Source organism: Ursus americanus, chromosome 17, assembly GCF_024610735.1.
Source record: "Ursus americanus isolate L20-20 chromosome 17, mUrsAme1.1.p, whole genome shotgun sequence".
In the NCBI taxonomy this organism is placed as follows: domain Eukaryota; kingdom Metazoa; phylum Chordata; class Mammalia; order Carnivora; family Ursidae; genus Ursus; species Ursus americanus.
The window spans coordinates 42,250,753-42,322,841 of record NC_142143.1 but is presented as its reverse complement, the minus strand read 5'-3'; positions in this window follow the sequence as shown (position 1 = coordinate 42,322,841).

Here is a 72,089-nt window from a genome sequence, read left to right as displayed (position 1 = left end):
TGCACTCAGTGTGATCCCAACCCTGGAGAGTATGAGACAGCAAGCAGTCAGGGTCCTCAGAAGGAAAACAACAACAACTCTTTTTCAGAGAACTGATCAATATCCAGAGAAAAACAATGTTATGGTGAATTGTGATTCTACTATCCTACTCTCAACAAACGGACATAAGACTTAAGAGTTGGCCTGCCCTGAGCTCCACTACAGCCAAAAACTTCTGAAATGACAAGTCGAAGTCTTGTTTAAACCCATTACTTACTTCCCTTTGTGCAACTTCAGGGCTTCTGCCTTTACAAGTCTCACCCTTACCTTTGCTCACAGAGACTGTGATCCAAAGCCTAATCCCACTCTCTGCCTCTATCTCATCTATTTATCATCTATCTATCTATCTATCTATCTATCTATCTATCTATCTAATCTATCCATTTGTCCATCCTATGCTTTAAACAAATTTTCTCTCAATTATTCTTTGACAAATAATCCATAGGCACCATTTGACTCAGCCCAAACTCTTTGTTTTGGATCGGGTTTTCCTGACTTGGTTTGGTAATAAACTCAGATTAATTCTCACTATAAGCATTTCTCATTTTATTGTACCTCACTTTTTTGTGCTTCATAGATACTGTGCTTTTTACATATTCAAAGTTTGTGGCAACTCCTACCTTGACAAAGTCTATTGGCACCATTTTTTCCAACAGTATTTGCCCACTTCATGTCTCTGTGTCACATTTTAGTAAGTATTGCAATATTTCAAACTTTTTCATTATTATTATATTTGTTATGATGAATTATGATCAGTGATTTTTGACGTTACAATTGTAATGGTTTTAGGGTGATATGAACCATGTCCATATAAGACAGTGAACTTAGTAAATGGGTGTGTTTGGCGTGTGTTCCGCTGACTGACCATCCCCCCATCTCTCTTCCTTTCCTTGGGCTTCCTTATTCCCTGAGACACAACAATATTGAAATTAAGCCAATTAATAACCCTACAATGCCTCTAGGTGTACAAGTGAAAGAAGAGTTGCATGTATCTCACTTTCAATCAATAGCTAGAAATAATGAAGCTAATGAGGAAGGCGTGTCAAAAGCTGAGTTAGGCTATAAGCTAGGCCTCTTGCACCAAACAGACAAACCGTGAATATAAAGGGAAATTCTTGAGAGAAATTAAGAATGCTACTCTAGTGAAGATACGAATGATAAGAAAGCGAAACAACTTTATTGCTGATGTGGAGAAAGTTTGAATGGTCTGGATAGAAGATGAAACCAGTCATAACATCCCTCTAAGTCAAAGACTGATCCAGAGCGAGGCCCTAACTTTTCACTTCAGTGAAGGCTGGAAAAGGTGAGGAAGCTGCAGAAGAATAGCCTGAAGTTAGCAGAGATTGGTTCATGAAGTTTAAGGAAAGAAGCCATCTCCATAACTTAGAAGTGTAAGGTTAAGCAGCAAGTGCTGATGTAGAAACTTCAGCAAATTATCCAGAAGACCTAGCTAAGATAATTAATGAAGGTGGCTACACTAAAACAACAGATTTTCAACATAAACAAAACAGCCTTCTATTGGAAGAAGATGTCATCTAGGGCTTTCATAGCTAGGGAGTACTCAAGCCTGGCTTCAAAGCTTCAAAGCCCAGTCTGACTCTCTTGGTAGGGGCTAATATAGCTGGTGACTTTAAGTTGAGCTAATACTCATTTACCATCCCCAAAATTCTAGGGCCCTTAAGAATTATGCTAAATATGCTCTGCCTGTGCTCTATAAATGGAATAACAGAGCTTAGAGCATGGTTTACTGGATATTTTTAGCCCACTCTTGAGAACTACTATTCAGAAAAAAAAAAAAAGATTCCTTTCAAAATATCACTGCTCATTGACAATGCACCTGCTCACCCAAGAGCTCTGATGGAGATGTATGAGATTAATGTTTTCATGCCTGTTGACACAACATCGACTCTGCAGCCCATGGATCAAGGAGTCATTTTTTCAAGTTTTACTATTTAAGAAATACAATTCATAAGGCTATAGCTGCCATTAATGGTGATTCCTCTTATGGATATGGACAAAGTAAATTGAAAACTTACTGGAAAGGATTCAGTATTCTAGATATAAACTAAGTGCATTCACGATTCATGGGGAGAGGTCAAAATACCAACATTAACAGGCTTTTGGAAGACACTGATTACAACCTCATGGATGACTTTGAGGGATTCAAGACCCCAGTAGAAGAAGTAACTGCAGATACGGTGGAAATAGCAAAAGAATCCGAATTAGAAGTGGAGTTTTAGATGTGACTGAATTGCTGCAATCTCCCATAAAACTTTAATGGATGAGCAAAGAAAGTGGTTTCCTGAGATGGAATCTACTCCTGGTGAAGATGCTGTGAAGACTGCTGAAATGACAACAAAGGAATAGATTTAGACAACAAAGCATTTACATAAACTTAGTTGATAAAGCAGTGGCAGGGTTAGAGGATTACTCCAATTTTGAAAGAAATTCTACTGTGGGTAAAATGCTATTAAACAACATTGTGTGCTTCAGAGAGATTGTTCATGAACGGAAGTCAACCAATGAAGCAAACTTCATTGTTGTCTTATTTTAAGAAATTGTCACAGCCACCCTAACCTTCTGCTATCACCACCCTGTTAAGTCAGCAGCCATTAATATCAAGACAAGACCATGCACCAGCTAAAAGTTATGCTTCATGGAAAGCTCAGTAATGATTAGCACTTTTTAGCAATACTGTGTTTTTTAAATTAAGGTATATATATTATTTTTTAAGATGTAATGCTATTGCATAGTTAACAGACTACAATATAATGTAAACATAACTTTTATATGCACTAGAAAGCAACAAAAAATACCTATTTGACTCTCTTGTGATGTTCACTTTACTGCCATAGAACTTCTGTTCCATTTAATATCTCTGAGGTATGCCTGTATATCTCTGAGATTGTGTTTTCCTTTTTTCAAAGTATAAATCAGAACTGTCCTAGGCAAACCAGAGTCCACATTTACTTTAGAGTTAGCAACATGAGTTTTTCAATTCAATCTATCTTCTACTTAAATTATATCTTTCTGAAAATGTCAGAACATTCTCATCTGATGAATGGGAATTCATCAATTCCAAAGTGGTCTTTTGGAAGACCAACTGGTGCCTAAAAAAAATTACATACCATGGGTGCAATAATTTTTGATGTGTTTAAAATATTTTATTTTGAGCAAGACTAACTATAAAAAAGACACGTCCTGTTTTATGTGGAAGAAAAATCAGAGAGGTTTACACAGAACAGTGACTGAAACAACTTAGTTGATGTCTTCTCTCAAAGTCTCTTCTTCCCCATTCCTTTGTATCAATTGTTTAAATCTTACATTCCACTTCATTTGTAATTTACTCATCTGCCTTGACTTTCATTTTAGCCTAGTAGCTCTCAGTCAGTCAATCAGCAGACGGAATAAAGCTTAGACCTTTATTCAGCTGCTCAAGGGATTCTCTATGCTCTTTAATAGCAAATGCATCTTCATTAGTAGTTATTTCTAGCACGGGAGAGACAAAATCTGTATAGATACTAGAAAGCAAGTTATAGCCAGAATTAAGTGAATGGAATACTAGTGTTGAAAGGTATAAACATCAAGTATAAAATGACATTATTTCAGGTATTAGAACTCTGAGTAGCAGAATGAAAGCAAGTATTTAGGTCAATGTCAGCAAAAAAACTTCTTAATGATGATGACTTCTTAATGGTGATGAGTGTGTAAGACTCTCTCCAGGGAAGAAATAGAAGCTATCATTTACAAACTCTGTAGCTTAACTGGGTAAAGGATAAACCACCAGACAACATCCTTTTGGGAAAAATATGTACTGGCAAGTAAGATGAGATAGTCTCAAATTAAGAATGGAAAATAAATTTATGACTCTTTTTATGCTATAATTTTATCTATAAAATTAAATTGTCATTCACTATTCTGAATAAGAAAAAATAACAAACTAAAGTTACTTCTTTAACCATATTTGAATGAAAAACTCAGCCAAGTTGTCCTTCTTGGAGTTACCTTTCTAATAGCTATAGCTGCCCTACATGTATTTTGACTGATTTTACCATTGCTAGTTTTTACGTTCTTAGCTAAGGAGATAGCAAATGCTGGAAAACCACCACACTTGCTGGAAGAGGACCTGGAAGTCCTGATCCCAGTCAATAAGAAATGCACCACATGGGGGCACCTGGGTGGCACAGTTGTTAAGCGGCTGCCTTCGGCTCAGGGCGTGATACCAGCATTCTGGGATTAAGCCCCACATCAGGCTCCTCCGCTGGGAGCCTGCTTCTTCCTCTCCCACTCCCCCTGCTTGTGTTCCCTCTCTCGCTAGCTGTCTCTCTCTCTCTGTCAAATAAATAAATAAAATCTAAAAAACAAAATGCACCACATGTTGGGCGCCTGGGTAGCTCAGTCAGTTAAGCATCTGACTCTTGATCTCAGGTCTTGATTTCAGGGTCAGGTGTTTAAGCCCCACATTGGGCTCCATTCTGGGTATGGAGCCTTCTTTAAAAAAATTGTCTGTATTTTGGGTGCCTGAGTGACTCAGTCAGTTAAGCATCAACTCTTGGTTTCAGCTCAGGTCATGATCTCAGAGTCCTGAGATGGAGCCCCATGTTGGGGAGCATGGAGTCTGCTTGAGTTCTTTTCCCCTCCCCCTCCTCCTCCCCCCTGCTCACACTCTCTCTCTCAAATAAATAAATAAATAAATAAATAAATAAATAAATAAAATCTTTAAAAAAATGTACCACATGTCAATCATTAATATTTTCAGTCACATGAAAAGTAGCACCATCTACCAATTATTTTTCAATACAGAAAACGATGAATAAATTATGTCAAGATTTCCAGCAGCTTGTTGATCTCAGCAAAAGCACTTTAACTGTGTTCTTTGACTATGAACAATAAGAAATTTTCAGGGTTGTGATATAAAATAAGGTTGTTTTCTTTCTCAAGAAAAGCCTTTCTGTGAATCAAGGCTAGAGTTAGGCACAAACAGAGCAACATATAATTTCACAGAATTCTATTACCCCTTTAACACTTAGGAGAAAATACACTAGAAATGGTTTCCTGCCAAATAGAGAACATATGCATTGCAAGATTTCGTTTTGAAAAATATCTTTAATCAACTTGTGACCAATGTTCCCAAGAAACATTCATGCCAAGTGTGTTGTCAGAGTTCTTCCCTTCACACAGGTGTCTGTTAAGGATGCAAAGAAGAAAAAGAAAACCAAATAGAAAACTGTGGACCTCAGTTTTATTCTGCGAGACAATTTAGCATGGAAGAGTTTACATTATTTTTAACAGGGAAGACTAAGTGGTAAACCTTCTTAAAAATTTTAGTCAGCTAAGAAACATTATTTCATCTTTATGTATTACTTCTCATTAAGGGTTTTAGAAAGTATGTCTGAAAAATGACTGAGTGAAAATAAGTTTACTGCTCAAAACATGTTTTTTTTTTTAAAAACAGCTAAAATCGATAATTGGATGAGCTATTTAGAACATGCTTCTGGAAATTGACAATTGTTAACCACAACAAAACAAAACAAAAACAAAACACAAACAAACAAAGCACCTAAATTGGGATCCACCAGTGAATGGTACCATATTAACTAGAGTTTATTACATATTTGGAACTGTCTCTTCTGTTTTCCTAAACATTGTTTAAATTTACAAGTAAAACAAAATTATGCAGAACTTGAAATATTAATGTGAGTAAACCTTTGCTGAAGTGGTAATTTTGTGTAAATTTAGGATCGATCAAAAACTGAAAGGTAAAAGAGCCAATAGTATTGATTTCCTAATAACTTTATTTATTAGACATGAATCTAAACATTCCACCAGTATATGTCAGAAAAACACTATGTGACTATAAGGATGATCTCACTGAAGTAGATTCTATTTATAACAACTATAAATTATAGAACACTGCATTTATACAGTCTGTTACACATTTATTTGAGGCTGCATTTTTGTTTAAAAGCATTGAAAAATCTCTGCTGAGCTCTTTCTATTGTGAAACTTCCTATTTGATGCAATCAGTTTACCTTTGCTTAATCACACAAAGTATTCCTCATGGTTTGTTTCTTTGCTTATATTAAATATAATGGCCATAGGATGGGAAATAGTTCCATTACTCAGGATCCAAGACATATGTATTTTCAGGATACATTGTGCCTTTCTTCCCCCAATATTCCCAACTTGGGTAGCTATTTATATGAGCTAAATATAGATCGTGGTTAAAATAATTATCACAATCATTAAAATTATAGTTAGTATCTATATAGGAAACATACTAGGTATCTATTAGGTTATATCAGCATGGAAACAGTGAAATGTGAAATAGAATCCATTAGATTCTGGAATGTGTGGATTTTAAGAATTCTTCAGTCTTGGAAGAATCAGCAGTTCCCAAAGGTCAGTTCTGATATAAACATAAGATATATTTAGATCAAGCTATGGAGCTGGTAATGTGCCCTGCTATTCTTTAATCCTTTTTACATATTCAAAGCCTGCAAGCAGTCAGGGCAGGATTTACTTGAGTTTCACTTTACACTTAGATTTCCCACTCAGTAGCATTAAGGTGAAACTCCCGAAAGATAACAACAAGCTAAGATGAGCTCATCTAAATGCACCCAGTCATTCAGGTTTAGATAATAGCCACTGCCAAGATAATTTATGGTTTTCAACATTTGTTAGCATTGGTAACCAACCAGGCCCTAGCAACTATATTAAGTCCTGAGCTGACACAAGTGCAAAGTAATTTGCACAGGCTGAAAAAGGAGAGTCACAGAGAGCTTTAATAATGTAAGTTTTATTTGAACTTTGCCATCACCCTAGTTTACAGAAGTTAATTCCTACCCTCAGTTTCAAAAGACAAAGATTAATTGACCCTCCTTATCTGAGTGTTCTTCGATTAGAAATGTTCTTTTCTCACCTATATCTTCCATCATAGATGGTGGTCGCTCAATAAAAAGATGTGCCCTGAACGAATGCTTCCATTTTTCAGAAGAGCAATATGTGGCTACAGGTTACTACTTTTGTAAAGCTATTACTTTTACTGTCAACATGACTGCTGCCCTAAGATGTCTCATTAGGTGGAATAAATTGAAGCAAACAAGCACAACAGTTGACCAAACACCCTCTCCGCCCCCAAATATCTGCTGCAGTGATAAAAAATAATAATAAATAAATAAAAGCTTCTGTTATCAGCCACTGTAGAGAAAGTGGAGAATGGAAGTTAACCCTAACTGTTCCTCCAAGAAATATGTTGTTGGACAACACCAGGAGAGTAACAAGATTCCTCCTGTTACTCTAAAAAACAGAAAACAAGGAGCTTTTCTATGATACGGTCCACTATACCACAAACATAAAGAAAACTATTCAGATATAAAGACAAACCAAAAATTCCACATCTAAGAAAAGCAATTGATTTACTTATGAAAGCTATTTTAAACATATTATTTGTCTGTGTGACAGATTCATTTAAATTCTAATTCCTGAGGGAAAGTAGATGAAAGCTTGAATTAAGCCAACACTGAAGTTTTGGCTTGTACTGTTATTTATAATTAGGGCTTTAAGTCTCTGGTTTGATTTCTTATTGAGGAATGGTCAAATCTCTTAAAATACGCAGCCAAAAAGAATGATTTATTTGTATAAAATATTTAGTGAATGAAAAAAGCCCAAGAAGTCTTGTCTTAAACTAATCCTTATTAACATTAGCATTAATCCCTACTTATTTTTAGGACCACTCACATAATGACCCAACAACTAGCTATGTCTCATATAGATTTCAGATTTTTCTTTTTATGATATTAGATACACAAGCAATTTTATTCGTCATCTACCTGCACATCATTTAGACTCTCATACTCCCTCTAATAGTTTGAGGGGAAAACAATTATCCTGTATAATTCTACTTGTCAATATATGAGTGTTATAGGTCAAATTGATTTCCCCCCACAAAAGGATATGTGAAAGTCCTAATCCCCAGTACTTCTGAATACGACTTTATGTAAAAATAGGGTTGTTGTAGATATGATTAGTTAAGATGAGGTGATACTGAAGTACAGTGGGGTTCTGGTCCAATATGACCGGTAAGAATATGGCCTTTTGAAGATACAGAAAGAGAGGGAAAAAATTATGTGATGAGGGAAGCAGAGACTGAAGTAACAATGTGCCAAGAAATGTCACGAATTTTGGAGTAATACTAGAAGCTAAGAGAAAGGTGTGGGCTAAAGTCTTTCCTAGAACTTTCCATAAAGCATGACCCTGCTGATAACTTCATTTTAGACTTCTAGCCCCCAGAACTGTACAACAAACAACAACAACAAAGTTACAACAACAAATTTCTGGGGTTGTTTTGTTTTGGTTTGTTTTATTTTTTAAAGCCACCTAGCTTGTGGTACTTTGTTATAACAGGAAAGCAACACATTAGGTTAAACCAAATAAAGTTGTGTTTATGATAAAGACTTTTTAAACTTGGATTTTTTTCATCTGTCTCTCTTCCCCTTAAATATGAACCCAACATTTTCCTGTGTAACTGGAAAGTTGCTGACTTCCCAGAGCCAACCCAATAATGTAAGAGCCAAGCCATGTTTTATGGCTGGAGAAAAGGTCTGGTTATTCTTATTCTAAAACATACACATAAGCCCAAAACACAAAACTTGAAAACTCTAAACATGGACTGAACATTTCAGTAACTGACAAACCATTGTCAGGACAATGCTGAAGTGCCATAAATGTGGCTGAGTAGAATAGAAGGCTTGAAGAACCAATACAGGTCATAAAAGGTACAATTTTTAAAGGCTATGTATGACACAGGTATGGTTCAGGCAAACTGTTGAAATAAACTATTAGAGTTAGACTTAATGAAAGCTGAGATCTCACTGTATAACCTATACCTAAAGGAGGGAAAGCATGTAGAAGGCATTTGGATAAACAGACAGACTATAGAATGGGATTCAGTGCTAGGATGCAGTCATACAAATTGGGTAAACACAAAAAAGAGGCTAGAAAATAATTTTACTAAATCTTCCCTGTCACAGTGATTACCAGAACTAGCTAGGAACACAGTGTGATTTGTATAAAATATTTAGTGAATGATTAGCCCTATTGCTTGCCAATTTTTCGATTACGCTTTACTTCTTAATCCCACCGTGACTACTACTGAAAATATTCTAACATTTTCATCTGTTTTCATCACTTATAGACCACTGGCCCAGTCTTACCCTTGTTGAAGACAGATTCTCACCAGGGTAAGAACATTTGAAACTTCAAATACCAACGTGGTTTGATAGCATGATACTCTTCTTCCCATGGCCACCATATATCCATTCCTTTCCCTATATTTTCCTCTACTTTCTCAATTTCTCTAATTCTCTTCTTTTTGGTACAGTTTGCTTTGGCTTTCCATCTTGTGTTTCTTAAAATTAACACCATCATTGTAGGTAACACGAGAGAACATAAACACATTTTTGTGATAAATTAATGCCAAATACTTTGTAGGTATTTTGTAAAGCACCATTCCTAAAGCTTGACAATTTTAAAGACTTTTTTTTCCTTTTCTATATCTACAGTTATCTCCATTCTCTAAGTTTTTAGCTGCTTTCCCGATTTTGGAATTTTTTGACGTCCTTAATACCTCCAACTCTTACTTCATTTATGTAATAATTCTGCTCTTTGCTATCTTGCTTTTGTCTTCTTGCCTTAGTCAGGAGTCTCACTCAGTGTGTGTTTTTCATTGTAATCTGTGAATAATTGCTTAGGGAACGTTCTAGAGTCTAATTAAATTTGACATTAATTGCTTTCTAACTCTGTAAGTTGTTCTAAATGAAAGTGAGCATCTCATGGAGTATTGGAGGTTTCTTAGGATGAAATGTGATTCAAAATAGTGAGAATCACATTATGGTCTTTTCTACAGAATCTGACATCACAGAGTGTAACATAAAATAATAAAATACAAAAGCAGAACTAAATATAAAATATTGAACAATGTCATAAATGAAAAACCCAAAGTAAATGACATAAAAAATATCTCTCTTCAATCAATCATTCCAGTAAACATGTATTTTTTAAAAAATCTATTATGAACCATTAGTGCTATAAATTTAAAGAGACATAATAAGCTTTTTTTTTTGAGACATATATAAGCTTTGATTTTGGGCAATCCACCCTGTGACAAAACTCATGTACATGAAATAATAAACTCTATTAAAGTTAAATTGTGAATATGCTGACTATAAATCCATGAAATGTTCAGAAAATGAAAATATCAAGTGTAGGCAAAAACGGATTTGGAATGAAGTGGCTACATGAACCTTCTACAAATAACAATTATAAAAAAAAAACTATATCAATTATTTTCAAAAACTCATTATTTAAAGGTACTAGAAAGCATCCAAGCATAGACAGAAACCCAAGGAGAGTTTACTTTGGAAAAATTTCAACTAGAAATGTAAGAATTGTGAGTCTGTGGCTTTCTGGTTATAAGGGTAAAAAATAATAGCACAAGCTGCAGGTTTATTGATGTTGTGAGAGAAATACTGGGATGAGACCAAAAATCTGAATATAAAATCTGCCTGATTCCAGGAATGCAGCTACATTATGCAGACACAAGGGAAAGCCCAAGGGACCCAGTGATAAACATAGGTACCACCTCTTAACCTTTATAGATTAAGTTAAAGATCTGTGGGTTTCCTGCTTTATTTTTATTACTATTATTTTTATTTTTTTAACAGAGTGCATTTCCCAAGCTTACACAATTTGGAGAACAAAATGGTGACCCCTCACAGACTTGACATCTTAGAAGATAATAATAAACTAGTAGAACAGCTAGAAATTTGGAATTCTTAGGAATAAAGAGTCACAAAGAGAAAAAGCCCCCAAAATATGACTAAATATTTGGTCAAGTCCTTGGCCAGCCCCCAAATTATTCAGGCACAGAAGAGGAGGTTCACTTAAAAGCACAAGAATTCATAAAAACAAAGCAAAGACATTAGAAGCTATATAACCCAGGGAACAAAAAAGTCTGTAGTTTGAGTGTAGGCAAGTTCAGTATCTACTAGAACAAAGAAACAAAATAAAGGATCACAAAATAGAATAGAGAGGTGCAGCTAGATACTATGTACAAAACCTAGCCTTCTGTATCTCAAGGCAAGTATCCTCAGATATTTACATTTGTTACCTGATTTGATTCTCAGAATAACCTTATGAGGTCAGTAGTGACAACACCATTCACGTCTTACACACATGTGGAAATGGAAAATCTGAGTTTTTCTTTCCCCCTGAAATTGCTAGTAAAGTCTATATTACTTAGATGGGAGACTTTAAAAACACACAACCATAATGAATGCAGACTTACCTGAAGAAAATCATGGGCATTTTATTTGCCAAATAATATGAGTAACAGCTTTCACAGCTCTAAAACAAGTGCATATTAACACTGGTAATATTTCTGTGATCAGAGAAGGTAAATTAACTGAGACATAATAGATCTATATCTGTATATATCACTAAACTTCTATTTCCAAATTATATATTTTTGGTTTTTAGTTTCCTCTATCTTCCAATTATAAGATTATACTTTATAAAATATAAATGATAAAAATATTATTTGCTTTAAAATCTAGTGCTATAGGCATATATCAATCAAGTCTTTAATACATGTTTTAATAACTCTTATGCTGCTGTTTTAAATGTTTTGCCTGTAGAATCCCATTCATTTAGAAGTGGAGTGACTTTCTATAAGATCAGAATATAAATCAAATTAACAATTTTCATATAAATATCAAATTATTTCCAACACTTAGATCCAAGAACTATAGTTCTTAAATTTTACTCTGAATAAGAATCACTAGTGATAATGTTAAAATTAAACCTATCACCCTTACTCCAAAAGTTTCTGATTTAATGGACCCAAGTGGGCTTTGGAAGCTGATTTTTAACAAGCTATTTCATACACACTACATCTCAATTAATAGTAAATAATAATGTGTACCAGTTGTTCCTTGATGCCTTAATTTTACTTACTTTCAGGTCCTTTTTCAGGACAGACATAATCTTGGGTTTTTTAGAGAACCACTTTAAAACAATGGTTTTCAAATAAAAATTATCTGGGGGCATGATTAAAATTAAACGGACTTGGTTTACCAACTCCTGACAAGATGAGAAACTAGCATGGGTGTTAGTCTTATTACCCTGAAACTCAACCCTAGGATTGTCACAAAAGGGAGAGGGATCTTGACTGGTTGAATGACTAAAGAGGAAACACAATGAGAAGTCCTAAGAGAGTCCATTTTGTGAGGGAATGATAGCTTAATGCAGTGTCAATAAATATAGATGAGGCATAGGTTGGAGAAGAATTTATAAATTGTCTTGGGGCCTCTGACTCCTGGTTTCAGCTCAGGTTATGATCTCAGGGTCAGGAGATTGAGCACCAAGTTGGCTCTGTGCTCAGCAGGGAGTCAGCTTGAAGATTCTCGCCCTCTCCCCCCCACCCACGTTCTCTCTCTCTCAAGATAAATACATAAATCTTTAAAATAAATTGTCTAGTGACATTTTGCCTCCCCCATGTTATTAATATATATTACAAAAGCAGCTGGACTAACATCAGATTCTTGGGAGGCTGCGAGGAAGGGAAATTAAAAATTATTTTGGGTAGTATTATTTCTGGTCTCTGTGCTTCTCAACTGTGACTTATTCCTACATCTAGGTATACATTCTTAGCCAAAAATAGATGACAGTCTTAGGAAATATACATTTATGGAGAAAAATAACAAGATGTTTAAGGAGTACTAACACAAGAAAGAACAAATGGGAGAAAACATCTATACCAGTAAGTGACACTAGTTCAAAGAAAAGTATAAGAGTAAACACTTTGAGTCACAAATTTTAATGCACTTGCATGTGGAAGTGATAGAACATTCAGATAACATTATTAAAATATATAGACTATATAAATAACACAATTAATAAGCCTTAACAAACTTAATCCTACAATATTTTAAAATGTTTCTTCACCTTGATAACCTAAAGAAAAAATTATCAGATTATTTTGATAGAAGCTGCAAAATATTAGATATGATAAAATACTTATTTAAACAAATCTATTTCACAAGCAAGAAATATAAGAAAACATTCTTAAAAGTTATATCTAAAAATATCCAGTATGAAACATACTTAATGGAGAAATTTTAAGCAATCCTTCTAAAGACAAACACAAGACAAAGAAGCCCTTTTTTACTGCTCTTATTCACAATAGTTACAAATATCCTGATCAATATATTAAGATGAAAAATAGAATAGGATATGTAAAGAATGCGATAGAATAGAATAGAATAGTGTCATCATTTACTAATAACATAATTATACTAAAAAACAGTAAATCAATAAGCAAAAATGTTTGAAATAATAGAGGAGATTTTAGCAAGGGTCAGTTTATGAAAATTCATAGATTTCATATTTATCAGCAACAACCAATTAGAAAATTTAAGTAGAAATTTAAAAATTATAAGTAGCAACAACAAAAACTTATAGATTACCATGAAATTAAATTTGTGCAAGAAAAAATTAAAACAATTGAACAGTTGTTTAAACATTAAGCAATTTGAGTATATGAAGTTGTGTACTATCTTTTTGGATAATAAATTAACATCATAAAGGAGAAAGAAGATAATATTTAAAATATAAAAATTGATAGATGAATGCATTCATAATAAAGACAATTCATAAAAGGATACTCAACCAAATTTCTAATAGCTAACTAGAAAAATATTTGCAAAGTTTAAAATAAACAAGTGGGTAATAATTGAAATACTGAGGAGCTCTCACTCCAGTCAGAGTGCACAGGGAATAAAGATAAAAGCAAGAAAGAAAACACAAGAAAAAAAAAAAGGGACAGGTATTAGGAACATGAAATTCAAAGAGGAGAAAATAATACTAATATAGACAAATATGTCTCATCTATAAAAAAACTAAATTAGCATAATAATAAACTATATGCATAGGACATTATAAGTTAAATCAAAATACTACCTACACATATCCTTTTTCATATTCACCAGCAACTAAAGATACATAAAGTAAAAAATACACTGAATATTCTAAAGTAGGTATCTATGGGGGATTAAGGACATTGAAAATTGAAAACGGAATGGGAGGGAAGGGGGAAATGTAACTTAAAAGGGGGTTTTGTCTGGACCAGTCTTGATAGTAAGCCATAATCAGAGAAAGATGAACACCTCAGAGGGGTTTGTGTGTGTGTTTTTAATTCCTGAGATCCTTAAACAGAAAAATAAAATTATAAATGAAAATATTGAGAATCGACTCCTGATCTACTAAAGTAGAAGATCCAAAATGGGGATCTATAACCTATATTTGAACAATTAATTTACTACCATCACAGAAACAATCACAGAATTTTCAATTAAAAAGTATATTTTCTAACGACCTGAATCCTTGTTTTTAATCTCTGTTCTTTGGATGCCTGGGTATCTCAGTTGGTTAAGTGTCACCTTCTGCTCGGCTCATGATCCCAGGTTCCTAGAATCGAGTCCTGCATCAGGCTCCCTGCTCAGCAGGGACGCTGCTTCTCCCTCTCCCGCTCCTCCAGCTTGTTCTCTCTCTCCCCCCATCAAATAAATAAATAAAATATTTAAAAATAAATAAACAAACAAATAAATAAATAAACAAAATGAACTCTTTTCTCTAATATAAGTAATCAGAGAGGAATAGTCATGAGTCCATACTGATATAAAGAAATGATTGAATAAGTAAACAAATGAAATAAAAGAGACAGTTCTTTCTTACAAAAGAATCAAATAATATATATAGATACTACATCCTCCCCAAATATGATATGGTTTTAGTTATTCACTTCCCAGAAGAATATGAAAAGGAGAAAACTAACTTTATAGTGGAGAAGCTTAACAAATACTACCTTAACTGAGTGATCAAGGTTAATATCAGTAGTGATAAAGTCATATTGATAGTATGTATGATGGAAAGAGCATTTCAGTTGCATAATATTCTTTAAAAAAAGAACCCTAGTATAATGAGGAAAACATCAGACAAACCAAAATTGAGGAACATTCTATAAAATATCTAACCCACACTCTTCAAAACTGTCAGAGTCATTAAAAGTGAGGAAAAACCGTGAAACAGTCACAGCCCAGAGGTGACTAAGAAAGTTTCACTAAATGCAACATGGTATCCCGAGTTGGATCCAGGAAAAAAAAAAGGACATTTGTGGAAAAAGCGAAAAGAGTAAAGTGAATTAAGAGTACTAATTCAAGAGTAAAGCTGAATAATAAAAGAGAATAAAGAGCAAAGTTGAATTAATAATATTGCACTAATGTTAATTTCTTAATTTTGATAAATATACCATGGTGATAAGATGATAGCATTAAGGGGAACTAGATGCAGGTAAATGGGAACCTTCTCTACCATCTTTGCAACTTTTCTATAAAATTTAAAATTTATAGATATTTTAATAACAAGTTCATTAAAAAGAAAAAAAACAACCAAGCAAAAGGACACCCCCCCACCACACACACACACACACACACACACACACTGCTCAGAAGAGTTGGCTAAGGTTTGCTGACTTCATATTAGAAAAATAACCCTTACTCTTAGTCACTGGGAAAGAAAAATTGCACGGGAAAGAGTAAACAAGCAAGGAAGACTTCATACAAGATTCTTGAAATAGGAGGTAAAGATTTAACTCAACTCCCCAGAAAACAAAAGCTGGGAGTGTTTAAGAGCTAGGGTGAGTTCATAGGAAAGTACTGGAGGATGTTAGGTGGGAAGTGGGAGGTTGGTCATTGTGCTAAGGTCATTGGTTTGCTAATTGTCATCCACTGAAGTTAAGCTCTTACTTTCCCACAGAGTCTGATAGGGGCACTCTTTCTGGATGATCACATTTCAAAGGGATGCCGTTTAGGTCTTTAAGGAAGGACATTCTTAGACTGTAAAACTGGCATGAGGCTAGGAGAAGATTTATACCTGCAAGGGGGAAGAAAAATAATTTGCAATTACAAGTTTCCAAAGTAAATAGTTTGATAGAAGAGAGGTGAGGGGCCTATAGTCAGGAAGAAATCTGTGGTAAACTTCAGACAAGCTGAGAGAACATAAAAGCTGTCTTGATCATTCCTATTCTTTATGTTTCCATGTAGAGAGCTTTCCTTTCTTATAAAGCTCCATGTCTCCCTTTGCTCCCTTACTAACTAGGGCCTAGAGGAGAAAGCTTAGCTGTCTGACTGGCAGGTCTGGGAAATAAACATAGGCATGAGACCTCAGCCTCTTTTGTGAGCTCTTGCTCAGCTTTGGCTGCTTGCTTAGTGCCCACATTCTGCTCTGTTCTCTGTTAGGAGTCAGCTCTGTAGATGCTGGCCTACGGTTTCCAGATGTGGTATTTTGAAAAATTTATTCATATTTCTTCTTTCCCTCTAGATCTTTACCACTGTTTAATCCTCCTGACATTGATACTGTGTTTGGCTACATACTTGCTTTAAGTAATGGAACCCTGAAACCAGGGACAGGCTTGAAAAGGGATCCTGTGATTCTATTTGCTCCTCTTACACTTCTGACTTCCGCAGTGCGAAGAGCATGCTCTGGGTAGCCATAATTCCTAGAATGAGAGACAAGTGGAACAGAGCTATATCTGACTTGCAGTCTGAGGCAGAGCCACTCCAACTAACCCACAGACGATGAAGAGGAGAAATAAATCCTGTGTTAATTCAGCCACCAAGACTATGGGGTTGTTAGTTTTACAGCATTATCACATGATCAGTGTAAAGACTAAGTAAATAAGGGGCGCCTGGGTAGCGCAGTCGTTAAAAGCGTCTGCCTTCAGCTCAGGGCGTGATCCCGGTGTTCCGGGATCGAGTCCCACATCGGGCTCTTCTGCTGGGAGCCTGCTTCTTCCTCTCCCACTCCCCCTGCTTGTGTTCCCTCTCTCGCTGGCTGTCTCTCTGTCAAATAAATAAATAAAATCTTTAAAAAAAAAAAAGACTAAGTAAATAAGAATATCTAATTTTGCACAGGGTTTGAAGGCAAAAACATTCTCAGCAGGTCCTGTAAATGTAGATATAAAGCCAAGTCTCCTAATCCATATTTTATCCTTAATAATTCTGAAATGATTTTTATCTGTGAGATTATTTTATTTCTCACTCGGTTAAATTTTTTTTTTTTTTTTTTTTTTTTCATTTCAGACAGATTCACTAGTGGAACAATTCGGAAAAAGAAAGACTTAAAAAGAAAGTAATGTTAAAATAGAAATGTTTAAAAAGTAGTATTTTCAATCTTACACAAATTGTTAGAAAATTTAAAAAAGGAAATATTTTCTAATATGTCCTTTGGAGAATAAGCTTTACAGTAAACCTTATAAATAATTAAACAAAAGGAACTTAAAAGGCAATCTCATTTATAATTTTTTTTAAGATTTTATTTATTTATTTGACAGAGAGACAGCGAGAGAGGAAACAAGCAGGTGGAGTGGGAGAGGGAGAAGTAGGCTCCCTGCTCAGCAAGGAGCCTGATTGGGGCTTGATCCCAGGACCCTGGGATCATGAATGGAGCTGAAGGCAGACGCTTAACAACGGCCACCTAGGTGTCCCCTCATTTACGATTTTAAGTGAACCTTGATATAAAAGGAAATAACCTTGTGATTAGATACAGAAAAATACAAGATCAAATTCAATGTCCATTCATGACTAAAACTTTTATCAAACTTAAAAAAGGAAATATCTTTGCTTTGATAAAGATATCCATAAAAACCTATGTTAAACATCATTAATCAATGATGAAACGTTTACAGTTTTCCATTTGAGTGCCAAAATAAAACAAGGATGACTAATGTCACCTCTAGATACTGAATACATTGACCATTTTAATGCAGTGCTTATCCGGTACAATAAAGAAAATAAATTAATAAATAACATAAGGAAAGAAAGAAATAGACATTATTTGAGAATTATCCTTAGTATTAAGTTCATTTAAAACATTTTTCTGATAAAGAGTCAGCATAAAATAATTAATTATATTTCTGTATACCAAGAAAAATAACTTGGAAAATAAAATTTAAATAATACTTATGGGAGAAATCATTTAATAAAAACAAGTTAGGGAGATTTTAGTATCTACCTATAAAGTACTAGAATTAATAAGTAAATTTTACAGGGTTGCCAGGTCAAGGTAAATATATGCAAATCAATTATATTTCTATATGCTAGCAAGAATCTGCTTGAAAGGAAAAATTTAAATACATCATGAAAAAACACACACTAAATTAAGATTCAGAAAGATTTTAGATAGAGAAATGTAAAACTTATAAAGTATGTCTTCTGTTGAATTTTCTGAAATCTAGTAGACATCTCTTAGCACTAACCTGAATGAGAGATCACTGTTTTCAAGAATAAATAATTTATCTTTAGAAACTGTCAGACCTTGACTTTCCTACGTTTTCAGCTTCAATTCATTCTCTTAATAGCATTTTAAAGCAATCAGTTATCTATATATGTGTAGCAATATTAACTACTATGAACTGAGTGAGCAATGTCTCTGCTTCTCCATAATTACGTATCAGATGTCTGAAATCCAGAAGCAAGATTTCAGCTTCAAATAACCTAAATGAAATGTTGACTAGAGAGATGCATTTTGCTGGTGGGGTGTACATTTCCTGCTCTTTTTCTCCACGAGATTTATTTCCATCTTACAAATGTTCTCAGGAAAAAGGAGAATAGACTGGTAGATACAGCACCATAAAACTGACCAAGTATTAGGTAAGTGACCACTACATAGAAACATAATTCTATCAGTTTTGTTGTATTACTCCTCACAATATTTATCAAAAACTCACAACAGAATTGATTTCCCATTCTGGACAAGTCAAAGATGATTGGGAAATTTAAAATTAAAGAGAATATACTCTGCAAGTACTCACTGATGAGTCAAGAATGTTAAGAGATTTAAAATGTTTGTGAGATTGGATATAACATCAACAAGACTGAGAGTCCTAAAATATGCCTTCTTTAAGCTGAAAATTACATGTCACCTCCATGATACTTTCCCTTAACTATGGCTAATTCTATTCGGCCATTAGTTCAAATATTTTATTCTAAATAATGTAATATCCTAAGTGTAATCTTGAGGAAGCACTGAATATGTGTGATTCATTGGGATAAACTGCCTCTTTCTGAATATTTGGGTAGGGTTTAGAGGACCAGAAGTTCAACAGAGAAGACCGAGTACACTGCTATTAGAACTATGGATGTTACAGCTCACATTCTTTGAATTGTCATATTAATATTCTTCCCTATTTTTTCGTGATTATAAATAATGGGGCTGCTTAAACCACTCCAATAGAGTCTCCAGATATTCCTTATCCTCAGTGTTGAGGCTTCAATTTTCAAAACCCAGTCACCAGTCTGTCATTTTCTTTCCAAGGATAATTTATAGCAAGGATATTCATTGTTTTCAGGGAAAATATCTGGTTTTATCACAGAATGTGTTTGACCCCCATTTTCCAGTGTAGTTCTCAGAGTCTAACTTATTTAAGCTTAAATAGCACAACATGATGGACTCCAAGATTCCAGCCCAGTACAGACTATATCAGAACTAGTCTAGTTAAAACTTAGTCTTGTCTCAAATGTGAAGTGAAAAGCATGTATGTTCTACATGGCCCTTCTAGCACGATTCTTCCCTCAAAATCTCACGTCAATAAACGTGGGGATAATAAGAGCTCATCTCTCCTAAGATCACTGTCCCTAAAACCAAAAATTTTAGGCACCCTCAACTGTAAACCCATATTCTGGAATCTATAATACTGTAAAAGTTTCTCTAACACAGCTAAAGATGCACTTAGTTTACATTGCTACGCACAACTCCTAACTTAAATCTGCAGCATCTACTTTCAGGTCAATGAACTGGTCAGAGTTTATGCCAAGAAAACCACAGGTGCATTTGCTTTACATTTCTGTAACAGAAGGGCTTATTACAGTGCTTTAGAATGTTGCTTTTGTTTACATTATTGATCTCCACTTTCTGGAGGAAAAATGATCATATTAATTACTTGTAAATACATAATCTGCCCTGGAAGCACAAGAACAAATGGAAATCCCAAAAGTACTGTGTTGTAATCTATTTTTTAAATTGTGTCAGAATCCCAGAATTCTCCAACAGCACACCTACAACCTCTGACATTGTTATTGTTTTCCTATTTTTTAAGAATAATCCTGCAATTTAAAAATCATATAAACAAATAAAAAGGGAAAAATCCTCCTTATTACCTGTTATTTCCTCTTTTCAAAAACAACTTTTATTAGAGGTATATCATTTAATTAAGAAGGTTTCAGCTAGAATAATGAAAGACAGCTGATTTTATTTTTCTTATTCACATGAGTGGCTTTAACTGCTCACTCAACATAATGAGGTTTTTTTTTAAAGGAAATGGATTTTATAAACTATAGATGTACAAGCATACTACATATATATATATATGTATACATATGTATAACAGAATAGATCTTTGTTCATTCATTCACTTTCAATCTTTTGTGGTCCTTTAACTTTGACTCTTCCCAAAATATAAACGAACTTTGTATTTTTGTCCAATGTGAGATTTTTAACCATTCAGTTCACTGTGATCACTGATACATTTGATATTAATTCTTTTTTTCTATCATATAATTTTATATTTATCATCTCCTTTACTTTTCAAATTTTTGCAAAATAAATCATATTTTAGTTCATGTTTTCATCTTTAGATTTTTTTATTTTAATAATGGTTAACTTTAAACTCTTGACAAGACATATCTCTACTTATAAAATCCTCTACCCAAAATATATTATTAGGTTCACATATTCACAATATGCTCAATGTTAGAAGGAAATACAACTTATTTTTACAAGTACACACATATCATCATATGTGTATTCATCATGATATTCTCCAATGATACTGGCTTCCTTCCAATATGTGGTGACTGCCTGTTGTGTGATATCATTCTTTAAAATGAATACCTTTAGAAAGTGCCAACATCAATATTCCTTACACCACAGTGCCTTTTGTATCAAAAGTAGTGCTAGCAAGTCCCAAGTTTCTCTAATTAATGAAAGAAATATATATAGTTATAAACAAAACTATAAACATGATCTTGAACAGAGAACCTTTGATTGATTCTTAAATCTATTCTTAATTTCTATATGTCATGAGAACATCAGGTTTCTTGTGTGAAGAATACAAACACTTATAAATATAAGATGATGGCCTTTAGATTATCTCCTAAATTCCATAGACATTCCCTAGCATTTAAACTAGAGTGTCGAAATGGTTTTTCAAGATCATGTGAAAGTTAATTTATCTCGCCTTCTCTGTCAAATATTTCTATTTTATCCTTGGCTATTTTTGAATGCAGATTGGAACCCAAAGAACAGTAGTCTTTTATACAAGTCAGTCTTCCTGCATAATATCTAATGGTTAGATTTATCCCTGAGGAAGGATGTAAATTCATTGCAAATGATACTTTAATGGAGCCCAGCTTTTTTGTCATGCAAAGAGATCCAAATGAATGTGGCAGCCAGCAGCAATTCCTATGGGAAGCACTGCAACATGAAGCAAGTGATCTTGTCAGAAATAAGTAAATAAATACCTCTCGGTTTACCATTCTAACAATTTTATCCCATCAAAGAAATGCAGAAACATGATTTACATGTTGTTGATAATCTTTTTAAAGAACGAGTCCAAGTGCTAGGATTTGTTTGCACTTATTGTAATAGATGTGACAGGTGTCTTACTCATGATATGCTAGAGAAAATATTAACTCCCACAAAGTTGCAAAATGCTTATAAGTGAATATACATTCATTTACTTTAGATAAATGACCCCTTTTCATTGCCATAGGTTATGTTAATTTGTTGAATGTCTGTTCTAAAACACTGTATGCTATCATTTTTACATATAGTTTCCTCCACATTTGATCGTACCTTATAATAATAACACCCACAGCTTTGAAAGAATTGACAAAGCTGTGAAATTGAAGACAAAGATGAAGAAGGAGAAAGATGTGGAGGAGGAAGTGGAAGAGGAGGTGAAGGAGAGTCAGCACATAACAATAATGGTGAAAAGTCTTCACTCTCCATCATCCTGGCTAACAATAGCAGGTAGCTCCTACATAGGGAATTCTTTAAACTTAACAACCTTTTAACCTTACTAAATTAAAATGGGTAGTGAATTTGTTATAGTGATTTTAATGATAATTACTTGAAATCATTTTGAAATGCTAACAAATATACTGCTGAATTACTAAGGGAATGGTGTGCTGTGAGAATTTACATGGGCGACAGTATAAAGTCTGGGGCCTTGTAAAAGTTTTATCTAATTCCAAAGTCCTTTTGAAAGCAGGACAAGTTGGCTACTCATGGATCAGTGAGATACCTGACTGGAGTTAACATTCTCTTCAGGGAAGAGAAGCAATTTCCGTAAGTAATTGTTGTAAACTTAATGAGATTCTAAATAGTTGCAATAGGAGATAACAGTAATTTTATATTGGAGTTAATCTTTTCAGTATGTCTCGTTATAGAAGTCTGCTATGCTGTTCATTTATTTTATTTCTATTTTATTTTGAGATATATAATCCCCATAGAAAATTATATAAAGTGGTAGGTGAATGGGTAAAGGGGTCAAAAGGTACTAACTTCCAGTTTAAAATAAATAAGTCATGGAGATGTAATACACAGCATGGTGACTATAATTAATAATATTGTATTGTATTGCTAGAAGAGTAGATCTTAAAAGATCTCATAACAAGAAAAAAGTCTGTAACTATATTTGGTGGTGGATATTAACTAGGCTTATTGTGATCATTTTGCAATACATACAAATATGGAATTATTATACTATACACATGAAGCTAATATAATGTTATATGTCAATTTTACCTCAATAAAAAAGAAAAAAACATATAACATAGATATATGTAATTTAAAGAATAATTATAATGTGATCATATATATACTACCACACAGGTCAAGAAAAGGAACATTGATAACACTTCAGAAGCTCACTATGACCACCTTCCTTAACACAAATCCCTTCATTCCTCCAGAATTAACCAATCTTGTGACATTTGTGATAATCATCTTTGCTTCTTAAGAATAGTTTACCTCATATGCATTCCTTAATAATTTAGATTTTTTAAATCATTTTAATATTTATCTATGCTGCATGTAGCTGTGATTATTTCATTTTTATTACTTATAGAATTCCATTGTATGATTATACTAGAATTTATACATTTATTCTGTATCATTTCCAGCTTTTATAAACAATACTGAGATGTAAAGGTGTATATGTGTTTCTGTGTGTTTAGGTGAGGGTGGGGTGTGTATGCACAGTGGGGTATACATTTTCTACAGAGCACTGGTCTTCAAAGTGAAGCCGCTGGACCAGCAGAGGGAATGGCATTACCCTGGGTACTCATGTGTATTTTTTAGTTCTACCTCAGAAACTGAACTTGAGACCAGCTGTGCGTTTTAACAAGTCTTCTAGTTGATTCTGACATATATTTAAGTTCAAGAACCATGTACAGTTGTAAGTGGAATAGCTAGATTATAGGATGTGTACATCTATGCCTTTATTAGGTAATTCCAAATTGTTCTAACTGGTTGTAGCAACTGACAAAAAACTCCAGTTCACATACATTGTGAACATCACATACATCGTGAACATGGAGATACACTGTTCAGATCCTCTTTGAAAGAAGAACTCCTGGGCTCAATTGCTGTCAGGTCTGACAGTGTATAACCTTCTGCTGTGAACTCCTTCCAGGATTGGCTCAGGTGCACAGAGCTTTCTCTCCATGGTCACACAATTCCACAAGATGGCCCACATCCAGTGACTTGCTCAGGTGCAGCTGTAAAAGCCTAGCCATTTCAACCTAACGCAGGACAGCTCTGATGGGACATTTTAGCTGCAGAATACCCTGTAGCTTCTATGGAAGACTGTCTTCTGGGCTTGCTTCACAGCTTGGCTTTCCCAACTTCCTATTTTGCTAATTTCCTTTCCTTCTTCAAAAACATCCTGAATGTTAAATCCTGTCTCCATGTCTACTTCCCAGAACATCTTAACTGCTACCATATTCTCTTAAATTCTTGGCAATTTACTAAATCTAACATTTTCTCTGTGTTTTGGGGTTTTAATAATACTTAATTACACTTTCCTGATTACTACTACTGTTGAGCAGAATTTAATTTAGAATTTCTCTTTTGTGAAGTTCCATTTCAAGTATTTTGTCCAATTATCTATTATGTTGCAAGTCTTTTTTTTCTTATTAATTGGTAGAATTTTTCACATATGCTACATATCGGATCTTTGTTATTACAAGCTTTACAATATATTTTATTACTTGTATTATCATTTGTATTATTATTAATAGTGGATAATTACCAAATTTTAATAAGGTTGAATTTTTCAATCTTTACATTTATGCTAGTCAATTTTGCATTCTGTTTTAGAAATCTTTTCTTAACCCTAGGACATGAAAACGTTGTATGGATTTTTAGGCAGATTAAATAGAATAATCAGTTTGGGAATGATATAAATCTTCACCATTCTTTCTTTTTTTAATTGAAGTACAATTAAGATACAGTGTATATTAGTTTTAGGTGTATAATGTAATGAATCAATCTATACATTACTCACTGCTCATAAAGACGTTTATTCTTTTTTCTTTTTTTCAGTCTTTTTCCCGTTTGCATTTCAGTTTTGAAAGTTTCTACTGGCATATCCTAATGCTCACAGATTCTTTCCTCAGCCATGTCCAGTCTACTAATGAGCTTATTAAAGTCCTTCATTTCTGTTACAGTGTTTCTTATGTCTAATATATCTTTCTTATCCCTTCTTAGAATTTCCATAACCCATGTTTCTTATAGGTTGTTTACTTTTTAGACATTAGAACTCTTGAAACCCTTAGAATAATAATCATAGTTCTTAAAATTTTACATTCTATTTCCAAATTCCCTGCCATATCTGAGTTTGGTTCTGATGCTTGCTGTGTCTCTTCTGTGTTTCTTGCGTTTTAATATGACGTAATTTTTTGCTGAAGGCTGGACATGATATACTAGGTGAAGACATTTACCTGAGTAAACAGGCCTTTAATAATGTGGTGGTTATGCATACAGGGAGAAGAGTATTCTATAGTCCTGTAATTAGGTCTTAATCTTTTAGTGAGCCTGTGCTGGTAGGCTGTGAAATTCACAGGTGCATATCAGTTTTTTCCTTTGCCTTAGGTGGAAAGTATGGCTGGTGGGGGCTGAGTTGGTACTTCCCTTCCTCTTCATGGAAGGCTAGAGCAAACTGGAGTTGCATATTTCCCTTTTATCAGGTAGGTTAGGCTCTGATAGTACCCTGACAGGTTAAACTCTGGTAAAATAGGTTTCTTAAAAGCAAGCCTTATTTAGAACAGAATGATCTAGTTATTTCAAATTGGTTACTTTTCCTCTCTCCCCATAAAACCCAGAATGATTTTTTCTCTGATATTCACTGTGAGAACCTGAACTATAGGATGTGAAACCCACAAAACTGTGGGTTGCCTTTCCCTTCTTCCCCAGTTTTTAACTCTCAGATTTGTCACACTGAACCTCCAGCAATACATCCATTACTGATCATACGTACCTTCCCAGGTATTAGATCCAAAGGAGACTGGAACTTGTAAATTTCTGATCAAGTAAGTTGTGATTTTCTGCATCCTTCCTGCCTCTCAGTTTTGGAGGCAGTGGCATGCTCTATGACCTCACTTCTCTAGTGGATCTAAGAAAACTGTTGATGTTTCACTTTGTTCAATTTTTTACTTGTTGTTAAAATGGACTGGTGACTTCCAAACTCTTTCTATGCCAGTTTAGAAACCAGAAGTCTGGATGTCTTTTGTATGTATCATTTTTGTGATTTCTTTGTCATTTTGAATGTGTGGGTTGATTAATTTTATCAATTCTAGAAAACTGTCAGCCATTTATTCCTGCCAAATATTGCCTCTACCCATTCTTTCTCTACTTTCCTTTTAAAACCCAATTAGATATATGTTAAATTTTTATTTCATACCATTTTCGTACCTCTTTTTTTTACTTTCCATCTTTCCATTTTTATGTGTTGTGTTCTGTAAAAATTATTTTGACCAATCTTCCAGCTTACCGGTTCCTTTTTCATGTGTGGTCTGTCTAATCTGATATTGAATATATTCATGGAGATTTTTCTTTATTTATATATTTCTAGAAGGTTTACCTATTTTCCATAAATATGTTAGATTTTTTGTAGTTTTTATTTCTTAGCAGATTGTTTTTGACATTTATTTTCTTTGTATATGGTAGAACATCTTTTTTCTTTAGATAATTTGTGTCTGATAATTCCAATATTGAAGTATATTTAAGTCTGTTTTAACTATTTACTATTTAAGCCATTTTTCATTCATGGGGCCTCAGTCATGATGCTTATATGCTTGGATACTTTTTGTATGCGCACTTCTCATTTTCCTCATAAAATTGTTTGTGAGAAGTGTTTTTCCTATTTATTTTATTTTTGAACTTTTTGCTGATTACTGATAATGACGCAAAGAAAATATTTTAAGAAAGAGAAAGAAGAGAAAGAATGAGAGAGAATGAATTAACATGCCTACTTTTATCTTGACCCCAGAACTCTATACAATATGTAGCTTGCACAATCAGCAATTCTTCCGTTTCTTTGGGATGTTCAATTTTTTATCAGAATCATTTCTGAGGATTTTATCTTTTCATCAGTGTTCCTTATGATAGTGAGATATGTATTTTTCTCTATATATATTTTATTAAACTATGTGTTAGCTTTTAGCTCTCTCATGTAAGTACTGAGTATATGGATTACATATTGAGGCTTATTTTCACCTCAGTCAACACACACCAATTATAGAAGAAAAATTCCTTTAATTTTTGAATTAGCAGTTTACATCCATTTATATTGTTTTAAAGACTGAATGGAGTGAAGAAAAGTGTGTGCAAAATTTCTATAGCAAACTTATAGAATAGATATGGAAAAAGGTAAAATCTTCAATATGTTCAGTCCCTTGTTAAACATTTTAATTTTCTCTCTATTGCCTTAATAAGGCAATGTTCTTATAAATAAGCACTCTTTCATATGCTATTCAAGTTCTTTACTTCTCTGGATCTTGTTTGTTCTTATCGCATTCCAATAAGAAAGCATTACTTCTTGCCCTTGTTCTTTCTCCTTATCACCCAAAATTTATGCTTCAGCTCTATTGATTTATTTTTGTCTCAAACTCCTGCTACTTTTGAGCATGACTACCAGACCACATTCCCAACAAGAGAAGAAATCAAATGTCAACTTCCTCATTTTCTCAAGAGTAGAACTACAGATCTACCCACATTCATGCATCTTTTACCATTTTCTTCCATTCACAAAAGAGGAGCTGTCTAGCCTATCAGAAAAAAGCCCTTCTCTTTCTGTATTCTTTGGAGACAATTTATTCCAAGCATTTAAGAAATTCTCCACTAATAGTCATTCCTTATTTTTCCAACCTTTTCTCTTAATGTATTCAACCACTGAAGGACAGACACAGTATATCTTCCCTTCTACTATATACCAGAGCTAAGTGGTTTTTGTCCTCCCTGAGATCTTTTCAGGGCAGAATACTAAATGATAGATTGTCCCAGAGTAGGTCATCTTCCATTTTTGTTGTCGTTGTTCTCTTGTGAAATATCATGGTTTTAAATGAAGTCTCTACCAATAAAAAACCTGATCACATATCACACCATTTCCCTTCCCTTTTCCCTATTCCAGATGCAGAGGTCTCCTCTTTTAGCTTTCTCCTTTCCATGGAGACCAACGTTATTGAAAAAAAAAATTCATATATCCACATTTCATTGACTCCATATCCTGTTTATTTCTTACTCTAAGTTTGCTTCCCTGCCAATCTCAACCATTGATATGTTTGGGTTTTTTTTTTTTTTATATATCTATAAGCACATGAACTTACAAATTTATTTCTCTAGCCCAGAACTTCTTTATGAATGATGAAACTCATACCCCAAATCCTCCTTTACATTTACCGTTAGATATGAAAAAGGCACATTAAATTCGAAATATCCAAAACCAGAAGTAATCATTTCTTTGTGCCTGAACTTAGCCTTCCTTTTAGGTCCTCTTTCTAAGTGAATGCTATAAATATCTGTAATTCTAGAATGTTAGGATCTTTCTATTCCCATTTCTCCATATGTAAACTATTTCTAAGTTTTATTATTTACTTTAAGAGCTTTTTTTCTTTAAAGTATAATAGTTTATACAGAAAAAAGTATAAATCATCAATATACACAACTCAGTAAATTATTATATAATTAATAGTACTCAAGAAATCTGTGTCTCTTCTTAGTTATTTCTCCTCTATCCTCTCCAAAAATAAATACTATTCTGATTTCTAACACCATGAATTAGTTTTGAGTAATTCTGAACTATATAAAATGGCATCATATAATATGTATTTGTTTGTTCCTGTCTTTTATCAGTCACATTATGTTTGCCACATTCATCCATAGTTTCGCTTACAGCAGTGGCTCATTAATTTTTCATTTCTGTATATTATTTCATCATATGAACATAGAAAATTTAATTAACCACTCTTCTGTTGATGATTTATCAGTTATTTCCAATTTTGGGCTATTACACTTAGCCTAATGTAAACATCCTTTTGTGAGTTTTTGTGCCCATACATACATATATTTCTGCTAGGTTTATCTATCAGTCTAATTCCTGGATTATAACATATGTATAGATTTGACTTAAAAAAATATTTACAAAAAAAGATAGTGAAACTACTAAATTAATGCAATAACCTCCCCCCCGGTCTTTAAAATCAACACAGGTTCCTCTTCAATAATATTACCTTACTGTAGATTCATTAATATTTTTAAAAATAAATATATGACCCTTACTTACACTTCTATCCCATCTGCATATGCAGCGCCCTACTCCCCATTTCCTGTACAACCATCACCAGAACCACACTATTTGCCTAGTCACCTCCATCCTTCCACTTAAATTATTGCTCATATTTGTTTGCATTTGTAGTATAATGACATAACACAGCTACAATTATACATATATTCCTGTGATTCTTTTATGTGTGTTTCTCTTTGCCACAAGATTGTAAATTCTGTGAAAACAGAGATTTTGGATTATTCTCCTCCAACTTTGGATCCCCAATGCCTAAAACAATGTGTAGGACATAGTAAGTGTTCAAAACAGATGGTTGTTGAGTGAATACATTCATGCCTGAATACATGAATAAATGAGTGCTATTAACCCAAATAGAAAATTCTTTTCTTCTCCCTCTTCTGTCTCTCACTTTGCCAAGTAAATTACAATTCATCCTTCATATTTTGTCCTATACATTGTTGGCTAAAATATCTTTCTGAACCAAAACTTTATTAAAATGCCCTTTTACTAGTTCTTATTCTAACTTAGCATATTATGTAACAATGTCTATCTTTTGTCTATCTTCTTCACTAGTTTGTAAGCTCCCTGAGATACAGGCTGTGTCATAGTCATAAGAAAATCCCAGTTCCTAGAACAATTACTAAAATAACAGAAAAAAAGTCTTAAAATTTTCTTTTCCTGACTTGCTTCTGTTTTTCCATTTAAAAAAAAGTAATGTCTTCATTTTTATTTAATCTTAGAGTATCATATGCTTCATTACATTAGTCCCAGAATAAATATGAATTATTCTAGGAATGACAGTGTCAAAAGTAATTCATTATCTGAGAAGATAAAGATGAAGATGAAGAAAAGCAAGAGGAAAGGAGGAGGAGAACAGGATAGAAGAGGAAATGGAGAAAAAGAGAAGAGGAACTAGGAGGAACAGAAAATTTGTAATATAAAGATGAAAACTACTTTCCCTCATTTCCTCTTTTCACCTGTACTGACCTCAGCCTTCAATATTCCTAACTTTCATTGCTTTTTCACTTCAAAGCTCCAACCACAATAGATTTCTAAAATATGTCAAGAAAGGTATTACTTTGAAGTATGCCTATCAGAGTCAGTACTCACATGACTGACTTGGGGCAATCCACATTTCTGAAATTTAAATAGCTCCCCATTTCTAGAAATGACTGAAGACTGAGTAGAAGAAATAAACAGATGAGTATATTTCATCTGATTTATATATGATTTATATTTATATAGATTCTATAAATTCATTTCAAAGTTATTTTATCCAAGTTCAACAACTTGCAAAAATTCATTAGTAATGTTGACCAATAATTTTTTTTTCAAAATTTTAAGAATTCTACACATTTCATCTTTGTCTGATATTTATTAAGAATAATTAAATGTATCTCATGTCATTAAATTACACAACTGTTACAAGTTGTTTAAAAAAGAGAGTCTTGATTGCAATTCAGAATATCAGTGTTGGTTGAAATGGAAATTATGCCCTTTATATAAAGATGATATTTTTTCACAGATGGCAAAGATGATACTATTTAGTGGTATGACAACTATAGTACACAAGGAAGAGTAATGGTAAGCAATCTGTAGTTTATTGGGACATTATTAGAGTGATTTAAGGGTTAAGAAACCTCTGAGAAGCTAATGATCAATAACTGTCAGTATTTGTATTGATTAACTATATACAAAGCACATGGTTAAGTATTTGAAGATCATGCTATGAAATATATCCTCTGGGCAATAGAAATATCATTATAATTGGAAGAAAAAAGATGAGATTGACTCTCATTGGATTTATGTTATTTAAAAGCTAAAATGTCTTTTACATTAATGATTGCTTTCAGAATTAAAAGGATCACAAATATATACTAAAATTGTAAGTGCCAATAACTCCTCTATTTTCCAATAAATTAATACAGACTTAGTAATCGCACTTGTAATTTTTACGTATTAGGGTAAACACAAAAAGGGATTATAAAATAAGATTATATGGGAGTCAAATGGCTATGGCTAATCTAAGCAACATAAATATTTATTATTATTATTGAATATCATCAAATGAATCCAATGTTATCTTTTTAGACTAGAGGAGCCATAAGAAAAAGTAAGTCTTTTATAATAACAGTATAATTTTATTCTATTTTATCAGTGAGTTTTACTTTTTTATTTTTTATTTTTTTAACTTTAATTTATTCATGTTTACTTATTTAATTTATTTTATTCATTCATTCATTCATTTTGTTTAATCACCCACTCATTTTGTAGCCTGTTTGCTGTCATCAGTGAGCTTTAAATTATTCAACAATATATTTTTCTCAAACCAAAATTTTTTCTTATTCAATTATTTCCACACAAATTAATATTATATGTTTACTTCCATTAGAATCTTCAGCTTTATCTAAAATATACATTTTTATTCACCTCATGAATTCAATTCAGGAACAACATTTAGGAGAATTTCTGTCATTAAGATACTACAGATCTAGTTCTTCATGATTTTCCAAAGATAACTGTACACTGTACCTTATAGTCTTTAAAATGATGATCAATACTGGAAATTTATGCTTTCTATTCTTGAATATAGACAGAAATCATAGTTTTATGTTTATGATTACAGTAACACAATAACAAACCTATGACTCCTAACACAACTGGTGTGGTCTCTACAGTACTTTAAAATTAAAATCAATAAAATGCAGAAGCCCTACAACTTTGGATAACCTCATGCTCTCCTTGTTCACACATGGTGAGCATCATTGCTGGAAATCAAATGTGCAGATTTAATATTATATAGTCCTAAAAAATACAACTGTGAAAGCTATTAAAATATACTTCTTACTTTTTCATATGTGATTAAAATCACATCTAACCCTATGTCCAAATTACATGGCAAGATATCTCTCCTGTTGTGTTGATATGTCCTACTGTGAGGATATGTACAGTCATGGTGATATTCATCAAAAGTAATATTGAGGGAAGCCTGGATGGCTCAGTAGATTAAGCAACTGCCTTCAGCTCAGGTCGTGATCCCAGGGTCCTGGGATTGAGTCCTGCATCAGGCTCCTTGCTACTTGGCTGCTTCTCCCTCTGCCTGTCTCTCCCCCTGCTTTTGTTCTCTCTCTCTCTCTGACAAATAAACAAAATCTTTTAAAAAGAAAGTAATATTGAACTACAGATCATGTGATGTGAATGTAGTAGTACAATTTATTGAAAGTAAGAGATAAAAAGCATGATAAAATATCAATACTTCAAAAAAACCCATATTATAAAAGCTCAGGCATGGCAGTAAATTCTACAAAAATAGCAGAGTAGGGAAGAGTAAAATAATGATGAGTAGCCAAAACCTATAGTATATTAAATTGCATTAAAAAACTGAGTATGTTGAGAACCACTGATTTACTGGATAAGTACTGGGATCAAAATTGACTAGTTGTCAGATCCATGTTCAAATTCCATTTCTATCACATAATAGACACAGTTTTTTGGTTTTACCCATCTTTCTCCTGCTGGTGCCTATGTCCTGGCAGCTGTATCCCACTGCTGCCCAAGGCCATCTATAAAATGGGGACTCTGCTGATGGGGCAAGGGCCTGAAACTGCAGTGGAATCTTGGTCCAAGAGAAATGCCTTACCTCTAGTCAAATAGCCCAAATTGAGAGAGCCAACGGTCTCCGGGAGGAGGAAGGGCATGTCATGGGGATCGGGGAGTCACTGGGGCAGAAACTAAGATAAGTGTCCAGCCTCCCTGATGCTACCCCCAAGCCACCAGGGCCCTTCTGCTCACTTTGTTGCTCTTCTCCAGAGACTGTCCCCAGGTGATGGAAAATAAGTGTAAAATGCAGGCACCACCCATGTGGACCTATCCCAGGTGGTGGGGAATAGGGTGAGGAAGGAATTCCCTCTCTTTTTGCCTATGTACCTACATAATATCATCTATTTTGCCTCTTGGCCTGCAAAAGTCTAATATTTACTATTTGGCTCTTTATAGTTCTGTGATGTTGGTGGAAATCCAATCGAATTTTCATCCTCAGCAATCACATATAGATAATGAAGGATTCTTTTTTTCTCAAGAGACTTAGTGCTCCATGACGGAATCCATGCTCAACTATCTGGGACAAGGACAGCATTTTCTTCTTATGTGTGATTGGGCTTTTCCTTCTTTCCTTTCCTCTCTACAGAGGAATAAATTTTTACCAAGATGGAGAAAGAATTGAGGCATCTGTGAGGTAAGGAAACCCTAGAGCCAGACCACCAAATAGAATAACTTTATTTCTTGTTTTTTCCACTTTTCTAAATTAATTGGGTTGGCACTGAGAGATATGTGGATAGAGATGAACAGACCATTAACCTCTTGCAGAACAGGAACCCTACAATTAACATCAAAGTTAACAGCAAAAGACTGAATGTTTTCCTCTAAAATCAGGAACCAGTTTAAGAAGTCTTCCTATTCAATGTGTACATAATATTCTAGCTAGTTTATAGGCAAAAAAAAAAAAAAAGGTAGTGAGAAAAAAACAAACTTCTCTTTTCTTTATTTGAATATGACATGATTATCCATGAGGAAAATCCAAAGGATCTATAAAAAAGCTACTAGAACATGTTATTTAAGCAAATTTATGCAAGTTCAATAAATAGAAATCAGAAATTAAAACTAAATGAGCTATCCCATTTATAATAGCAACAAATAGTACGATATTCTTAGGGATAAATCTGTCAAAAGATGTGCAGCACTTCTACACTAAATCATTGCATTTAGTGGTCATCATTCTTTAGTTTTCTTTAATCCAGTTGAATTTAGGTGGATTATCTTCCTCAGAAGCCACTCCCACAATTTTAGTGTTTGTTATGGCAGCATACTACTCCAATATCAAAATAGTATTTGTTATCAATTGTTCTGTAAAAATTACCTGAATCTCTGCTTCAGCAGTCTTCTGGGACTGTAAACATCCTAAGGCTCTACTGGGTAAAGATATTCTTTTAAGCTCACTCACCTGGTTTTTGGTAGGGCTTTGTTCCTTGATTGCTGTTGGCCAGAGGCTGCCCTCAGCAGTTCATGATGTGGCAACTGGCTTCATCAGAAAAATCCTGGGAGATAATGAGAGAGAGAAAGCTAGAATGAGATGGAGCAAGACAGAAGTCTTTGGTATCTGAATATTAGAAGTGACACTTCATCACTTTTGCCATATTGTGGCAGGATTATAGGAGGATAGGTTTGTGCTGGGAAGCATTTCCAAACTGCCTACTGCAGTTTTCCTATGATACCAAATAATTTGTGTCCCTTCCATGCAAAAACCATTCACTTCCCTCTCAAACTCTACAAAGTTTTCATCTCATTATGTCATGTCAAAGTTCACAAACTCATTATTTAAATCAGATCCAGGTGTGGATAAGCCCCCTAGAGCAGAAGTCCTCTAGATTTGAAAATCTGTGAAAATAAAAAAAATTAAGAAGCAAGTTATTTGCTCCCCTCACCCTACACAGACTTAATATACAATGATAAAACAAGCAATGGATACTCCTGTTCAAAATGGGGGGGGGGGGACAAAGCTGTGATCACAAAGACAGCATGGTACTGGCACAAAAACAGACACATAGACCAATGGAACAGAATAGAGAGCCCAGAAATGGACCCTTGGCTCTTTGGGCAACTAATATTTGATAAAGCAGGAAAAAACATCCGGTGGGAAAAAGACAGTCTCTTCAATAAATGGTGCTGGGAAAATTGGACAGCTACATGCAAAAGAATGAAACTTGACCACTATCTCACACCATACACAAAAATAAACTCCAAATGGATGAAAGACCTCAATGTGAGACAGGAATCTATCAAAATTCTAGAGGAGAACATAGGCAACAACCTCTACGACATCGGCCAAAGCAACCTTTTTCATGACACATCCCCAAAGGCAAGAGAAACAAAAGATAAAATGAATTTATGGGACTTCATCAAGATTAAAAGTTTCTGCACAGCCAAGGAAACAGTCAGAAAAACTAAGAGGCAGCCCACGGAATGGGAGAATATATTTGCAAATGACACTACAGATAAAGGACTGGTATCCAAGATCTACAAAGAACTTCTCAAACTCAATACACGAGAAACAAATAAACAAATCAAAAAATGGGCAGAAGATATGAACAGACACTTTTCCAATGAAGACATACAAATGGCTAACAGACACATGAAAAAATGTTCAAAATCATTAGCCATCAAGGAAATTCAAATCAAAACCACACTGAGATACCACCTTACGCCAGTTAGAATGGCAAAAATAGACAAGGCAAGAAACAACAATTGTTGGAGAGGATGTGGAGAAAGGGGATCCCTCCTACATTGTTGGTGGGAATGCAAGTTGGTACAGCCACTCTGGAAAACAGTGTGGAGGTCCCTTAAAAAGTTACAAATTGAGCTACCCTATGATCCAGCCATTGCACTACTGGGTATTTACCCCAAAGATACAGATGTAGTGAAGAGAAGGGCCATATGCACCCCAATGTTCATAGCAGCAATGTCCACAATAGCTAAATCGTGGAAGGAGCCGAGATGCCCTTCAACAGATGACTGGATTAAGAAGCTGTGGTCCATATATACAATGGAATATTACTCAGCTATCAGAAAGAACGACTTCTCAACATTTGCTACAACATGGACAGCACTGGAGGAGATAATGCTAAGTGAAATAAGTCAAGCAGAGAAAGACAACTATCATATGATTTCTCTCATCTATGGAACATAAGAACTAGGATGATCGGTAGGGGAAGAAAGGGATAAAGAAAGGGGGGGTAATCAGAAGGGGGAATGAAACATGAGAGACTATGGACTATGAGAAACAAACTGAGGACTTCAGAGGGGAGGGGGGTGGGGGAATGGGATAGACCGGTGATGGGTGGTAAGGAGGGCACGTATTGCATGGTGCACTGGGTGTTATACACAACTAATGAATCATCGAGCCTTACATCGGAAACCGGGGATGTACTGTATGGTGACTAACATAATATAATAAAAAATCATTAAAAAAACAAAAAAAAAACAAAAAAAAAAACAAAATGGGGGGGGGGTGGAGGACAGGAGACACAAAGAACCCACTGGTCCATAGCAATTCTGAAATTTGCCTGGACGAATTTGGGTAATAAGATTAGATTTTACCTGTGAATAATTTTCTACAGTTTTAGCTTTACTCTCTGGGGTCTTCTAATTGTCCCCTGAGTCATCCCTTCTTCTCATGTGTTTGCAGCTTAGTTGCTCAGTTAGCTCCCTGCTGATAGAGTTTTGGGGGGCCTAGAATCTCTTTTATTTTATACGGTCCTTATCTCTTTCAGCCCAAGCTGGCTGTATTTCCAAAGATAGTTTTCTCACAAACTTTGTGGGTGTCTGTGAATATCTTTGGGGTTTATTCCATTAGGTAAAATCCACAGCCACATATCTTTTCAAGATAATTTTTCTTCCCACCTTGGGATCCTGCTCAGATGGCTGAGGAATAATGCTCTTAAGCTCCTTAGAAGGCCTATTTTTTTATTGAAAGTATGTTAGCAAACCCACTACCTTTTTAAAGAGCCTTTGTATGACTGAATTATACTGATTGTTTTATCATTCTGAGGTCTTAATAAAAGGTTGTATGTTCTCAGTTTTGGTTTACTTCTAGACCACATCTTTATGGAAGGCCTCGGAAGCCATTTCTTCATTTTAGTACGTTTTCCTTTTAGAGATGCTGAGGATTTTCAAACCATCAAGTTCTGGTTCTCCTTGGTTTGGAGGTTGTCTTCTGAGTTTATCTCTTTCCACCTATATTTTACTATAAGCAGCAAGAAGAAATCAAGAATCTATACCGTCAAACTGCTTTGAAATCTCCTTTGTCACATCACTAAATTCATTAGGCACATGTTCTGATTTCCACATACTGCAGATGACCATGTTGTTATTTCTTCTGCTACTATGTAATAAGGATAAGTCTTCTGCAGTTTTCAATAACATTTCCCCACTTCGTCTAGAATCCTTACTAGGAATTAATTTCTTTATTTTCACAGATTTTCAAATCTAGAGGACTTCTGTTCTAGGGGGCTTATCCACACCTGGATCTGATTTAAATAATGAGTTCCTTACTAGGAAGTCTTCAACCCCATATTTCTATTAACAGTCTGTCCAGAACAAGTTAGGCATTATCTAACATGCTCTTCAAAATCCTTACAGTCTTTACACACCATTTCCAAAGCCACTTGCACATTTTTAGTGTTTCTTAGACTTTCATCCAATAAAATGGTATATTAGTATACCATAAAATATATAAAATGGCATTTGTCTTCTATTGTTGTATAACAGTACACAATTAGTGGCTTTAACCCACAATACATATTACCTCCCAGTTTGATAAGTCAGATATCCAAGTACAGGTTAACAGTGTTCTCTGATTCAGATTCTCTCAAGGTTGCAGTCCTGGTGTCACCCAGGGCCTCAGTCATCTTAAGATTCAACTAGGAAAGGATCTAATTTCAACCTCACTGACATGGGCTGTTGGAAGGAGTCAATTCTTCATAAGCTGTTGACCTGAGGCCACCTTCAGTAACTTGCATGTGGGCTTTTCCAAGGTAGCTCACAATTAGGCAGCTGGCTTCACCAAATCAAGCAAGAGTAAAAAGAGTGCAAGCAAGACTGAATTATACAAAGGAACTATTTGTGAGCTATTATTAGTAACATCCTATCTCTTTTGTTGCATTCTATTCATTAGAAGCAAGTCAAAAGGCCCAGACTACACAAGGTGTTACAAGGGCATGAATGCAGAGGTAGAGATCACTGGGAGCCATTTCAGAAGCTGCCCACTATACAATCACTGTCAAATTATACAATTACTTTGCACATAACTGTTGGGGAAAAGCACCCATTTTCACATTATTCCAAGGAGTTATAGAGGGGGATGGGAAATATTTGTTCAGGAGAGGCTATCTATGTTAATGGAACTAAAAATTCATTAATGTCCTTATCATTTGATTATCTTTCTAATGATGGAGAAGAGCAGACAAGATGAGGTTGATTAGAGATCTTAGCTTCCAAAATGTATTGAAATTTTGGAAGAAAGAACTTCTAGAATGTACATAAACCTAAAGGCATTTTGATTTTATGAAATACCAGAACAAATTTTTACTCTTACCAATCAACTTTTCACTCTCCCTTTCCCAAAAAAGGCAGCTTCCATTCTTATAAAGATTAAAGATAAAGCTCTCAATTAAGCCTAGACCTTTCACTATTTGGAAAAAAAAATGTTTTAAACCTAATTCTTCAGCAATTCTGTTTAAGTGCTAATATATGTGAAATAGTTAAACAGATACATAAAATCAAAGAAATGAAACGTTCTTGCTATGATCTAAAATTTTGGGTCCTTTCCAAATTCATATGTTGAAATCTTTACCTCCAAGGTGATGGTTTTAGGAGGTGAGGCTTTTGAGAGGTGTTTAGGTCATGACGGTGAAGTCCTCACAAATGGGATTAGTAACCTTATTAAAAAAAGCCTCAGAGAGCTAGCTTGCCCCTTCTACCACATGAGGATGTAGTAAGAAGGTGTCATCTGTGAACCAGTATGCTTGACTCACTAGACACTGAATCTGGTGGCATGTTGATCCTGGGCTTCCCAACCTCCAGAACAAATAAATATTTGTTGTTTAAAGCCACCCAGTTTATGATATCTTTTTATAGTAGCGTGAATGGACTAAGACAGATCTGAAATATTATTTTTTATTTGTTTTAAGTCTAAATATATACACTGAAAGGAGACACAATAACTTTTAGGTTTGAAGTTATTTCTCAGGGGAGAAGAGGAAGAAGGAAGTACAGAGCTGTAGAGAAAATATTTTATATGTTTCACACCATTAGGGCTTTCTGAGCAACCCTTACTGAAACCTGGAACCTGAACTAAAAGACAAGGCTTGGAGGTTAATTTATGACTGAATAGATAGTGAGAACTCCAGGGAGAGGTATGTGTTACATTTCAAGGGAGGAGAAGTCACAGGACCATAAAGACATCCTTTGGTTTTAAAGTTGGAGATATTGGTCTTATTTTTCCCCTGGAGAGATTTATTTACTTTCCAAAGAGTGAGGACCCAGAATTTTTCTCATTCCACTTTCAAAGATATTTCCTCAGAAGCTGAGGGTAACAGTTGCCTTTTTCTCCTATATAAACATCAAGATCCCTTAGATCCTTAGAATTTTTTTCTTTTCTTTTCTTTTCTTTTTTTAGGTATCCTTGCCTACAGTAGACCCTCTTACATGTTAGATCATATTTAGTTCTAATTGCATCACCTAGGGGTAAGAGAAGAACTAGGGCAAAAGGAAACCAGTACCATTATCTCTGTAAGTAAATAATAATCGTTTTGCTTTACAAATTTTTGAATTTAGGATGATATTAACAAAAACAGATATATTAGAATATGTGCAGATGGAGGATTTCATAAAAGTTATAACAGTATTTATATCATCTAGTTTTTAACAAAATAAGGTATAAAACAAATATAAATATTACCATGTTTAAAATCTGGTTGGCTGAAAAAAAATTTAAAAAATAAAATCTGGTTGGGTATATATGACTGTTATCTTGGCCTCATAATTTTAAAAGAAGCAAATAAAAAAAATACCTTTTTAGTCAACATTTTGGTAAAAACCCAGGGAGTATGTAGGGGGATGAGTTAAAGAAAGCTTTGACCTTCACATACATACATTTTTCCACAGTGGAAATATGAAGGCAGTAATTTCACTCTAAAATATATAAGGAGACTGCTTTTCAAGGGAGCAAGATGAACTGCTTTGTACGTACAACCTTGTATGAAGTAATTCAGAGTATTTAATATTCTGATCGGGGACAGCTTCCTTGGAAGACTGTAACTTTAATTAATTGTTTAGAAAATAAAACAGTCACTTTTTCCTAAACAAAACTGATTTAAAAGGCTATTATTTTCTTAGAATTAATTTTAAACGTCTTGAAATGGATGATTTGGGCTGTAAGGATAATATTGTCATAAAAATGGTCAAGAGGTCAAGTGAGTGTGTAATCATGAAATTTCTATGTCACAAATTGCTCATGGAATTAAATATATATAAATCATATATATATATGTATAAATATATACACATTTATTGAATAACTATAAGAGATCATATGCTTCCATTTGCAGCAGATTACAGTGCTAATTTCCGAATGGGAACTTCTCCAGATTGGTGTAACTTTCCTTGAATAGTTTAATTACTAATGGTATACCCACAGTCTATCTATTAATTGCTTGAGCTGCTCCCAAATCCCATCATTAGTCATTATTTTTAACTTTAATATGATTGAAGATTTACCTGTGGGGATCTATTAAGGCAAAGGAAAAATCTCATCATACAGCTCCATGATTCTTAAGTCATTAGTCAGGTTACCCAGTAAATCAGTTACTAGTATGTTCAGCTGGAAATAGTAGATCATGGAAATTTATCTGAATTCCCAAAAAGAAATCAAGAGAAACACAGTCCAGTAGTCATACTGTGTGGCTTAGTGATGTAATCAAGGACCCATAATTCTTTTATATCTTTATTCTAGCTAATATTAACGTAGCTTCTATTCCCATGTTTGATGCTTCACGTTTTCTGGATGGCTCTTGCTGCTCTTAATCATTGGTGTTATAGGTAGAAAGAAGATGGAAAAGGGGGGTAAACAAAGATCAAACCCAGACTGAGGGGGGGAAACAACTTTCTAGACATCCTCAGCGTACATTACACTGGCCAGAAATGTGTCACGTGATTGCCTTAAGTAATGGAGTCTGAGAAAGACAATATTTTGAGATCAGAATATTGCTGCATTGTGCAAATTTGGGGTTTTGTTATTAAGGAAGAATGGGAAATTGATACTGGATAAGCAATCCAACAATATGAATTAAAATAGCATCTTCTCTAGGTTACGGTAAATTTGGAATATAGAAAATACATCTCATTGAAAAAGATATTAATTTACACAAAGTAAAGTATAATAATACTTAATATTAATTGACAACTTATTCTTTAAAAAAAAGGATGTCAGTACTTTGTAAGTATTAATTAAAAACAAACAGTTTATGCAATGGGAATCATTATCCCAGGCATGCAAATGAGAACCTGAGGCATAAATAATTTGTTTGTATTACTCAGCTATTAAGTAGTGAATCAAAGGTTAAAATTAGATATTAAATTCCCTGACTTTAATGCCCTCCTTCGTACAATGGAGAAAATAACAGTACATATTCACAGTGATGTGAAAAGGATAAAAAAAATATAGATGAAAATACCTCAAAAACTAAGTTCTCAGTAAACTTCAGCTGTTATTATTATCCCAGCTGCTTCACTGCATTTCAAAAATATTTGGAAAAAAATCATTTGCCTAGATTAGCTTTTTCATATATACTCAGTTCTATACTTGACCATTTAAAAGCGTGCCATGAATGCATTTAAAAACAGATTCGTTACAACTTAAAGATAGTCCAGTTAAATACACAAAACAGAATGATAATAGAAATTAATTTTCCTACTAATAATTTAAAAATAAAATATTTTCTTTTTAAAAAAATCTTGTTAAAGTACTGAAAGGCACAAAGGTGTCTACTTTATAGCACTTTCAAGAAGTATAAAAACTATCTTGTTTAATCTTCACAGTAACAAAATTTAAAAAGTTCTCAATTCCCTTTTTTTAAAAAAAATGATAAAATTAAAACTGCATGATCAAATAATTGCCTATCAAAAGCCTTAGAACCTGGCAGAGGAGGGACAAGAACCCAGTCTGCTGTACTAAACTATAAATCCAGTGATTTATATAACTTGCAGTGAATACTGTAATGACAACATCTTACCTCCATATTTCTGTTGATTCAGAAATTAGAAGAAAATAAGCATTTATTCAAATGTATAAAAATGAGAATTTTTTGGCTGAATAATTTTTGAATATCCTAGCTGTTCATATGAATACAGAATACTTTTTGTACAAAAGACTACTTACTTGACTTTTATCTTTTATGTGTTGAAAACAGACCGACTTAAACACAAGTCAATAAAAGGTTAGTGAAATAATTCAAAACCTTACTTTAAATACTGTTTCTGCAACTGATTTGTCGAATGGCCTCAGGAAAATGGTCTAACACATTTGTATCTCTTTCCTCATTTGTAAAATGAGAAGTAAAATGTTTATTTTCCTACCTCACATAGGTGTTATATGAACTAATTAGTCAAGTGTAATTAGCAGGTAAAGGCAAGTTCTGATTAGTTACCTCTACAGAATAGAGAATTGACTGGGCAAGCTTCCTAACATTTGCTAAAAAGTAGAATTGACTGAAAAACAATGCAGGTTTATTGTAAGATATTCTGGTAAATTTAAGAGTCATTTAACAAAAGAAATAAATATTGAATTGGGTTTGTTCTTAAAAAAGAATTACCTCTATGTTTCTAGTTAGTTACAGAAAGATCACAACCGAAAAGTTTATTAGAATTTCCCTATTACAACACTTGAAGAAATCATGGAACATAGATTCTTCACACTAAAACAGACATGTATTCTGGAAGCCCACCAACTTCATATGTTTGAAACCTCTCTTTAAATTACCTATCAGGCTTATCTTTTCTTCTAATATTTCCAGGGCACCCATTATATTCAAGCATACATTCTTAAATTTTTATGAAGTAAAACATACATCAGCAAGTACATAAAATACAAATGCTTAACTCATTAGTTATAGCTTAATACATCATCAGAAAGTACATACATATGTACTATCAAGTTGGGTAAAGAAAAACATTTTTAGCATCACCTGAGTCCATCTCAAATCCCTTTCCAATTAACATTATCTGCATCCTCCCCAAAGTAGAGTTGCCAAATAAAAATACAAAATGCAATATTTGGTACATACTTAAAATAAATACATTTCCATTATTTATCTAAAATTCAAATATAACTGGGTGTCATTTTTTTCTTTCCAAATCTGTTAATTCTTAACTCTTCTCCTTAAGTATAACAAAATAAATTAGTTTAGCCTTAAAACAAACAAACAAAAAAAACCCCTTTACGTAAGGTGAAGTCAATGTATTATGAATACTTTTTTGTATGATTTATTTTATTCTACTTTATGTTTGTGGGTTTTATCCATTGTTCATTCTTATTGCTACAGAGTACTATTTGTCTGAATATACTACAGTACAGTCTTCACTATAATGTTGATGGACATCTGAATAGTATCAGGTTTGGGCAATCATAATTAATGCTGAATTAATGTTCTTGTATTTATCTCTTGGTGCTCATGTGGATCAATTTTTTTGAAACTATAATTCTTCAGTATCATGTAATTGCTGAAGTTCAAATTTCCTAAATTGTCTTAAAAATGGCCTTTTATAGTTGGTTTGTTCAATCAGGTTCCAAAAAAGATCCAACATTGTATTTTGTGGATATTTACCTTATGTATCTTTTTTTCCCATTTCTTTTATTGTGGTAGAATACTCATAAAATAAAATTTACCATCTTGACCATTTTTAAGAGTACAACTCAGTGATATTAAGTACACTCATAATGTTGTGCTACTATCACCATCATATGGATACATTTTTATTTGTTACATATTTTTGAAGTGAAATTGCTAGGTCATAGAAGATAACATATATTCAATTTTAGTAAAAATTTCCAAAGACTTATCCAAAATAGCCACACCAATTCATATTCATTTATTATAAAAATCTTGCCCACTCTTTGGTTTTCTTTTTCTTAGTTGTTCACTTTTTCAGTGAACAGAATTACTTAATTTTAATGTAGTTTAATTTATCAATCTTTTATTTATTGTTAGTTTAGTTGTTGTTGTTGTTACATGTTTAAATTTGCTTTGTTTTGCTTTCTTTAAGGACACAATTACTAGAGCTTCATAGTTAAAACTTGATAACATGTATAGCAGGTCTTACACATCCTTGCTTTGTATTTTATCTTGAAGGATTTTTTATCTAGATTTACATTATGTCTTTTCATATAAAATTTATTTCTAAGTGTCCAATTTCTATTAAAAATTTTTCTTGGATACTGTTAAGGAGTGCAGTGAATATATAAATCAATTTGTAACAAACTGATATTTTAGAAGCCTTCTAGTCAATAACATAATAATACTTTCATTTATGTAGGTCTTGTGGTAGGCAGAATAATGTCCTTCTAAAGATAACCATGTCCTGACCCCATTGTAAGAAAATGTGTTAGCTTCCATAGCAAAAAGAACTTTGCAGACATAATTAAGCAAAAGGACCTGGAAATGGGGAGATTATCCTAGATGATGAAGATGAGCCAAGTGTAATCTGAAAGTTCCTTATAAGAGAAAGGCAGGAATCTCAGAGTCTGAGAGAAGATGTTATATTGTTATCTTTGAAGATGGTGGATTTGCGCATGAGTCAAGGAATGGTGGCAGCTTCTAGAAGCTAGAAAAGCCAAGAAACTGGATTCTCCCCTAGAAGGAACACAGCCATGCCAACACTTTGAAATTATGATTTCTCACTTCCAGAACTGTAAGATAATAAATCTGTGATTTTTTTTTTTTTTAAGATTTTATTTATTTATTTTGACAGAGACAGCCAGCGAGAGAGGGAACACAGCAGGGGGAGTGGGAGAGGAAGAAGCAGGCACCCAGCGGAGGAGCCTGATGTGGGACTCGATCCTAGAACGCCAGGATCACGCCCTGAGCCGAAGGCAGCCGCCTAACGACTGCGCTACCCAGGCGCCCCATAAATCTGTGATTTTTAAGACACAAAGTTTATGGTAATTTGTAAAAGCAGCAGTAAGACAGTGATGTGATATCAGTACTTAGAAGTACTGATGGAAGGATTTTGAGGAACTCGATAGAAAAGTCTAGATTACTTTGAACAAATTGTTAGTAGAACTATAATTATTAAAATTTCTAGTAATGAGTATAGACAAAGAAATGAGGAACATGGTAGAGAAAACCCCCAGAGGGAGGCAGGATAGTCAATGTTAGTGTGATGCAGTGTGAGAAAGAATTGATGTGCCAGTGCTAGTTTTAAAGATGCAGAGAGGTATCACAAACCAAAGAATACCAGTGGCCTCTAGAATTTGGAAAAGGCAGGGGGACAGGTTCCTCCTTAGAGCCTCTAGATGAAGGCCTGCAGACACCTTGGTTTTTGCCCAGTGAAACCCATTTTGGACTTCTGTTACACCAGTAATAAATTAATACAGGTCTTTTAAAATTTCTATAAATAACATTTTGTAGTATAGAGGTATTGAAACCACTCTAAGGTTTCTTGTTGTTTTGTTGATGTTGCCTGTTGTTTTTTTGTTGTTGTTGTTGTTGTTGTTGTTCTTGTTCTTCTTGTTGTTGTTTTGAGAGAGAGAGAGAGAGTGTGTGTGTGTGTGTGTGTGTGTGAGTGATGGGCGGGATGGGGAAGAGGAAGCGAGAGAATCCCAAACAGCCTCTACACTCAGCATGGAGCCAACACAGGGCTCAATTTCATGATGCTGAGATCATGACCTGAGATGAAATCAAGAGTCATTCGCTTAACTGACTGAGCCACTCAGGTGCCCCTCTAAGTTAATTTTAATGCAATAAAATATTAGTCATTAAAATCTGTCCTTAACTTTAACTAGTGCCCAGCTTTCTTTATCTTTGACAGATATCAGCTGCATCACCTGCTGAGGTAGGGTTTGTCTAATTTTTCCACTGTAATGTTAATTTATTTTTCCCTCCTTTCCATACCATACTCTTTGGAAGGAAGTCACTATGTAAAGCCCACATTTAAGAAGTAGGGAGTTATGCTGCCAACTCCTTAAGGGCAAAATATCTACATAAATTGTTTGGAATTCTCTGCATGGGAAATTTGTCTCTTCTCCTCAAAATTTATTTATTCAGTTACTTATTTATATCAGTATGGACTCAGCCATGGTCTGGGAGCACCTGAAGAATACTGACTTGGGAAATTACCTATGAAATAGAGAGCCTTTGTGGAAGTATGGGTTTCCGGAAGAGAAGTTATAGAAGACTGCTAGAGGGAAAAAAAAAAAAAACCACACATTTATGGATTTTTAGATCTATATTTACATATACTTTTTAAATTAGTTTTTATTTTATTTATTTTTTATTGTATATAATTTGTATTATGATACACTGGAATGGGTAAAAGAAAAGGAACAGCTTACCTGCCTATATCACTACTCTCCCAAAGTGGTACAGTTTAGGGCTAAGCAATTCTTTTTTGGCCCATGATTTCTACTGTTGGGGAAAGGAAAAGCAGGTGACAAGTGCCCAGCTTCCCCACCCATGCAAATTAGTGCCAAAGATACTCATTTCTTTCTTGTAGCATCCATAGTACTAAATTGGAAGCTCTGTGACTGGGGTGAGGGAGGAACTCAGGAGAGCAGCAGAACAAATTCTCAGAGGGAATTAAAGGGACATGGTCCCTGATGACTACCCTGTGGACTCCATCAGGGAGCTTACCCACGAGCTGCTGGAAAAGAGCCCACAGATCCCTCCAATTGGCCTGTGGGCACCTCCAGTGCCTCACATGACTCACCCACATATACCCCCACTCTGTGGCCAGTATACCATGCATGCTCCCAAGGGCAGTGACAAGATCAAGCTTTGTCAGGTAGGAAGCACAAACAGAAAGTGGGCCATGGATAAGCCACAAACCTGAGCTGTAGTGCCACCTTCAGGAAAATAGAAGAGGTTGTAAGCAGGTGTCCTGGTGTACTGAATTAAGTTTGCCGTACATAAAGCAGTGAGGAGCAGTCATTCATACATCTAAGAAAGCCTTAGACTATCTAGCAGGACTGATTGAAGGTATTTCTCCCCTGAAGGCAGATAGTAAAGATTGGAGGAAGTAACTTCTACTTCAAATGTGAGGACAGCTATGCAAAATTCTAAGGAACATAAAAAAAAAAAATCAAACAAATATGCCATCACCAAAGGTTCATAAAAACCTCCCAGTAACAGAACTCAAAGACATGTATCTACAATTTACCCCCCCAAATCAAAATAGCTGTCTGAAGGAAACTCAATGAACCAGAAGAAAACAAAGAAAGATAATTCAACAAAATCAGGAAAACAATAAACAGGAGAGAAAATTAACAAAGTGACAGATATCATAAAACAAAAAACCAAACAATTTCTGGAGATGAAGAATTCAATGAAAAAAATAATGTAACAGAGAGTAGCAACAATGGAACAGACCAGACATAAGAAAGAATATGTGAGTTAGAATATAGAAACTTTGAAATTACCAGTTAGTGGAGAACAAAAGGAAAAAAAAAAAAGATTGAAAAAAGTGAAGAAAGCCTACATGATCTATATGACACCATAAAAGGACCAATGTATGGAATTACTGAAGTTTCAGAAGAATAGAGGGAGAAGGTGGAAGAAAGTTTATTTAAAGAAATAATGGTTGAGAATTTCTAAAACCCAGGGAGAGATCTGACATCCAAGTTCATAGGTCATGAAGTTTACAGGCCCTTTAATTTAATCCAAAATGATCTCTAAGATGCAAGTTTATAATAAACTATCAAAAGCAAAGACAAAAAGAATCCTAAAAGCAACAAGAGAAAGAAGATTGTAACCTATAAAGGATACCTCAATAGACTAACATTAGATTTCTCAGCAAAAACCTTACAGGCCAGGAAACAGTGGATGACCTTGTCAAGGTGATGAAAGGAGGGGGGATAAAAAAAACTTCCAACCAAGAATATTCCATTGGGCAAAGTTATTATTCAGAAATGAAAGAAATCAAATTTTTTCCAGACAAATAAAAGCTAAGGGAATTCATCACCACTAGATTTGCCTTATAAGAAATGCTGAAAAATGATATTTAAGCTGAAATGAAAGGATGCTAATTAGTAACATGAAAACATATGAAAATATACAACCCACTGATAAAGGTAAACACATAGTTAGATTCAGAATACTTCCATGTGGCAATATGGGGTTATTTTAACAACTTAACAGTTGTATAAAGGTTAATGTGTGAGAGTATTAAAAATAACTATAGTCACCATAATATTTTAATAAATGTGCAATATAAAAAGTATATAAAATATCTTATGACATTAAAAGCATGAAATAAGAGAAATAAAAGGGTGGATTTTTTGTATACAATCAAAGTTATCAGTATAAAGCAGACTGTTATATCTGTAAGATGTTTTATGTAAGCCTCATGGTGCCCAGAAAGCAAAAACCTATAATCAGGTTCACAAGTGATAAAGAGAAGGAATTAGAGCATACTACCGTATAAAATTACCAATTCACAGAAGAAGGCAACAAAAGAAGAAAGAAAAAAGGGAACTACAAAATAGCCAGAAAGCCATTAATAATAAGACATTAGTAGTCTTTAACTATCAAAAATTACTCTAAATGTAAATGAATTGCATTATCCAATCAAAAGGCACAGATTGGCTGGATGGATTTTTAAAAAATATTCAACCATATGCTGCCTACAGGAGACTTATTCAGCTTATTCATCTTTAAGGGCACACATAAGCTCAAAATGATGAGATAGCAAAAAAAAAAAAAAAAAAAAAATTCCATGCCAGTAGACACTAAAAAAGAGAAGGGGTATCTATATTTGTATCAGACAAAATAGACTTTAAACCAAAAATGGCAACAAGGGAAAAAGATCATGATATAATGATAAAAGGTCAATTCATCAAGAATATATAACAATTTTAAATAAATATATACTTAACATTGGAACACCTAAGTATATTAAGCAAATACTAGCAAATATGAAGGAGAAATAGATAGTAATAAATAATTGTAGGGGACTTCAATACTCCATTTCAACAACAGATCATCCAGGCAGGAAATCAACAAAGACATTAGACACATTAGAATTGTAGAAAGATAGATAGAGATAGAGATATCTAGTTTCATACCATTGTGGTTAGAAAAGATATATGTGTGATTTCAGTCTTAATTTGCTAAGACTTGTTTTGTACCTATCTTGAAATCTGTTCTGGAGAATGTTCTGTGCACACTTGAGAAGAATATACTTTCTGCTGTTCTTGGATGGAGGGAGATATATATATATATATATATATATATATATATATATATATTATATATTAAGAAGACTGAAATTATACGTGTATATACTGAAATCATACACATATATTTTCTAACCACAATGGTATGAAACTAGATATGAATAACAAGAGAAAAACTGGAAATCCCACAAAAACATGAAAATGAAACATGCTCTTGAACAACCAATAGATCGAAGAAAAAATCAAAAGGAAAATCAATAAATATTTTGAAACAAAGATGGAAACATAATACACCAAAACCTATGGGATACAGCAAAAGCAATCGTAAAGAGGGAAGTTTATAACATTAAAGGCCTACTGTAAGAAAAAAGGAAGATTTCAAATAAACAACATAAATTTATAATTCAAGGAACTGGAAAAAAAGGAACAAATTCAGCCTGAAGTTAGCAGAAAAAGGAAATAACAAAGATCACAGCAGAATTAAATGAAATAGAGAATGGAGAAACAATAGAAAAGATCAAATAAAACTAAAAAAAAAATCTAAAAAAAAAACGGGCTGTTTTTTAAAAAGATAAACAAAATTGACAAAACTTTAGCTAACCAAGAAAAAAAAAAAGGAGAAGACCCAAATAAATAAAATTAGAAATGAAAGAGGAAATATTACAATTGACACCACAGAAAGTAGTGAATCAGCAATCAAAAACGTCCCAACAAAGAAAAGCTCAGAACCAGATGACTTCACTGATGAATTCTACCACCAATGTAAAGAAGAATTAATGACAACACTCTTCAAACTGTTCCAAAAAACTGAAGAGGAAGAAATACTCTCAAACTCATCTTACGAGGCTAGCAATCCTCTGATACCAAAGCCAGTTAAGACACTACATGAAAAGAAAACTATAGTCAAATGTCCCTTATAAACATGGAGGCAAAAATTATCAACAAAAATAGGCAAATTGAATTCAACAGTACATTAAAAGGATCATACATTGTGATGAAACAGGATTTATTGTGTTGTGCAAGGATGGCTCAATGTAGACAAATCAGTAAGTGTGATAAATCATATTAATAGAATGAAAGATAAAAATCATATGACCACCTCAATAGATGTAGAAAACGCATTTGACAAAATATAACTTCCTTTCATGATAAAAGCTCTCAACATATTGAGTATAGAAGGAACATTCCTCGACATAATAAAGGCCACATATGATAAACTTACAGCTAACACTGTACTCAATGGTTTTTTTCTTTTAAGGTTAGAAACAAGACAGGGGCACCCATTCTTGCCACTTTTATTCAACACTAACCCGAGTAACCAGGCAAGACAAAGAAATAAAAGAAAGGAGAACAATTTTCTTTGCTTGCAGATTATATGATCTATACATAGAAAATCCTGTAAGTACTGAAAACATTATGCTAAAGGAAGGAAGCTAATTACAAAAGAACACATATTGTATGCTTCCATTTGTATGAAATGTTCAGATAAGGAGAATCCAGAAAAGACAAAGTAGACAGTGGCTACCAGGGGGTAGGTTGAGGGGGAAATGGGTGCAGGGTTTCCTTCTGGAGTGATGAAAATGTTCTAAAATTTCCTGTGGTGATGAGTGCACAATTCCATGAATATACTAAAAGCAATTAAACTGTACACTTTACATGAGTGAATCATATAGTATTTGAATTATAAATCAATAACCTGTTTAAAAAACTTAAAAGAAAGAAAAACCTAAAAACTCCACTAAGAAACTGTTAGAACTAATCAACAAATTTGGTAAAGTTACAGTATATAAAACGAACATACAGAAATCAGTTGTGTTTCTACCCATTAACAATGAAACATCTGAAAAAGAGATAAAGTTTTACTACTTTCTTTTCAGCCCTTTATATGTTTTATTGATCATTCCCATTGTACCAGCTAGGGCTTCCAGGAAAAATGTTGAATTTGTGAGAGTGGAATTACTGGAGTTGGTTCTGATCTTAGAAGAAAAACACAATGTTATCAGTGGATTTTCTGCACATGTCCCCAACGTTTGGAAGACTGCTGTCTTGCACCGGGGCAAGGCCCTCATGTTTTGGTTCTCCTACTGTGCCCCCAACCTTCTGTACACTACCTCCACGAACTACAAAAGCCTTGTGGGAAAATGTTGGTGAGTCATAATAGACAAACTTCATGTTTGTGGTGCTCAGCACTCCTATCCTTCACAGTACATTATCATAATGCTAACGTTAAAAGTCTATTCAAAGTTTGGCAGGTTTCTTCTTGTACCTGTATGTGGCATATTCCTTTAATTCCCACCTCTCTGCCAAGGATGAATGCAGCTGTGAAAATTTTCTATCCTAAGAAAGACTTGTCACTTTCTGAAATTTAGTTAATTTAAGGTTCTTCGCTTCTTTAACTATCTTACACGTTGAAAAATATCTGATGTTTTAAGCTTTCTGGCTTGTTATCATTGTTAGGATGGAAGCATCTGTCTCTAGTGACTTTCTATATCCTCATCACAAGCAAAAGACTGAAAAATCTGTTTTTAAATCTGTAGTCAATCTTGAAAACTTTGTTATTATCAAGAGAAAAGAGCAGTTCAAAGAAAAACACATACTGTTTTTCTAGAGCTAAGATACCACATCATATAAGACATTTCATATATTTAATAAAAGTTTTCAGCTTTTGAAGTAAAAAAAATAGTGAAAACAACCATGGAATAACACCATATTAAAGGACATTTCATTATGAAGCTATACCTATATTTTATAGGTAATTTATCATCATGACCATAAGGAGGGAATGTGTTTTCAAATTGTTATTGGTAAACTTCTGTTTGCAAGTTTGAAACGTACTAATGTGTACATAAGGCTTTATACTCATAATAAATGTGTTGTGGACATTACAATTATAGTTGTCAGTCAAGCAAAAGAAATGCCATAATTTGATTAATTTACCCAAAATTCTCATGGAGAAATCAAAATGACCTAAAGAAAACTCTGCAGCTGTGGAGATATTACCAAATTAGGTCCACCCATTCTCCTCTACCAGAAAACACTGGAATGGAACAACAGAGTCACTCACTGCTGTTTGTACAAGGCACAGTGTCTAACAATATTAATAATAGTGATGTGAAAAATATACAAAATAGCACCAAAATAGCCATTCTTAAGAATTCAGATAATGGTTTCAGATGATAATTTTGGCAATCTAATTGAAATGAGGGAAGGAACTCCAAATACTTTTTCCCTTTACTTTAAATATCTAATCCTTTGAGAGCAGTAATTTTTTATTAGAGACTCTAAAAATACCTCAAATGGAACTCTATGTGAGGATGGTTTTGTAAAAGTGCAATTAAGTGCCTGATCACATAAGGAGTTACAATCTTGGATTTACTAAAAGACAAGAAGCATGTTAGCTACTTCCTGCTGGAAATCTATGACATTATAAGAGCATAGAAGTGAATAAAGTAAGATAACGTATGTAGAATAATTATTTGAAATATCACACTTGTCTGCTTTAAAAAAATCCTGCGAATTTTCCTATGCTATCTCCTTCAGTAATTGCTCTGTGTATACACCCTAATGTTTGAAATGCTGTACAAATTTTGCAAACATTTGTTAAGAAAATTAATAAATGAATTAATTCATACTTTATACTTAAGTGATAATAATTTATTTTTCAGGGTAAATTATACTAATATTTTCCCTCCAATTATGCAGTTCTATGATGTATCTGAGGGAAAGGAGGTGAGTTTAGGTAAATCTGGAACTACTGGGTTTTCTCAAAAATGAAGTGAAGATTTTTCAATTTTAATTTCATAAGTGACTCTAACGTTCATTTTATCCAATACTGTTTTTCGTTATTCACTCTTATTATTAATTTTTCCTTAAAATATTTATTTTTGGCTAATAAACTAAGATGATCCTGATCATAATAATATATGAAATGAATAAAAACAAAAAATAATATTTAAAAATAGATTTGTATAGATTCAAATTTGAGAAACATTTTTATTCCAAGAAGAAATTCTGTCTAAATTCTATTCCTATGTTATTAACCCAGTATTGTCATGTTTTGTCTTTTTTTCAAAGATTTTATTTATTTATTTGAGAGAAAGAGAGTGTGCGCACAAGTGCAGGGGGCAGGGAGGGGCAGAGGGAGAGGGAGAAGCAGACTCCCCACTGAGGAGGGAGCCCAACATGGGGCTTGATCCCAGGACCCTGAGATCATGACCTGAGCCAAAGGCAGATGCTTAAATGACTGAGCCACCCAGGCACCCCTGTCATGTTTTTGTCTTAATAAATTTGAAGGAAAGAAAGACAAATGGTAAGCCATTAAAATCATGTTATGGGCCATTAAAATCATCATGAAGAATTAAAATTTTTATGCTAAGAGGAAAAAAAATTCACACATTTGCTATGTCTTAAGAGAAAATTATTTTATATCTCCAGAGACTGGCACAGTACCTTTCACATAGTCAACTTTCATTACATTTATTATATGTATTATTTTTACTTACATGCATTAATTATGTTAATTAACTATATTACTACTATCTAATAGGGCTATGTTATTTCTACATATTATTTTATTCCAGCAGGAGATAAAGAGCAAAAAAACTGACTTGTGATTCATAAGAATATTTGGAATTGGTTTTACAGTTACTGCTAGTGCCTACCCTTGTTAGATTTTCTTTTTTCTTTCTTGTGCCATATAAGAGTTTGTTATGCAATACCAAATTAAATACTACATTTATTCATTCAAAAGTTTTGTTAAAAGGCTTCTATGTGCCAGGAATTCTTTATATTTTTGATCAGGATAGAGTAGTTTCCTTCAGGTAGCAATAGATGTTATAAAGAAAGTAAAACAAATAGAGACATTTTCTTAGTGAGGGTGGCCAAGAATGAATCATTTGAAAATGTACAAATTAACTGGGACCTGTATGAATAGCAGACACCATCCATCTGAAGATCAGAGGGAAGACTCAATAATTGGGTTAATTAGTTCAGTTCTAGGAGCAGAAAAAAAAGGCCAGTGTCTATTGTAATGTAATGAGTACAATGTAGGCTGGCATGCGATAAAATCAGCTAAATTATGTAAATAATAAGAAAAGTACAGTTTGAAGATATTTTAATTGCAACTGGAGCATATTAAATTTTAAACTAGAACTCGTCAAACCCTGGCTTCAAATTTAGATCGCTAACTCTAGCTGCTATCTTTGGTATTGAGAAGGCAGGATGAGAGACAAGTTAGGAAGTTATTATTTCATTCAGGTGGGAGTTGATAGTGACTTAGACTAAGATTGTAGTGGTGAAGTTGGAAAGGAGTAAACTGTCTGAATACATTGTGAAGCCAGTCTATAGGACTCAATCATAGATTGAGTTAGAGTTTGAGGAAAAGAGAATAACCAAAGAACACTCAATGAAAACTCCATGAGGTAAGTGGTATACCATATCAAGAATTTGGTCAAAGAGTACCAAATGGTTTTGGTTGGAGCAATGGGATGGATGATGGTTCCATTTACTTAGATGGGGAAAGCTAGGAAATTAAGACGTTAAATTGTTATTTTCATATTGTATTAAACAACAGGCAACATAATAGTCACCACAAGCTTGCTGGGAACCTAGGACTATCCATTGTCTTTAATGTAATATATTTTGAATATACTATAAAGACATTTTCATCTGCACGTTCAAGAAGCCTGATTAATTTGGACAATGTCCAGAGCACATCTTGCCCAGGATGTATTTCAAAGACAAATTAATGGACAGCTTGATCCCTCAGTGGGGAAAACTTGCTAATGCTGTTTATCTAATATTTTCACAAGCTTAGAATAACAGCTCTTATTCATCATACATTAAAGCATTTGGACACCATTGGCTTTAAATATGACTGATTTATTAAATGACTCTAAGAAAAAAATTGCCTGTATCTGTTTTGTTTCTCAAAGTGAAGATCATAGATCATTAAATTAACAAAATTAGAGAAAAAAATGTTTAAAAAAAATCTCTTCAGTATTTAAGGAGCCACTTGATTATTGGAATTTTCTTAGCTACTCAGGACAAAATGATTTATTCGTTTTGTGCTACTCCTTTAAGTTAAAAAGCAAGGTTGAAAACTATAAAATAGCCAATTAAAAAAAAAAAGCCAAGCATATAATGTGTTATTTTTCTGTGTATTATATAATGTGTCATTATCACTTCCCAAATTACAGGTGCTAATTTTAATGAATATCCTCTTTTCATAATGTCAATTTTAGTTAAATTAAAAAAATTAAGACTTAGGCTTAAAATAATTGTATTATGAATATTATTGCATTAATTGAATTGATATTCACTGAATTAATTGAATGAATATTATTCAATATTATATGGATACATATGGATTTCAAAAGAAATATTTATCTTCTTGATTATGAATTTATCACTTAAACCATGAATTGCATGTGCATATGCATACAGTTCTCATTACCTAGTTCCTAATATTAGTCTCTTCCAGACAAACATAAATTTTTAAAATGCAGAATAAGTATTTAAAAAACTCTAATAATATACTTTTGCAAAATGCAGAATCGTTGTATTCTATTAGCTACTAGCATGTTCTGGAATTGTGTGTTACAGTATCACTAGTTTTCTGTACATGGAATATTGGCAATGCATCTTGTAATGCAAAATTACATTCTGTTTGTAGGAATTCAGAGGTGAAAAAAGAAATGAAGGTCGTTTAACTATTGAATTATAAACCTTCAAGAATGGACACTTGGAAATGAATTTTTATTATCAACTGGTTGGATAGTAAAATTTTAGTTTACAATCCAGCCTCCCAGAATTCTCAGACCTCTGGAAAGACTTACAGAATAGACCTTTTTCCAAACATTTCAACTCTAGAGAGAAGAAAACTTCACAGGACTCTAAACAGAAAACACATACATTCACACTCACAAAATAATAGAGACCTGAAGACAATACTGATGAAAAGTATCTAGAATGTTTCATAGGGAGGGGAAGGGAGAGTGTAGGAAAAAAAAATGAATTGTAGTAAAATGGGAAATATGTAAATCTAGTGAAAAGATGACTACGGGGAATGAATGGTGCCAATTCTACCTCAAACAGGAGAAGCTCTTGTGAAATGTGTTGAGAGTTATCCATTGGAGAAATTGAAAAAGGAAGCTCTTATTTAATAGTTCTCACCCCCCATTTCTCAAGAATTTCCCCCTCAGGGATGGGGACACCTAGGTGGGTCAGTCGGTTAAGAGTCTGCCTTTGGCTCAGCTCATGATCCCAGGGACCAGGGAGTGAGCCCCACATCAGGCTCCTTGCTCAGCAGGAGCCTGCAGCTCCCCCTGCTTGTGCTCTCTTTCTCTCTAATAAATAAATCAATAAAAACTTTAAAAATAAAAAGATAATTTCTCCATAGAACACAAATAGAGCACAAGAAAGTACTGAGAAAACTTTCAGAAGAACCCATCTAGGTGCTGGGTACAGCTGAGGCAAGGAGCTGATTGTTTACAAGAGTGAAGCTAGTTGATAGAACTTCACAGACAGCGTCTCACTGAAAACTCCATGAGGTAAGTGCTATATTATATTAACTTACAGAGTAGGAGAGGTTAAATAATTTGATCATGATTGCTGATCATCTGAATGGTGGAAGTATTAGAATCTATCGACTCATCCCAAAGTCTGAGCTCCTAATCACCATTTTATCCTGTCATGATATGATTGATTTCCACTATCTACAAAAGATCAACTTTTTCACATGAAATGTAGATCTATAAAACAAGCTGGATGACACTGGGGGGAAGAAAAAAGTAAGAACAGTGGAAATGAGCTATGGTAAGAACGGAGACAGCAACACATTACTAGTTGTAGTTTTATAAATGTGACCGAGATGAGGGCAGTGACTGGGAAACTTGGGAAAGATGAAGGGCAAGCGTCTTCCAAAGAAAGGAAAATGTGCCAATTAGACATCAATGCATATTAATGACATGTACATATTGCTGCAAGGGTACTTCCAGTTTCAGGTTCTGCATTTACAAAAGTGGAAGTTGCCACTCCCTCCTAAAAACAAGTAAATGCTGAAGAAACTGAGAAATCAACTCTTGGATCTGCAGGAAGGGGGAGGACACAGGGAAAACTGCTGTCTCCAACACTGGAGCGACAGAACGACCAATACAAGCAGTGTCTGTTTACCAGAACTGAGACCCACAGTAGAAACTTCTGCAGAAACCAGTGCCAGGCTAGGAACACCACAGCTGTAATTGACAAATTACTGGAGGCTCAATATAGACAACTCAGTTAAACATTCCAGGGTGCCCAATTATGGAGTGGAGGGGGGCACTAAAATTTTGTGAGATTTACCTCCAATAGCTTGACCAGGTTCTCACAGTAAATAGCGAAAAATCCTCACATGCTTCTAACAGGAAGAAAGGAAGAGGAACTATTTTGAAATTAATTATAGCACTCTGTTCTTCTTTTCTTTTTTTAATTTTATTTATTTATTTGACAGAGAGAGACAGCCAGCGGGAGAGGGAACACAAGCAGGGGGAGTGGGAGAGGAAGAAGCAGGCTCCCAGTGGGGCAGGGAGCCTGATGCGGGGCTCAATCCCAGGACTCTGGAATCACGCCCTGGGCCGAAGGCAGAAGCTTAACAACCGAGCCACCCAGGAGCCCCAAGCACTCTGTTCTTCTTAACAAGGCCTGACCTCAGGGGAAACTAGTTAATCAGAGGCTAACTTGCTGGGGGAATGGAAATACCCAACTACACCTGGTTTTAGCTGTCTACGTGGGAGAAGGATGCTTAAAAGGTCAGCTAATGTTTGATAGGACACCACAAATACACAATGGGAAAGTATATTCTGTTCAATAAAAGGTACTGGGAGAACTGGATATTCACATTTAAAAGAATAAAACTGGATCCCTACCTTACATCATATACAAAGATTAACTCCTGATATTATAAAACTCCTAGAATAAAAGGGAAAAAGCTCCTTGATTGTGGTCTTAGAATTTTTTTTTAATGTGACATCAAAAACACAAACAGCAAAATAAAAAATAAACAAGTATTAGTACATCAAACTAAAAAAAAACACACAAAAGAAAACAAAAAACCCTTCTATACAGCGTAAGAAACAATCAGCGAAGTGAAATGGCAATCTATGGAATGGAAGAACATATTTGCAAACCATATATCTGATAAAGAGTATCCAAAATTTATACAGAACTCATATAACTCATTATTTAAAATCAAATAATCTGATTTAAAAATGGGCAGAAGACCTGAATAGGCATTTTTTCAAAGAAGACATACAAGTGGCCAACAGGAATGTGCAAAGATGCTTAGAATCACTAATCAACAGAGAAATGCAAATTAAAACCACAATGAAATATCACCTCACACCTATCAGAATGGCTATAATAAAAAAGACAAGATAATATTGGTGAGAATGTAGAGAAAAGGGAACCACATGCACTGTTGGTGGGAATGTAAATTGGTACAGCCATTATGAAAAACAGTATGGAGCTTCCTCAAAAAATTAAAACTAGAACTAGGATTTAATCCAGCACTACCACTTCTGGATATATACCCAAAGGAAATGAAATCACTGTCTTGAAGAGATATCTGTACATCCATGCTCATTGCAGTGTTATTTATAATAGCCAATATAACGACCTGTATGTACATCAACAGATCAATGGATCAAGAAAATGGAGTTTGGAAACAGATCAATGGATCAGAAGATGGATCACAATGGAATTACTAAGCCTTTAAAAAGTAGGAAATAATAATTTTGTTCCATTTTATCTGTAGTACTTTTATTGTAACAGTACAATTGATTATATAATAATGCATATTTCAAACATAAAGATTTATTCAAAATGCAATAAACTTGATTCATTTTTCTCCTTAGAGAACATACACACAATATATTTTGCTTATATGTCAAAAATATAATGGGTAGTGAGTTTGAGAGAGTCTATTATCTTGATCATATCATAAGATTCTAGTTAGGTACTGAAAATACCTAATGTTGGACATTTAATAGGGCTTCAATATTTTTTTTTTGAGACTCTAATGAATATATTGTGCCTTTAAACCTGGCAATGAATTTTGTAAACTTGAATTAGCTAAATAATTTCTCTCTACAGAGTAAGTGTGAGATCACTGTACTACACTAGGAAACCATGAAGCCATTTATTTGGTGTTTTTCAAGTTATTTATTCCCAATTATGTTATTAAGTTTTAAGTAGAAAATTACCTTAGGATGTTTGAAAATTTGGATCTTTATTTCCTTAAGATTGTCAGTGATACTCCCTGACCAGCTTGACTCTCAATACCAGTGCTCTCTGATGCCAGAGTTCAGAATGGTCAAAATTGAACACTAGAACTACTATACTTAAAGTTTGCTGAGAAAGAAAATGTTTGTTAGATAAATTCTGTTCACTTGTATTAATGTAACAATTTAGAAAATAATCAAATACTGTTTTTCATTTTTTTTCCTTTTTTTTTTTTTTTGGCAGGGGGAGGGATAGATGGAGAGGGAGAGAGAGAATCTTTAGTAGGCTCATGCCCCGTGAGGAGTCCAGTGCGGGACTTGATCTCACAACCCTGAGACCACGACCTGAGCTGAAATCAAAAGTCGGATGCCCAACTAACTGAGCTACCCAGGAACCCCCATTTTTTTTTCTATTTTTTAAGTTATAAAATCCCTCCTTTTTTTTCTTATAATGAAAATGAAACCAGAAGTAGGCACCCATAGGAATTATAAGCATTTCCACACTTAACTGAATACTGAAGCATATAAAATCTCACTATAAATTTCTTGATTGAATTTTCCCCACTTTCTGACAATTGTCTTTCGTCATTTAAATACTTATTGTGAAAGGGCAAGGAACAAACTTAATTTAGCATCTAATTCTGAGAGGATCTGATCAGTGTTATGGTAATAGTCCAGTTAAATAAGATGAGGTATGTAGGGTTTATTAAGTCCTAACTCCAGAGTGTAAGCACTCTCCTAAAGGAAACATGATTTGATGTTTCTAACACTAGTTGCATGGTTGAAAACACATTTATAAAGACACTCATTTCTTAGTATGTGCATTTAGATAGAATAATCCCAACCTGCACATTTGATGGCTTAGCTGTGCCTCATTAGGAATGTCAGTTGGTCCAGGGTAAGCGAGATTCTCTGGTTAATTTTGCCTCAATATAGGCACATTTTCCATCATTGGTTTAAATAAAACCCTTAAAATGTTAGTGAAATAGTCCCTTAGTCTTTGTAAATGCTGGAAGGATGTGTGTGTGTGTGTGTGTGTGTGTGTGTGTGTGTGTGTGTGTGGTGGTAGGCAGGGAGGTTAAATTCTTATGTTTATTTATTCAAGACATTAGATAATTTATTCCAAGAAAAAAAGTACCTCATTTTCTTTCTATAACCTACACATATTTGGAAATTTCAAAAAAAATTCAGTAATAGAAGAAATGCATAGTTGCATAAAGAGAAATTTATAAAATCTTATGTAAATGATTACTTCTATGTATACTCCTGAAATCTATGCAGAATTATTTTTCAGCTTATAGCTATTTAAATGTAAAAGGGCCTCCTTTAAATAACTACTATGATTCCATTAATTTTATTATAGTTAATAATTTAAATTGTTTCATTAAATTTAATTTGGTATTTAGTGTTATACACTCTGTAATTAATTATCATCTAATTGACATACTTACATCTATCAACCATAATTTAAAGAAGTAGCATTTTATCCCTCTTGTCAGATTTCATTTGATGAAATTCACTTCATTCTTATTAACTTATTTAGGAAAGGATTTTGTGATACATAAAGGAATGACAATAAGATGAAAAAGAAAATACTCCCTGTAAGTATACATTATATTCAGATGGCAAACAGTTTGTAAAAAAATAACAGTGAAAAGAAGATCATAATATTAAAATCTTTTAAAATCCAAGTTAGAAAAAAATTCTAGCATTTGGTATAGACACAGTAACCATAAAGATCTGCTTTTTAAAAAAGTATCAGTTAAGGCCAAATTTTCTTTCCTTTATGGCTTTCTAACTTTTAGAATTTATAGGACTTTACATAATTATAAAGGATAATATTGCTAAACCCCAAATTAAAATTCTGGACCTGGTTGGCTTACAGAAGGCCACCTTTCCATTGTATCCTCACATGGTCATTTCTCTGTGAGTATGCAACCCTTGTGTCTCTCATGCATCCTAATTTCTCCTTACTGTAAGGATTCCAGTCAGATTAGATGAGGGCCTCATTTTAACTTAATCACTTTTTTAAAGGCCCAAATACAGTCACATTTTGAGGTGATGTGGGTTAGGGCTTCAATACATGAATTTGGGGGGGAGGCACAATTCAGCCCATAACAGACAGGGAACTTCCACACTACAAGGGAGGAGGTTATAAAGAAAATAAGAAAAAAATAAAGAAAATAAGAAAAGCTTTCAATTACTCTGGAAAAGATGAGATAGCATTATATGTTGAAAGGAATAGACTAATGACTAATTCAGTGATCATAATAATAATTATGAATAGGTAGAATTCCTGTATAGGGGGAAAATGTACCCAAACTTGCATTGAAAACATATAATAAAGGCACAGAAATTTAAAATAATATACCAAAACCAATACAAAAAAGAAAGAAAAAGAAAAAAGAAAAAGGAACCCTCATGCACTATTGGTGGGAATGCAAATCACTGTGGAAAATAATATGGAAGTTCCTCAGAAATTTAAAAATAGAATTACCATATGATCCAGTAATTCCACTACTGGATATTTACCTAGGAAAATGAAAACACTAATTTGAAAACATAAATGTACCCCCATGTTTACTGCAGCATTATTTACAATAGCTGAGATATGGAAGCAACCCAATATCCATCCATAAATGAATGGATAGAGTAGATACAGTGTATATATATACATACATAAATATATTTACATACACAGTGGAATGTTACTCAGCCATTTAAAAGGGATGAAATCTTGCCATTTGCAACAACATGGGTGGACCTAGAGAGTATAAGGCTAAGTGAAGTAAGTCAAGCAGAAGAAGACAAATACCATATGATTTCACTCATATATGGAATTTAAGAGCAATACAAATGAACAAACAAATTAAAAAAAAAACAGTAAAACATACAATAAATGCAGAGAATAAAGTGATGTTTGGCAGAGGGAAGGTGTAGGGGATCGATCCAGAGTACATTTATCTTGAGCACTAAGAAATACACAGAATTGTTGAATCACTGTATTGTACACCTGAAACAAATATTCTAATTATACTTGAATTAACTAACTAAATAAAATATCCAAACCAAATAACACAAAAAAGATAAAAATCAAGGAATGGGAATCATGGAAGAACACATTTAATAACATTCAAAATTAAGAATATATGGCAAAAAGATAATTGATAAACAATAATCAACGTATGTGACATAGAGAAGTATGAATATTTGTAGTGAAAAGTGCTTCAAAGGCAACAAGAGAGAGTTTTAAATGCAAGTGGAAAGGACAAAAATTTTTGTTATAACATGAAATTCAACATTGGAAAATACCATCACGTACGGTAAAATTAAAAAAGAAACAAGATATATAACAATAGCATTGTACGGGCTGATGTTTTGCAAAATACTATACAAAGCTATCTGTATAAAGAGTGTAATCTGAATTATGATTTATATATAAATCAAGGAGAATGTGCAGAAACTTTCACTGCGTGTCACTGAGAGTAAGGTTTTACTTTTCTTTCTTTTTAAGATTTTATTTATTTGAGACAAAGAGAGAAAGAGAACATGAGCGGGGGAGGGGGCAGAGGGAGAGGAAGGGCAAGAAGCTGTCTTCCCATTGAGCAGGGAGTCTGACGCAGGGCTCCATCCCAGGGTCCTGGGATCATACCTGAGCTGAAGGCAGACGTTTAACCAACTGAGCCATCCAGGTGCCAAAGGTTTTACTTTTCTTCCTTCCTGATATGGTTCTGGTATGCATATTTTCATTTTTTTGTGAAATCCCTCTCCCCTCCCCCCACATAAAAAGTCAAAGATACTATAATTTTCAAGAATTGTGGAGGATTGTCTGGAAAAAAAAAAAAGAAGTGCTAACTATATGTGTTTTGAAACCCTAGAGATTTGTTATTTTCATAAAGACAATCAGAGCTGTCAGTGTGATTTTTACATGGAATCAATCTCAACATCCTTTGTTCTGTTTGGCATTGCATCATTTCCCTCCTCGAATGAGCCTAAAGATTTCTGTCTCTGACAGCTTCTGCTAAGTCATACATATTTTTGGGTATGCACAATTTTTACTTTGTATTCCATTTACACAAGTTGAAAAAAAAAGTGGAAGAGGATAAAGAACAAGAAGTAAGAAAAAAACACATTTAGTTGCATAATCTTATCTATATAATGTTTACACTTCAGTTTTATATAGAATCTTAGTTGCTCTATCATCGCCAGGCTGCATGGATGATTTTACAGCAATCTTCTCTCTTGAGGTACCTGAGTGGCTCAGTCGGTTAAGCATCCGATTCTTGATTTTGGCTCAGGTCATGATCTCAGGGTCGTAGAATTGAGCCCTGCATCAGGCTCTGTGCTGGGCAAGGAGCCTGCTTAAGATTCTCTCTCTCCCTCTCTCTCTGCCCCTTCTGCCTTCTCTCTCCCTCCTTCAAAAAAAAAATGCCTCATTAATTAATATTGAAGAATCATGAGACAAATATTGCTTTGAAGAAACTCCTCTCTTAAACCACATTTTATCGATAAAATAAGTCAACATCATACTGTAGTCATTTTTCTCTTTGTATAATTACTTTTGACAGGTAAAAAATGTGTTTCCAAATATGCTAATAGTTACCTTATCATATGTTTTAAAATTCTATGTAAAATACTAATGAGAGTAATGTTGGCTGTCAAAAATAAGTGTAAGTCTGGAACATTCAGATAGACCCTAGTATAGATAATAATTTGCTGTATAGCAAAACAAAACCCAGAATTAACCAGAAAGGTACTGAAGTTAGCCTACTGCATATCCACTCAGAATATATATGTAAATAATGTGAATATATTATATTTAAATAAGCTCTTTATTTTAAAACAGTTCCAGATTCATAAAAAAAGGTGAAGATAACACAAATATTCAAACACCCCTCCCATACAGTTCCCCTATTATTTATGTCTCATTTCACATATGTATGGCAAATTTATCACAATTAATAAAGCAATATTGATACATTATTATTAACTCAAGTCCATACTTTATTCAGAGTTTTTATTTTTTTATGTAATGTCTTTCTTGTATCCATGATCCCACCCAGGAAGGTACATTATATTTACTCAACATGTCACCTTAGACTCCCCTCAGATATAGGTTTCTCAGCTTTTCCTTGGTTTTGTTGACATTGACAGCTTGAGTACTTATCAGGTATTTTGAGGAATGTCTTTCAGTTGGGATTTTTCTGAAGTTTTCATCATGACAAGAATGAAGCTATAGTATTTAGGGTGGAACATCACAGAGGTGAAATAGTATTTAGGGTGGAACATCACAGAGGTGAAATATCAAAGGTATATGTTATCAGCATGAGTTTTCATTGTTTATCTTGATCAACTGGTTGAGGTAGTGTTTTTCAAAAGGTTTTTTTCACTGTAAACTTAATCTTCCTTTACTCTTTTCATAGTGTACTTTTTGGAAGTTACTATGCACAGCCCCACTTATGGAATGGGAAGTAATGCTCTACTTTTTTGATAGTGAAGTACCTATATAAGTTATTTGGGATTTTTCTGCATGGAATATTTGTCTATTTGCTCCCATTTATTTATGCATGCAATTCTTAGACAATTATTGTATATTTTGTGTTATAATTGAATATTATTTTATTTTTGGTTCAAATTATTCTAGATTTGGCTATTGGGAGCTTGCCAGGTTGGCTCCTGTGTCCATCTGAAATATTCCAATAGTTGTGGGGTTTTTTGAGCACTTCTTTGTTTTTGGTACTATAAGATACTCCAGGTTCATTTCAGATATTTCCTGCCCCAGTCCTAGAATCAGCCAGTTTTCCAAGGAGCTCTGGTATTTTTATCAGAGAATGGTATTAGAAAAAAAATTCTTTGTGCTAAGTGTGCCTCTTGATACTAAGCTGTCTTTTCTTCTAGGCCCTCTAATCTGAGAGAACAAAAAAAAAAAAAAACCTGTACATATGCATATGCATATAAATAGCTCCATATATAATTATCTGTATTTATATTGAATGAAAAATGAAATCATATTGATGTTTCTAGTTCCAGTCTGCTAGCACATAATTGATTGGTCACATATTGATTTATTTTCAAGCTGAGTAATTCTTTTCTCAGTTTGTTATATCCACTGATGAGCCCATCAAAAACACTCTTATTTTATATTACACTCATTCTGATTCCTAATATTTTCTTTTGGCTCTTTCTTATAGTTTCTATCTCTCTGCTTACTTTACCTATCTACCCATGCATATTGTGTACTTTTTTTCATTAGGGCCCTTAACGTATGAATCATGGCTTTAAATTCCCAGTCTGACAAATCTGACATACTTACAATATTTGAGTCGGGGTCTGACTACTGTGTCTCTTCACACTGTGTCTCCTCTTGCCTTCTGGCATGACAATTTTTTTGTTGAGAAGTGGATGTGCTGTATTGGATTATAGGAACTGAGGTTAAAAAAACCTTTTAGTGTAAAGACTTATGTTAATATGGCTAGGAGTTGGGCTATGTTTAATATTTAGATATAGGTGACAGAGTCTTCAGTTTCCTTTGGTGGCCTTTTCCTGTTTCCCTTCTGGACTATGGGCTTTCCCAAGTAATCCTCCTTAGAGAGAGTCTGTCTTACAGCTCTTTCAGGTGAATTGACTTACTTTTTACTGGAGTCTTGTTAGTAGGATGCTATAATCTTCCTACTAAATCTCAAGCGTTTTTGTGTTTGTGTGTCTTGAGGCTTTCACCTTCACAAGTGCTTATCCAGTAATATAAACCTTCCTCCTGCCTCTTTCCCCACTATAGCCTTCTCAGTCTATTTCCTTGAAGTCCTGACTGGAGTTGTTGATTTTTTCTTTTCTTTTCTTTTCTTTTCTCTTTTTCCCCCCACTTAGATTAGATAGAATGGCTGGAGGGGGATGGAGTTGGAAGAATGCCCTTCCCTCAGTGGAGCTAATGCTCTGACAGTCTTTTTCCCTGAACACAGGCCTTACCACAGAAGATGTCTATTTCTCAATGATTACTCTTCCTCTCCCCTGCCAAGATCAAAAGCGGACATTTGGGGGATCTTCCCCATCAGAACCAGATGTGGTTACTTGATATTAAACACAGAAAAGAGAGGGTCACCAACAGCTTCTCACTAATATACTAGTGCATCTTGAGTCTCCAGCAATTGGTCAATATTATCATTATGTGTTCCAATCACTTTATGGCTCTAGAGGCTCCTGCTGCAAGTAAGCTGACCTAGCTGTGTCTCTGGATGAATTTGTCTTTTCAGATTCCAGGATAGCAGTTTGATCCGAAATTCAGTTTTCTAAATTAGGTTAAAGTAAACCTAGGTTAGGTTGAAGAAAAGCCATTGATTTTCAGTTTGCCCTACTTTTTCTTGTTGTAAGGATGGGAATTCCAAGTTCTTTACATGCCAATATGAAACTGAAAGTCAATATTATTTAATCTTGAAAAATTTTTAATGAGCAATATATTTAATGACATGGGAAACATCTATGATGTAATGTGAGGTCAAAAATGTGAGATAAAATGGTATATGAAGTATATAAAGCATGATCTCATCCATGCAGGACAGTATCATTAAAATTATAAATATAGTGGTTATTTCTAGATAGTGATACTATTGGAGATAATTTTTTATCATTTTTACTATTATTTTTCCTAATAAGTATTTGTTAATGTATTGTCACATAACAAATTATAATCATTACATATATAATAATATATTTATATATAACATTTGTACATTTAAATTTATATAAAACTACATATAAACATATTTGATACATATTTTATATATAATGTGTCAGAATATTATATATAGTAAAAAGTTATAATTATATAATCATAAATAATTACCTTTATACAGAATTTAGTCATTATATATAACATTTACTGATACATTTATTGATGTTTTCATAATATTAATGTTGTCATCACATAAAATATTTGAGCATGCAAATTACTTTAATAATCAGATGACTCTGCTCTTTAACAATAAAAAATAAAAATATATTACTAATCCCCATTTATTAAATACCATAATTTACCTGGCCATTAATCAACAAATATTAACATATTAATGAATTTTGGACTGAAATAGTTGAACAAAGTTGATAAATACTGGGTCATCAAGTATGGATAAAATTCAAGTAATAATATTAAGAAAAAAGGTATCTATCTATCTATCTATCTATCATCCATCCATCCATCCATCCATCCATCCATCCATCCATCCATATTTCTTAGTCAAGTAAGTAGCTGTTGTTTTAACTAGAATTAAAAAAAAGCTGTGTAGAACTGTCTGTGAATGCTTTGTGATATATTATACAGAGGTCACTTAAGAACAGAGCTCCTCCCTCTCCTGAAGTGCTTGTCACTTGACTTTCACAACACACCCACCTCCTACAGTGCCCCATAATTTACAGCACTTAACCATCTGTCATACATAATGAGAAGAGATTATGTAATATATCTGACAATAATTTAGCAAGTTGTCAAACTAGATTATCAGCTCCATTAAAATTCAATCAGACACAATAAATGAGATGTATGATTAATTTCACCATATGTTGGCTGTAGTCTGACCTCTGGAGAAGCAAAAAAAAATATATATATATATACACATATATATACATACATGTATATATACATACATACATGCATATATATGTATATATATGTATATATATATATATATATATTCATAGGACACACACACACACAATTACTTCAGGGAGAAGTTTCAGTTTAAATAAAAGCCAATAATAAATTGTATAGTAGCTTTGTTTTTGAGTTATTTTAAATATTGTGATGCAATTCTTATCTGAACATGGAGTATTCACTGACATCTCCATATCTCATATATATTCCCCTTAAAAGTGACAGGTTAGATTTGTCCTCTATGACACAAGGAAATAAAGCTTGTTTTGTACGTCTATAAAATAAGTGCCTTACATGAATATGAGGTTTTCCGGCAGAGCCAAATGGGCCACATGTCCTATGATTTTATAGTGCCAGTAAATTTTTCTGGTTATAAGTGTAAATATTTCTCATCTTAAGGAAAACAACAACAACAACAACAACAACAACAACAACAACTAAAAAGAAGCCATAGAGAAAATGCCTTAATTTTTCTGAAGACACTATGTGGTCTTGTTTTAGGACATCTTTGTTTGATAGTTGTTTTGGGGATATTTTGGCTTACATGAAGTCATTATTTTAAAGTTTTACTCCTGTCATAAAAAGTGAGGTAACATCTGTCCTTAAATCTTTTCTTTAAGATTACAAAAAAGGTCACTATTTTGAGTATTGGAAACCCTGGGTTTATATTCAAGCTCTTCTAACTTACTGTTTGCTTAACCCTCATCAAATTATTTACTCTTTTTGAGCTTTAGTTTCCTTATCAGTAAGCGAGTCTAAGTAAACTGAACTCACATTTTTTTTTGTGAGTATTAAATACAATTTGAATATAAACTTTCTAAATTTAAAGGGCCATGCAAATGCAAAGCAAAATTATAGCAATGACAATTGTTATTTGGGCTCACATGATTCATGAACTATAAGCATAACAGTATATTTAAAATATTTTTGTCAGTGGTATAGAAAGCCATTTATGTTCAAAGAAAATTTGATGATTTTTTTGTAACACTTCAATTTTCTTTCTCACATACCCCATCCCTGCAGGGCAAGACTACAACATTGTATCTAATGTCAAATTTTGATATCGCACAAAGGAAATTACTTCCATACAAAAGTATCTATAATAACAGCTAACCTTACATGAGTGACTACCTTAATTTAGGCATGCTCCTAAGCATTTTACATGGATTAGGTATTGAAAGCTCACAACCTTATAAATTAATTTGTTTTCATCACCTTAGTTTTATAGATGCAGAAACTGAGACATAGACAGATTAAGTAACTTCTTCCCATCAGTCATCCTGTAAGGGAAAAAGTAAAGAACTGAACAAGAAGCGCTAACTCTAACACAGTATTAATCACTATGCTACACCGCCTTTAAAATCTAGACTGAAGTGTGGAACTGAACTCTGATACACAGATTTTAGCTATTTTTTTTTTAATCTCAAAATTTATGTCAGGACAAATAGCCACACTATGCCATTAACGGGAAAAAAAAAGTCCCAGAGCTCTGGGAATAATAGCTGAAGGGTCAGGACATACGCTAAATGCTTACATGATGGGCTTTTATGTAATTCATATAGTATTGTAGTTATTTTAGTCCCCTTTTATGAAGGACAAAATTTAAGAATTAGGTAAATCCCTTAATCATACAACTAGTAAGTGAAGTATCTGGGATTTAAGCCAATGATTGTTTTGCATCTAACCACTACCCCAGCTCAGTAATTTTGCAAATATATTTTTTAAGTGGTAATCATTTCTCCATTATATATTATATTATACTACCTAAGATAGATTAAATGTTACCTAAACTTCATGACAAAAACAATTGTCAAAGCAAAAACTGTTAGATAATTTTAAGATTAAGCATTTACCACCATGTTTTGAAGGACACTTTAGGAATTTACAATCTTACCTAAAGTGCCTGACATAGTTTGATACCTGGTGTTGAGATTCAGAGTAGAAGACTTTAGAATCACTATTCTTTCTTCTGCTAAAATTGAGAAGTGTTGTAAGTACAGAAACTGAGATCAAATATATGAATACGTGTTGAAAACTTTATAACGATATAAAACAATAATTTACTATGAATAAAGAATGAAGGATACTAAGGTTTAACAGAGTTTTTGTTACAAGATTAGAAATCAATTGCTTTTATTATAAGAAAGTAATGATTGTAACTTAATTGAAAGCATACTAGTTGAGGAGTAATAAGGTCATTTAAAAGATGCATGAGACTCACACCAGGAAAATTAATTTAAAATCATATTCCCAGGCATAACAACTATATATTTTTATTAACTAGATCTCTAGCAGGGCAAAGGAATTTTGTTGTTGTTATTGTTTTAAACTTCCATATGATATTCTAAGAAATGGGGTTTTGAAGCATCTATAGCTTGTTCCAAAATCATTCAATAAAAAATTCTTTCAGCCACAGAACATGGTATCCTTTGCACCATTCAAAGCTTTTAGTTAAAAACAAATAAAAATGAAAACAAACAAAACAAAAAAACCCAAACAAACCCACAAACTCGCATTTTCTGCCAGTCTGTTGGTATTTCTGGCAATAATTATGAGAAGACCGTGTTCAGTAAGTTGTTGTTCTTTGACCCTGGGTTTTAGTACAAAAAATATGTGGAGGAGATTTAAGACTAAAAATGGATGTCCTAGCCTAATGCAGACCTACTCCAGCAGACCCAACAACCCATGAGAGAGCAATAAATAAGATTTGGTGAGCTGTTTGTTATGAAGCACTACTGTAGCAATGGATGACTCAATTCAGAATCTATAGGGGAACTCTGCTCAAATCAGATTTGCTGGTCTAGCCAAACACACCTGGGTACTGTGTTTGGGCATTTTCACAGAACGCTAGAAACTAGATGCTAGAACCATGTTTAATGCTTCTCTAAGGAGGCAGATACTTCTGCCTGCTTGCTAATGAAAAAAATCAATTATTTGTACCATCTGCTTAATTATGCTGCTCTTTTCTAAAATGAAATCTCATGTGAGATCCCCAAAAGTTATCCTCACACTAACTCCTGGTGTATGTCTGTGTATGTTCAGTTACATGAAAAAGAGGACTTTGCAGACTAAGTTTATAGATCATAAAATCGGAAGACCATCCCAGATTATCTGGATGGATTCAATGTGATCATATGGCTTTTAAAAATTGAAGAAGGCAGAACACTGCAGTCAGAGATATGAGACTAAAAAAAACAAAGATATTGAAGTGTGAGAGAAATTCAACCCACTACTGCTGGATTTGAAAACAGAGGAGGGAAAAAACAGACCAAGGAATGAAGCAACTTTTAAGTTGTGGACTGCCTACTGACATCAAGAAAAAAGTAATCTTGGTCACATGAAGGTAAGAAACTTAGGTCTGCTGACAATCTGAATGAACAAGAAAGTCAAATTTTTCCCTAGAGTCTCCAGAAAGAAATGTAACCTGCCAACCTTGATTTTAGCCCTATGGACTCATTCCAGACTTCTACCTACAGAACCATAAATTAACAAATCTGTGTTATTTTAAGCCACTAAATTTGTGGTAATTTGTTATAATAGCAATAAAATAAACTGGTACATCTTTATATGCTTTATAATATGGGGATACCTATATATCATGACCTATTAATTCTATATTGTATTGCATGACACTCTAGTATATGAGAAAACTAGTGCCTCTTTGCCTCCTTAGTCTCTCCCCACCTCTAAACATCAGGCTTGTATACTGTAAACTTACATTGTTAAGGTAAGGAACAGCTTTAGTTTCATTAGCAGTATTTTTAATCTCTCTCTCTCTCTCTCTCTCTCTATGTATATATATATATATATATATATATATCTTGTTTTTAATTTAAATTCTAGTTAGTTAACATATAGTGTAATATTAGTTTTAGTAGTACAATTTAGTGATTTATCACATATAACACCTAGTGCTCTACGTTTATATAATAAAGAAATTTGAAACAACTAACTATAATAAAATGTTCTATGTCTTGTCTGTGGGTCATTGTGTAAAAACTGAAAAGCCCAAGCATACACATTAATTATAATGCTTCAGTAATGCAAATATGATTCACTGCAAAACAAGTAATTCCATCCACAGTGTTATAGAGAGCCTATCCATAAAGTACATGACTTTCCATTATACTTAATATTTGGACTACATACCACTTGTACCAATGCCAAATGATTTTTTCTTTTTATACACAAAAG